This window comes from Desmodus rotundus, chromosome 1, assembly GCF_022682495.2.
Source record: "Desmodus rotundus isolate HL8 chromosome 1, HLdesRot8A.1, whole genome shotgun sequence".
Classification (NCBI taxonomy): Eukaryota; Metazoa; Chordata; class Mammalia; order Chiroptera; family Phyllostomidae; genus Desmodus; species Desmodus rotundus.
This window is the reverse complement of record NC_071387.1, coordinates 71,651,733-71,723,821: the sequence shown is the minus strand read 5'-3', so window position 1 is coordinate 71,723,821 and position 72,089 is coordinate 71,651,733. Positions and strand designations below refer to the sequence as shown.

At 36.5% G+C, this 72,089-nt stretch overlaps 1 long non-coding RNA gene across 1 annotated transcript; it reads left to right on the top strand.

Moving 5' to 3' along the window:
• The first annotated feature begins 30,005 nt into the window (after nucleotides 1-30,005).
• On the top strand, nucleotides 30,006-54,332 carry LOC123479532 (uncharacterized). Its single transcript, XR_008425671.1, has 3 exons — nucleotides 30,006-30,132; nucleotides 31,313-31,393; nucleotides 52,986-54,332. It is a non-coding gene; the product is annotated as an uncharacterized lncRNA (long non-coding RNA).
• Nucleotides 54,333-72,089: the final 17,757 nt, after the last annotated feature.

The window sequence follows — 72,089 nt, the reverse complement described above, 5'->3', positions numbered from 1 at the left end:
AACTGGGAGCCATCCTTTTCAAATATAACCATCAAAATATACTTAAAAAAAAAAAAAGAAATACAAGGTTCCTGGCTCTTAGTTTCCATGGGAAGGTAGGAGTCCAACTTCAGTGGATAAGCAAATAAGTACCAATTAACAAATGCAGATGACCTCTCAAATTAAAATGACCCATTATAGCACTATTGAGTGATCCAGTCTTGCTTATCCCACTTCTCATTTTATCTTGTCCCTCTCTCACTAATGTGTATGGTGAAAAGAAGTGTATCCAGGGACAATGTTGCCTGAGGAGGCACAGAGGCAAAAGGGGAGGTAAGTACTAAAGGTATAGTTTTAATATATTGAACATTAAGTTTTGCCTTAATATTTGTTTCACAATAAATAAAATGTGTAAACACTGAAAATATTTCTTTTAATGGAACCAAAAATCTTAAGGGTGACATAATTATATTCTGATTTATTTTATATTTAATATCATTAGAAATTATGATAGGAAATTTTACCTATACTATCTCATGGAACTCTTGAAACGTCCCTGGATTATTCGCACTTATAGATGAAAAGGGGATATTTTGTGGAATAGTAACCTAACATCTTCAATATTCCAATTCAAGACCCTTTGTCTGACCCTGTGATATGGAGTAAAGATTTCAATTTCATCATAAATGCTGACATATATCAATAATTATGATGATGATAACATTAGCTATAATTTTAACATGTCTACTGTGTTATATGCTAGACCTCCACTATCCACTTCAGTAATAAGCTGCATGTGAATTTTTGAGTATTTGAAATGTGGCTAGTCTACATTGAAATGTTTTATAAGTGTAAAATAACATTATAGTTTGCATATTAAAATATGTCATTAATAATTTTTAAGTGATTACATATTTCATGTTTTAAATGTAAAAGATTAAATGAGATATAAAGATTATCTGTTTCTTTTTAATTTTCATGTGTACTAGAAAATTAAAAAGTATACATATAGCCCATGCATTATAATTGGTGAGTACAATTTAATCTTTCAAACTCTAACATTCTGTTACATGTGACACTGATATGACATTAGATGTCACATCTATTGATGTGACATTATAATGCTAGGTATTAATATATAATTTTAAAAAGTTATTTCATGTCAGAAAGATATACTTTATTATTGTCTTTAAAGATGTAGTATGTATTCAGTACTTTTAATGTATATTAGTTGATTAAATATTCACAATAGTTGATTAAAACAATTTTGCCTTGATCTCTCTCCCACACATAGGCCCACATACTAACTCACACAAACATATACATCTAAAGGAGAAAAACATTTAATTGGGATAAATAAACAGCCATAACGCCAATGAAAATTATAAAACAAATACCACTAAATAGAAAGAAAAATGAGGTAGGACTTTTTCCTAAAAGAAAGATAGTAAAAAAAGGGCAAAATGTAGGTGTAAAATGTTGAAGAGTATAACAAGTAATGCTCTGATTAGATGGACCATAAAGAAAACAGAGACCGTCCCCTCAGAAACCCAAATCCACACAGCACAATGCCAGCTAGGTGAACGTGGAGGGAAAACCGTGCTGACATGCTATTTCTCATCTTCTGGCCAAGTAAGACTGAAGAAATAAAGCTGAGTGAAGAAAGGTAGCAAAGAGGAAATGCCGTCACCGTGACTCGAGCCACAGCCACAGCGCCACCTCAATGCTTGAAAACAGGGGGAGATTACCACTTAGAGTAACACACCCCACAACACAGAGAACATATGTGATGTTCAAAATACAGATTATAGAAAGAAATGAAAGAGTACATTTAAAGCTAGATTTGATGAAAGACACATTAGAACAATGAGAAAAACCAACATGACCGAAAACACAGGGCTATGGTCGGCAGCTTCAGGAGATCACATGAAATAAAGTGAGAAAGACTGAACACACCCTCAAAATCTCTTAAGAAAGAAGATATGAAATAAAGCCATAAGGTAGATACAGGTACTAACTGGTATTTTTAAAGAAGAGAAGAGAATAAGTAAAAAGATGATTAAAAATAGATAGTGTTGATATTTGCAATGACATAATAAAGATTGACTTATTAAAATAAAAATTTGAGTCCAAAAATTCAGCGGGTTTCCTATGTCTAATGAATAGCCTGATGAAATTACTGAGCCTAAAATACAAAACATAATATGTGAAAACTACACTTGAAAATTATATACATTAATGTGTATAACAGATAAAGAGTTTCAGACATGCGAAGGTCAAAAATAAAATGCCCAAGATCTCGTTTTTGAGTGGAGACAATGGGAACAAGATGATGGAATCCAGCCAGAGAAAGGAAAAGCTGAAGAACTGGAGGATGGGATAATCCTATTTATACTGGAAATAGTCATGGATTCATTTAAACATGGGACAAAGAGAAAAACTGAATTTCATAGATTCATTTAAATGGAACAAAGAGAAAAACTGAATTTATAGTTACAGAATGGACTATAATTATAATAAATCTTGACAATCTGTAGCAGTAATAATATAGAGGAAGACAGGGTTAAGAAGGAATTTCCTAATCTTTCAGAGCAGGGAATCAATAGTTGTGGTCTAAAGTTTCACCTGTGATTAATATAATGATCTTTATATTTTAGCATTTATATAACCTTTCTTAATGTTAAATTACACTTTACATGAAAATATCTGATGTAATGAATCTACATTTCCCTGATTCTCAGCTCTTTCCTCAGTTACCTGTAAATTTATTTTTATTCGGTTAAAATAAGTTAATTTCATTATAAAATTCTATTTTATGAATACATTTATCGCATATCTCTCTATTTCATTAATGCACCAAGGTGAGTGACTTTGAGAGGGGTCTGTTCTGAAGGGAACAGTGTTATATCACTGATATTGTTTAGAACTGCTGGCACAAAGGATAATAAAAAGAAGACTAGTTTTTAGTTCATTTTATTAATGTACCCAAACTCTCTCCAATCTTCCCGCTTGCCTCCAAGCATTCGAGCACTCTCCCAACTACCCACACCCACAGATGACCTATGGTATCACCCACATTTCTGTCTCCATTAATGCTCAGAAACATGTTATCGGACATGAAGAATGTTTTTGTTATTGTTCTGGGTGGTGCAATTTGTGGATTTAGTTTTAATTTCTTTGCTTTACTTTCATCTATGGCTTAGTCTTTTATATGATCTACATCATATTTCAAATAAAATAAAATAATAATTCTTTAACAAAAGAAATTAAATACCATGTTTTAAGTGTCACAAATGAGAATTCATGGCATAGTTTACTAAGTGCATATTCAATTAAAATAAGCAGCTTTACTTTGGTCTATCACAGTGTGCTACTATGTGACCTCAGTGTACTAAACAAAAAGACACACGCTGGAAATGGAACACATCCATTTTGATCATCACAGCTCCACTCATTATTGGACATGGTGTGTCATAAAAGTTTGACTTGATTTTCTCTGACCTCTGAAGTAGAATATATATGTTTCACAAGGTGCAAAAGACTTCCCACTAAAGTCTGAGCAGAAAATATTAGAAAATAGGTTTCTATTTATATTGTCATTTCTGAATTTCTACTTTGGGATATGTTTTTAAATGTGAACTTGATATTAATACAGAAATATATATGTGCATATGTGTGTGCACATATAATCATAATAAATTAGGTGTGTGTGTGCGTGTTCATGCAACTACGCATGCATCTATGTATCTGAACATAAACTTCGAGTGCTAATACTTTTATTTTTTTAAATATATTTATTGATTATGCTATTACAGTTGTCCCATTCCCCGCCCCTCACTCCACTCCATCCTGCCCACCCCCTCCCTCCCACATTCCCCCCCTATAGTTCATGTCCATGGGTCATACTTATAAGTTCTTTGGCTTCTACATTCCCTACACTATTCTTAACCTCCCCCTGTCTATTTTCCACCTATCATCTATGCTACTTATTCTCTATACCTTTCCCCCCCTCTCCCTCTCCCACTCCCCTATTGACACCCTTCCATGTGATCTCCATCTCTATGGTTCTGTTCCTGTTTTAGTTGTTTGCCTAGTTTGCTTTTGTTTTTGTTTTAGGTGTGGTTGTTAATAACTGTGAGATTGCTGTCATTTTTACTGTTCATATTTTTATCTTCTTTTTCTTAGATAAATCCCTTTAACATTTCATATAATAAGGGCTTGGTGATGATGAATTCCTTTAACTTGACCTTATCTGAGAAACACTTTATCTTCCCTTCCATTCTAAATGATAGCTTTGCTGGATAGAGGAATCTTGGATGTAGGCCCTTGCCTTTCATGACTTGGAATACTTCTTGCCAGCTCCTTCTTGCCTGTAAGGTCTCTTTGGAGGAATCAGCTGACAGTCTCATGGGAACTCCTTTGTAGGTAACTGTGTTCTTTTCTCTTGCTGCTTCTAAGATTCTCTCCTTCTGTTTCATCTTGGGTAATGTAATTATGATGTGCCTTGGTGTGTTCCTTTGGGTCCAGCTTCTTTGGGACTCTCTAAGCTTTCTGGACTTCCTGGAAGTCTATTTCCTTTGCCAGATTAGGGAAGTTCTCCTTCATTATTTGTTCAAATAAGTTTTCCATTTTTTGTTCTTCCTCTTCTCCTTCTGGCACCCCTATAATTCGGATGTTGGAATGTTTCAAGATGTCCTGGAGGTTCCTAAGCCTCTCCTAATTTTTCCGAATTCTTGTTTCTTCATTCTTTTCTGGTTGGATGTTTCTTTCTTCCTTCTAGTCCACACGGTTGATTTGAGTCCCAGTTTCCTTCGCATCACTATTGGTTCCCTGTACATTTTCCTTTGTTTCTCTTAGCAGAGGCTTCATTTTTTCACCTAGTTTTCAACCAAATTCAACCAATTCTGTGAGCGTCTTAATAACCAGTGTTTTGAACTGTTCATCTGATAGGTTGGCTATCTCTTTGTCACTTAGTTGTATTTTTTCTGGAGCTTTGAAGTGTTCTATCATTTGGGCCATCTTTTTGTGTCTTGACGCGTCTGTTACTTTAAGGGGCGGAGCCTTAGGTGTTCCCCGGGGCGGGGTAACGCTGATTGCTGCCCTGTGATGCTGTACGTGGGGGAGGGGCCGAGAGGGAGCAATGGCACTTGCTCCACTCTCTGCTGGATTTCAATCACTTCCTCTGCTACCCACAATCAAACTGGGCCCCTCTGGTGCTGGTTCCCGAGTGGGTGGACTTGTGCACGCTCTAGGCCCCTGTGGGTCTCTCCAACAACCTCTCCTGTGAGATGGAGTTTCTCCGGCTGCCGCCCCAACCCCCACGGGTATTTTCACTCACAGGTTTGAGGCTTTATTTCCCCGCACCGGAGCCCTGGGTTGCACAGTCTGCTTTGCTCCCCCACCGTTCCTCGGGTTTATCTATGTGCGAATGTGGGGCTGCGGGGTGCTACCCACTGCTCTACCTGCCCCATTCTCTGCCACTCTGAGTCCGGCCCTCTCGGTTTATCTGTGCGTGAATGTAGGGATGCAGGGTCTGCTAGTGGTCAGACTGCCTGCCCCGTTCATCTCACACTGTGCCAGTCTTGGTCCCACCACAGCAACATGAGTCCTCTCCGCCCAGGCTACCTGTCTCCGCCCCTCCTACCCGTCTGGTTGAATGTTTATTTTTTATCTCCTTGGTGTCGGACTTCCTTGCCGTTCAATTTTCTGTCAGTTCTGGTTGTGCAAGGAGGCGCAGTGTGTCTACCTACGCCTCCATCTTGGTTCTCCTAATACTTTTTAAATAACAGAGTACATCAACAGAACATCTTGAAAGCTAGCATTTATGTTATAAATTATATCATCTTTATATTAAGAAAAATATAATTTTTGCCTTCAGTAAATCTCTGTTTTACGTTCTATTATTGGCCAGATTTCCTCTTTACCTTTATGTCCTAAATTTGTGATATTTCAAAGCCATGTCTCCTATTATCTCAGTAAATTATTTACTAGTAAAGTAAGCCAGGTGGTGAAAGACAAATACCATATGATCTCACCTATAAGTGGAACCTAATCAACAAAACAAACAAGCAAGCAAAATAGGGCCAGAGACATGGAAACAAAGAACAAACAGAGAGTGACCGTAGAGGAGGGAAAGGGGGTTAAATGGGGAAAGAAGGGGAAGGATCAAGTCAAGAAACAGGTGTGAAGGACCCATGGACAAGGACAATTGGGTGGGGTGGAGTGGGGAGAATTGAATGTGGGGGGGGCTGGGCACGGCAGTGGAGACCAATGGGGTGAAAATGGGGACAACTGTAATTGAACAATAGAAAATTCTAAAAAATTATACTTAAAAAAAAAAGAAAAATTAATTCATGTTCAAGTTGGAAATTAGTATACCTAAAGTTGCTACTCTTAAGCCTAGGCATTTTACTTTACTGGACAAATCCTGTGATTTACCAACTACCTGAAAATTTCATTCCTACATTCTAAGATATAAATGCAGATATTTTTGACATTTATCCTTATTCTCTCCAAAATATAAAGAAAGCAGGATTTCTCAAATCCTGGATCTAGAAGATCATATGAAGTTTAATTTTTTCTGTCTCAAATTTAATCTCCATCTTTTCGGTTTGGGTCTTGCCTGGGTCTCTTCTTGAATTTTATTATTACTACCCTCTCTGGTGTCCTGGTTTGGATACACAAGTTCTCGTTTCTATTCCAGTCAGGTTTTGCCACCTTTACCCCTTTAAGTCATACTAGATTAAGTCCTACCAGATTGTTATGCCTTTGAATATCGGATATTTCTCTGTCTCTCAAATGTAAATCTCAATGATTTGAAAGCATAGCATATCTAGGATTCAATCATAATTATTCTAATAATAATTATTAGAATAAATGTAATAATACTTTTTATCCTAAGTAATAATTCTTTCACAGAGATTGCAAAATATTCTTTTATAGATCTCCTGGTATAATTCTATAGAATTTTTGAACTTGAATAGAAACTTATCAAATAGAACTACTTTTTTAAAAAAAGTAAAAACCCACTAAGAACCTCTTTCCTTTGAAGAGAGTTCAAAGTCCTGATAAAGGTGGTATGTGATGATTCTAATTGCTGGATGTGATTCTACTACTTCACATGCTGGCTTTTAAAGGCCTTTGAAGTTTTCTCCAATCTGAGAAACAAAAATATCTACAAAATTTTTATTAATTATGTTAGGAAAAGACATTTACATTTATTTTTATAAGAAAAATCTCATCTCAGAGAAGGTAAGATGGCTTTAAGAAAGTTCTAAATTTTCATAATCGATGAAAAGTCTTTAAAATCTATAGAATCACTTACAGAATTTAATAAAAGGAAATGTTATAAAAATGCCAACAACAAAGTATTTCATCAAAGTAAATGTTATAAACTACCTTTCTGTATATGGAGACACAAAAAGTCTCAATCAATTGAAATGAATAATATTAAAGGATTATAACTACAAACCAGATATTTGACAGACTTCCGCTTTTTGACGCAACTGATTGGTCAAATAAACCAGATCTTAGACTAATTATGACGTAGGTACAATATAGGATGTAGTATTATAATATTTGGTGGCCTGCGACTTGAAGTTAAATATAAACTGGTACATATCATTGACTCGAGAACTGTGAATTTGACAGTATAGTAGCTTAGAGCTTAGGCTGGAGTTAGGCAGTTAGACAAACCTCAGTTTAACAATGATACTAGGACTACCTGTGTGAGCACTACTAGTAGTACTACTAGTACTACTTAAACTTAAGTTACTCATTTTTTCCCATGGATCTTCCTGAGAGGGTTGTTATCAGGATTATTTTATCAAGTAGCCTGAATTATTGTTATTTTTTGCGACCATACAATGCCCTCCCTGTCCTTGTGCCTAATTCCTTGTGCCTTTATTTTGATCCCCACTAATGATGGGTGTGGACAATGGAAAGTAGGTGTAATGACAGTGTGTCCATTCTGGGCAGAGACATTGAAGGACATCATGCTTTACTGATTACTCTCTGCATTCCTGATATTTAGCTTAAGAAAAAACATGATCCAGGTATCATTTGGTCTAAGCAGAATGAAAGTCATTGAGAATAGACCTAAGCCAAATATTGTGTCTTGATCCTAGAACATAAAATACAGCTTACCCATTCTTACTGGCTATCAACTCCAATGCTTATCAGATTTAAATGCTTATTGTTGTTAAGTCAATGAGTTTTAGTTGTATTTATTATACAACATTATTGCACAGGTCTATCCAGAAGGTATCCAGCCAGGTAATATGAAAAATAGAGACATTTACTGAAGAAGATACAAGATACACAAAACATTGTACATAGGACATTGATACCTCAGTCCCCTTGAAAGTAGGCAACTTGGGACCCCACACAGTTCTCCCAATCTCCATCAGCTGCCATTTAAAATGTATGTACATCATTGAACATTGTCTCTGGCACATACTAAGAGCCCAGTTAATCCCAACTATTTTAATTAATATTCTCTTTTGCTTAGTTTATAATAAATTAAATTTAAAATCAGGAAATGACCAATTTTATTAGCTTACTGATGAATATAAATTCCAGAATTTATATTTATATTCATAAATAAAAACCTCATTTATATTCCATGTAGTTGATAAATTAAAATATAAATATAGTTGTTGCTTGGAGACAGGCTTGAGTCCATTTATTTCTGTGTGTCACAGTGCTTTTGTACATTCAACTAATATTTATAGACAACTTATTATGTTACTTTGGCTTTTGGACTTTATCCTTTTATACAAAAAAAGGATAATAATAATACTTTTCAGTGTTGTGAGGAGATTGATCGTAAAGTAAATAAAGAACTTAACACAGGATTTGGCCCTGAAGTTATAAAAAGTGCTGAACTTATGATGTTGCTATTATTTTTAGGCAGCCTATTGTCATTTCTTTGTGTGTGGGTACGTGTGTGTATGAGTGAGCCATTTTATATAGTTGCGAAAAGACAGGCCATTTTTCACCCACCATGAAGGTAAAATCATCCTTTATTTTTCTATGTCAGATTTAATTTGCATCAGCTTGTAAAAGAGATACTTTCATAACCTTTCTTTTGCTCTGTATTTTCTTGAAAACAGAATGGCAAACATTTTTAAGACAATTTTATCTTCATAAAAATAACTATTTGAAATTTAATCAATTGCATAGGAGCATGAATGATAGCACCAAAAGACTGAGATTTCGGATTTTGTTCTTTGTAGCATCTTGGTTTTGAATCTCCATATGACAAGACTTATATTCATCCCTGTGTAGTTTGAAACTAGAATTTACTGATTTATTCACAGAAAATGAATTGCCATGAGACCAGTTGTGGCAGAGGTTAGATATGGGCTTAGCAATCTCATCTCCTCTACCTGGGCACACAGACAGACTCTACACCCAGACTTCCTTGTGTTAGGTTGGTTCTAGTGGTTGGTTTCCCATCAGTATTATTTGGGGGTAAGTGATAAACGTTATCCCCAGGATTGACTCATAAAACTTCACATGCAACATTGCATACTATATATTCTATATCTTAATATATTGACTAGGCAAATAGAGGGGATCCTGAAGTTGACTCTAGAGAGGCCCTTGAGTCTGGCAGCCCTGAAAAAATGTTTTGTTTCCATTACTCATTTGTTTTTAGATGTTCCAGCTTCTATAGTATGAAAGATGAGAGAGGAAGGAGACAGACTAGTTACTCAGGGACCCAGCCTATAATGTCTATGAAAGTGTGCTAGAATTATTCTTTTTATGGGCCCAAAGGGCATTCGGCCCATTCTATTATACACTGATTTAGACAGACCAACTTCTACTTAAGACATTGCCTTTACCCAGTAATAAAAAAAGAAAAAAAAGCTTACTGTTATTTGGACTCAGACATTTAAACTTTGACAATTGAAGAGAAGTTGCAATGTACTGAGGAAGAGGGAACCAGATCTGTATGATAGGAGGAGAGGAAAGGCTACTTCAGGGAATTTCTGTGGGCAGAGACCAGGAAGAAGAGCTAATTTGGGATTCAGGTGGCTCTAGGAAGAATATTGAGCTGAAGGGCTGGATTAGACAGATAAAACAATGAGGACTGGGAGGCATATTCTGAAGTTTACTGGCCAGTCTCCAGTTCCCAGCACTTTCATATGCATTACTTTCATTGAAGCAGTATCACGAAAAAGACCCAGAGTAAATGTGATACTGGCTTGTATATATTGATCACATTAAAGAAAACAAAAACAAAAACAAAAAAAACTCTTCATGATTATTTGTTTTTTTACTTTCTTTCTTGCTTTTCCCAGAAGAGGAAGAGATTATTGTAATTTCTACTACATGGTATGCTGAAAACCATAGACTTTGGAGGTAAAGAGACATGATGGGTTCAAATCCCAGGTCCTAAACAAGGAAACTGAATAATCCAGTCTCTCCAAACCATAAAGTCAGAACCAGAATGCTCTTTTGGGTTATTTCTGTGAACATTAAATACACATATTATTTTAAAGACAAACAGTTATTATTCAGTTGTGGTCCTATTAAAGATCCAATAAATTGTAAAGATCCAATAAATTCTAGCACTCCAATAAAAAGAGTGCTAGTTGGGGCAGAATGTAAAAATTGTAACACTTTGAAATTGATGCTATTTTTGATGCTTTCACCTAGGCAAAAGCCCAAATAATATTCTGATTAGGAGACAAAGTTAAGGGGTATTACAAGAAAGGGAAGGGGACCAGTTACCTCAATAGAAGGAGGGCAGTCTATTGGTGCAAAAACCAAACTCAGTGAAGTTAACTAAACAATGATTTTATTTTTCAGCTTGGTAGCCATCAGTCTGGGAGTCATGTCTGCTTTCTTATTAGCCTTGCAAACAGTTCTTTGGGACACATTGCTGCCTTAGGTCCAGGCCACAGGTCATTTTTGTACTTTTTTTTCCTTTTCTCCAAGGGCCTGTTTATTGATTTTATTTTTTTTTATCTTTACTGTATTTTTTCCATTACCATTCAGTCCCCTTATACCCCCCCACCCCCAATGCAATCACCACACTGCTATCCATATCCATGAATCCTTTTTCCTTTTGCTCAATTGCTCCACCCCCTCACACACACACCCTGCAAGTAGCTGTCATCCTGCTCTCCATCTGTGGGTCAATCCCCATTTTCCTTGTTAGCTCAGTTTGTTCATTAGATTCCACGTGAAAGTGAAATTACATGATATCTGTCTTTGACTGGCTTATTTCAGTTAACGTAATATTCTCCAGGTCCATCTGTACCATCGCAAAGGGTAAATTTTTCTTCTTTTTTACAGCCGAGTAGCATTCCATTGGGTAAATGTGCCATGGTTGGTTTATCCACTCATCTACTTGACGGACACTTGGGCTGCTTCCATATCTTGGTGATTGTAAATAATGCTAAAATGAACATAGGGGTGCTTATGTTCTTTTGAATTAGTGTTTTGGGTTCCTTCAGATACATTCTCAGAAGTGGAATTGCTGGGTCAAACAGTGCATCCATTTTTAATTTTTTGATGTATCCCCATACTGCTTTCCACAGTGATTGCACAAATCTGCATTCCCATCAACAGTGCAAAAGGGTTCCCCTTTTTCTACATCTTCACCAGCACTTATTGTTTGTTGATTTGTTTATGATGGCTTTTCTGACAGGTAAGAGATGGTATCTCACTGTGGTTTTAATTTGCATTTCTCTGATGATTAGGGACATGAGCATCTTTTCATATGTCTATTGGCCATCTGTATGTTCTCTTTGGAGACATGTCTATTTAGGTTATTTGCCTATTGTTTAATTGTTTGTGTGTGTGTGTTGAGTTTTCTAAGCACTTTATAAATTTTGGAAAGTAACCCCTTATCAGACATATCGGCAAATATATTTTCCCATTCTGTGGGTTGTCTTTTTATTTTGTTGATGATTTCCTTTTCTGAGCAAAAACTTTTTAGTTTGATGCAGTCCCATTTGTTTATTTTTTTCTTTTCTTTCCCTTGCTTGGGGAGATATATCCAATAAAAAATTGCTATGAGCAATGTCCAAGATTTTGCTGCTTATGTTTTCTTCTAGGATGTTTATGGTTTCAGGTCTAACAGTTAAGTCTTTGGTCCATCTTGAATTTACTCTGTGTATGATGTAGAAGGTTGTCTAGTGTCATTTTTGCACCTGTTTGTCCAATTTTCCCAACACCATTTACTGAATAAACTCCCTTTAGCCCATTGTATGTGTGTCTGCTTTCTCTGTTGAATATTAATTGACTATAAAAGGTGACAAGGGAGGGGAGAGAAAGGGAGAGGGAGAAACATTAATTGGTTGCCTCCCATGCACACCCTGCCTAGGAACTGAACCTGCAACCTTTTGGTATACGGAACAACGCTCCAACCAACTGAGCCACCAGGCTGGGGCATTTTGTTCAATGTAAACATTCCAAAGGCCTAAGGCATGCAAGGCGGTTCCTTTGACATGGCAACTCTGGCTTCATTTTAAAGGGGCTGTGTTTACTTTTTCTTTAGAATTCATAGTATTCTTAAAGTCTCTAGCAATAGTCTCACTCCTCTTCCTAAGACAAAGATTTAGGGGGGAACTGGAAAAACCACTTGCCTCCACATTTCAAGTATGTAGTCTCCAAATAAACATGCCAAGCTCTACTTTTAAAAGTTTACCAAGCCTTAAATAAATGTGATTCCTGTATTTTTTAAGCTTTATGTTCATTGTTTTATTATCGATATTTTTGTGGTGTCCATAATAATACTTTATAAAATGGTGCATGAAGAAATCTCTGTGTAATTTGCCTGGAGGCAAGCTCACAATTCAAGAATAATTAAAGTGACAGTTTAAGGGCAAATCATGCATGCCAGAGTGTATAGTGGGTTTACTGTCACTCTCATCTCTGAAATCTGAAAAAAAGAAAGTGATAGAGGTTAATTTTTAATCACGTAGTATCTTTCTAGGAGGCATAATAGAATAGTGGGCTATGAAAGTATGTATCAGCTTTCAGGAAGCAGTGACATAAACAACATGTCATACTCATATTTGTATGCTTGTGTCTGAGAGCTCACGAAAGAATGGACAAAGCTCATTCTTACTCTTTTGGCATAAGTTTCAAAAATCACATTGGTTGTGTAAACCACAAAACAGTATGTTAGCTAAACTAAATTCCCTCTCTTTTATTAAGAGCATTTAAAATCAATCTCTTGAAAATCACAAACTTCAAATTTGTTTACAATTTGATGACTAGACTGATAAAACTTTCCTTAAAAACTAGCCCTGCCTGTAACACCCCCAAATATTTCAGCTTTTCTGAAATGTTTTTCTGTTTGAGTTATATATTTAGCAAAATGATCTGCTTTTAAAAAAAAAAAACTTGCTGGGGAAATTTTAAAAAAAGAAATAATACTCTTTTCCTAAAAATAATGTGAGAATGCTTTATTTCAATCCAAAGGTCATGTCTATATTTGACCTTATTGTGTTAATATAAACACTCCAATAAGGTCATCTTCATGGTTGTGGGTCCTGGCTATGGACAGACCTGTTAGGCAATGATTATGTTTTCATCCCATCTTGTTCATGTATCCAGACGCTGGGCTGTAATTGCACACTCACTCAAAGGCCAGGACTATGCAGACACAGAGGAACCTGCGTGCTGCCACATTCTGCATATACTCAGTACTATTAAGTCAGATGTATGAGCTTGGTAACGACAATAAAATCTTACCTCTAAAAGTGCCTACTCTAGGGCATGCAAGGTACTAAGTATTTTATTCACAATCACCTATTGAATCTCAGCTATGTCAAGTTGATAAAAATTATTTTCTCCATCTTAAAGATGGGGAAACTGAGGCAAAAAAAGATAATTTTTCCATGGTTCTATACCTGGTGATTCTAAAATTTAAGCTCAGGGTTTTTTCCCCCCACTAACACTCGATTTTTTTGTCATTAAGACATGTATTGAAAGTGTAAAATTTGGGGGGAAAACAAGACCTGATTCTTTTCTCAATCTCTCCAGAAATAAAAAAAAATAAACATCTAATAAATTAAAAAAACATTATTGATTGATTTTAAAGAGAGAGAGGGAGGGGGTGTAGAGAGAGAAGGAAAGGGAGAGAAACATTTCTTTGTTTTCCCACTTATGTATACGTTCATTTGTTGTTTCTTGTACGTGCCCTGACCAGGTACCAAATCCACAGCCTTGGTGTCTCATGACGATGCTCTAAGAAAATGTGCTACCCAGCGGGACAAGAAATTTAGAATTTTGTTAAAATATTGCCTCATAAGATATTTGGGCAAAGGGTATATTCTCTATGTTAATATTATTGCTTTATTCTAGCATCTTTTTGAATCTGAGTCTAAATACACCAACAAGTTTGACGGTTTTGAGTGGCATGACCTGTAAAACATAATAAATACAGTGTGAATATTTAGATAATAAATACTAGGAACATGAATAAATTCTTCATTACCAGTTGCCTATCTGCATTATTAAGCATCAATACCTGGGTGAATTCATCTGAAGGGAGTGAACAGACCTAGATAATTAACAACAAGAAAATTGCCATTAAAGTAGGAATAAGTTGGAAGAATATGTGGAGGCTACATATAATTCATCAGTTTTAATAGTAAATTCAGCTGTATGTGCTTTAAACCTATAATTTTCTTGTCCTCAAAGTATCTTTGTGATTGCTCTTTTTAGACAGCTCAAAGAATAGAAAGAACAAAATTAAAAATACAGATGTTTGTGGAATCCTAAAATATCAAAAAAAAGTGTGCCCTCAGTAGGTGACATTGAAGTTTATTCCTATTCCAGAAAATTATTTTTTTCTTATTATCATTGAGGATGCAATTAGATTTAAAGGGATTATGCCATAGGATGGGTTAGATTTGGAAGTAATCTCTTCAAAATATTAGAATACAGTAAAAACTTTTTCTCTAGATAAAACCTATAAGGAAAAATATTTGAGTATAATCAATACTTTTCTCAGAAGATTCAAAGCAGAGAATGTTGAACATTTTATGTCATGGGCCAGAAATCTATATACTCACCTACAGTTTTTTTTTTTTTTTTTTTCAATTTTGTAACTTGAAACAATGTGAAGTCTTGAGCTATGATGAATTTACTTCTTTCCTCTCTCTGAGGACAAAGCGGACATTTCTATAACATACAGAGAAGGAGTAACTGTTTTCCTTTCCCTCGTGGGAGACTGGAGCTTGGCCAGTGGTGATGGTGGCAAGGTAAGCCTGGTCTTACTGTGAGACATGGATCTTATTTTCTATATATCACACCTGAGCTAGACTAGACAGATACTATGTAACTCGCTGAATTTCACACAATAGTAAGTGGTAGACTTTGAATTCCAAGCTGACTAGGTTGACTTTCATCATCTTCTTTAGAGAAATATTTGGTACAAAGCTACATCTAAATAAAACACTAGCAGATTATCCACTTTAACATTTAATGTGTTATCAAGAAGTAACTTAGGCAAGACCCAAAAGGGGTTCTTTGCTTCACTGTCAGTTGAGATTTAGAACAAGAAATGGTAATTGCTTAAAGCAACCCAACATCTGGAAACATCATTGGAGTCACTGTTAACACAAATGCAAGACAGCTTATCACTTTGGTCATAACAAGCAACTTTTGTATTCAAGCTGAATATGTGGGGTTCACTTTACCTTAATCACATGTTCCAGCTTCACAGGTATACACCCAGCTATTGTACAAAGACAACTTCGCTTATTCAGAGACCATCAACATCCATGTGCTGAGCCTTTTTATTTTAGAGGCCCAACTAACTCTCTTAAGTCAGATTTTGCTGGGAAACTGTTGATCTTCCTAGGAAAATCATGAAGTATTTTCCCAGCACACTTGCACATCCCTGCCTTTACAATCCAGAATGATACTACTACCATTGTTTGCCATGTAGGCATGCAAGAAGAATCCGGAAGAAACACCTGCCATCATCCCCTTGTAGTCTCAGAGACAAATGACTTTTCCCAAAATGGGCAAATAGTCTCTCCCATGTTCTGAAGAGGACACTATTGTAAAGAAAACGTATGAGCAATGGCAGCCCACAAGGATAGCTGCTGTTTCTCACAGTCATAAACGGAGGTCATCACAACATTCAGGCAAAGTTGCCTGGTCAACTCTAAGGTCTTTGTAGGCCTGTGCTTCTTTCCTTAGTGACTCAGTCATGTCAAGCACGCTTTCCATGGGCACATTTGAGCCAGCAGTGTGACATTAGATAGTGGAAGGTGAGGCTGGTGGATGCAATGCCCACAGTAACCATTTGGACACAGTTATACACATCAATCACTTACCCGTTTGTTGACCTAGATAAGGATGGTTTCAAATATTTGCACATTCTTGAATATATCATTCCTCCCCCTGTATAGTTATTCCTGCAAATCCACTGTTAAAGTATTGAACAACTAAACCATTGCTATGGACAATGTAGGGCAGTAACATCAACATTCATAGCTACTTTTTATCAAGACAGCTCTGCCTCTGGTTTTGGATCCTATAAACCACAGCACCTAGTGGGAGTGAGCAACTGCAATCACCTTCTGGCCTGCCCCAAGGGTCTGTTTTTATGTTCTTCTCCATTCTGTTATCGTTGCCCTCATACTTTTTTTTTTTTTGTCTTTACTTCAGAAGCTCTTCCTTTGGGGTAGGTCCTGTTGGAGACATAGGTAGGTAGGACTGAGGCATGCTGCATCTAGTGGATTATTTTATAAAGATATTAAGAAAGGAGAAATAAAGCAGTTTTTTAAATGACTCACATGCTTGCATTTTTGCTGTTCTTTTGTGTAGTTATAAGTTTTCATCCGGTATCATTTGCCTTCAGGCTGAAACATTTTCTTTGGCATTTCTTATGATTCAAGTCTACTTCTGATTAATTCCATCAGCTGTTTGTTTACCTGAAAATAAACAGTTCCTGTTTATCTGAAAGGTTTTGTTTTGCCTTTATCCTTGGAGGATACTTTTGTAGGATATAGAATTCAGGTGATATTTCTTTCAGTACTGTAATATTTTTATTTTGCTGTATTTTATTTTATGTATTTAGTTTTTTGTTGTTGTTCAGTTACAGTTGTCCTGCCTTTTATCCCATTGCTCTCCCCTGCCCCGTCCCTGCCCCCACTCCCACAGTCAGTTCCCCTCCCATTGACCCTGTCCATTACTCCTCTATCCGTGTTCCTTGGCTTCCCCCTTCCCCTTATTTCCCCTGTAATCTCCCTTCATCCTCCCCCCTAGTCACTACCAGTTTGTTTTTTTACTTCCATGTGTCTGGTTATATTTTACTCATTTATTTGTTTTGTTGATTAGGTTCCACTTATAGGTGAGATCATATGGTATTTATCTTTCATCATCTGACTTATTTCACTTAGCATAATGCTCCCCAGTTCCATCTAAGGCGTCACAAAGGGTAGGAGCTCCTTCCTTCTTTCTACTGTGTAGTATTCCATTGTGTAAATGTACCACAGTTTCTTGATCCGTTCATTTACTGACAGGCAGTTGGGTTGCTTCCAGCACTTGGCTATACTGTTGTATTTTAATTTGCATTGTTTCTGATAAGAAGCCAGTGATAATGTTTATGTTTTTTCCCTATGTGTAGAGTATCTTCTTGTATTTGATTACTTCTAAAGTTTTCTCCTTAGCTTTGGCTTTGGTTTTCAGCAATTTCACAAAAATAATCCTAGACATGGTTTTATTTGCTCATATCCTGCTTTACATTTGTTAATTGTCTTGAATGTGTGGGTTGATATCTTTCCATTAAATTTGAAATACATAGCAATCATTTCTCTTTTTTTTCTGGCCCAATCTTTTTCCTCTACTTCTTGGGGTTCGACTTACAAGTATGTTAGACCACTTGCTATCATCACAAAGAGCCCGGTGGCTCTGTTCTATTTGTTGTTGTTGTTGTTGCTTGTATTTGATTTTTTTTTAAATCTGTATGTTTAAATTTAATTTCCACTAACCTGTATTGCAGTTTATTGCTGTCTTTTTGTCTGCTGTTAAGCCCATTCAATGATATCTGGTATGTATTTTTTATACTTAGAATTCCATTCAGTTTTTTTAGTATTTTTTTCTGTTGAAATTGATACTATTCATCAATCATTTTAGTGTCTTGAATATATTTATAATAGAACCTTTATAGTCCTTGTAATCTAAGTCCAACATTTGTGTTATCTCTTGCTGTCTTGGTTCCTAGTGACTATTTTTTTCTCCTAGTTATGAGTCATATTTTCCTGCTTTTATGCAACATTTTAAAATTTTATACTGGACATTATGGATGCTACATTGTTACACATCTTGTCTTCCTCTAAAGGATATTGAATACTTTTCTGGAGAGCAGTTACCTTTCGGGGGTGAGAATCACACTTTGTGGAGAGTTTTAGAATTTCTTGGGGCATGTCTAATGCAGTGTTTACTCAACGGCTGCTATAGACCAACTCTTACACTGTGAGTTTCTGGGATCTCAACTAAATGCCTGTGTTTTTCAGCACTTCCAGGTGATTCTAACTCTAATATGCCCCAGTGCTGCACCTCCTCCAAAATCTTATTTCAGCTTTCAGTAACTGTTTTCTGCTAAGCCTCCTGGAGTCTTATTTCCAGCACGCATAGCCTAGTATTTGGCCAAAGACTCAAGGTAATTCCTGTGCAGGTTTCTTTGTTTCCCTTATCTCTCAGCTCTTTCCTTTCGGATACCATGACACGTCTCTTTAAGCCACCGCAGCATTTTCATATTCTGATCTTAGTTTTCTTTTCTTAATGAGATTGTTGTTCTGTTTGTTCTCTACTTCCCTGCCTTGTTATTTAGAAAGGGCTGCAAAGCCAGTGTGAATGTAGAGCTCACTGTGTGCTTCCGGGCTCTCAAGGATAATAGCTCTGCACAGCTTGTGGTCCGAGGACTGAAAACAGTTGCTGTTCACATTTTAGACAGTTTTTGGTTGCTAGTATTTAGAAGGTAGACTCATTATCTGTTACTCTACCATGCTGTATCTTCAAACCTCATTTTGAGTCTGAACTCCACACTGCTTTAGTATTGTGACCTAGGCAAATTTCTCACATTTTCTGTGTCTGGGTTTCCCCATCTGTTGAAATAAGCTAATAGTTCCTAATTAACTATAAAGCATATAACATAGACCTGCCACCATAGTTCATTAATAAATGTTCTATAAATATTATTTTACTCTATTTATTGCTTTATCTTGGCCTGAGAATACTGTGCTTAATTGAAGTAATTCTTTCTGTTTGCTCTGAATCTTTCGAGGCAGAGATAAGAAGAAAAAAAGGAGGCTGCTGGGGGAAGAACGCTCCTTAGAACTCTGTGTTCTGAGTCCCGAAGTCCTGAAATCCCATATTTTATGTTACTGTAAGCTCTATCACCAAGGTGGTCTTGCCAGTCATGATCTTCCTCTGTGAATATAGAAGGTTATCTTCCTGTGGCTCTTGGGGTAACCAATAGCACGTCCTAGGTACAAAGTGAGATTTTGTCTAAATACGTCTGTATGCAGAAACCTTCAAAAGAGGTCACAGGCTATATTCAGCGGGGCCAGATAGAGATAGAGTTTAAAAACTCTTATCTAGACTTTCCAAGATTTGACAACGGTTTTATTTTAAGGTATTTTAATTTTAAGAACAGTTCTGAAGAATGAACATATTTGGAAACGTGCTATATATAGACAACATTAATGCAATGTAGAAATACTTTACAAAGGATTTATGATGTATTTTTAAATCATGTTTGGTTATAACACAGCAACAGCCACTGCAAATACATTTACTTTAAGTTGCCCCATTGATTATAAATAGCTCCCTGAAAATGCTAAGCAATTATATTGAAATGTGACATCCTTTTTGAACAAAAATAGGATATAGTTCTTGTTGATATTAAAATTGTTCTATTATGTAAATACATTGTTCTTGGTATTCAAAAATTGCTACATGCTATACACAGTGGGAAAACATAAAGAGGAAATTATCATCCATTTTCTAGAATAGTAGATGGAGTTGAGAAAAAATCCAAAGTTTTTAAAACAGTAACAACTGGAGTTTACTTTTCTAGCAACTCTAATGACCCCCCAAATGAATCTGCATTGTTTATCTATCCAGCCACCCACCCTACCACCTACTCATCCACATATCCATCCTGGTCTGTTTTTAATTAAATAAGAAATGTTTATTAAGAACTTACTGTGTGCCAGGCCCTGTGCTAAGGTGGAAGATGAAAATGATGAAATTGTTAGCCACAGAGATAAAGTTTCTGCTAACGTGCAGTTTATGGCCCGGCCAGTAATATAGAAAACCAATAACAGCGCACTGTGCGAGAACTCTGCTGGCAGGAGTGCAGAGTATTATAAGAACACATAGCACTGAAAACTTCCAGTCTGTGGGAATTAAGGGAAAATATATTATTTAAACTGAATTATCCAAGGGCAAAGAAATGCTATGGGTTCTCCAGGCTGAGGGAATAGCATGCCTACAAGCCCGGAGGCAGGTAAATAAAAGGACACATTTGGAGTGTATCAATGTAGAATGTGATATAAAATGTGGTAAATGATAAGGCTAGAGATACAGATATGAATGAGGTTTGGGAAGTCTTTTCAGGAGTGTGGACTTCATTCTGAAAGCAATGTGGAGAAGCTGAAGCATTTTAAGCATTAAAGGAATTGATGTGATCTGATTTCAAGGGATCATTCTGACATTACTAGCGCCTGCAATTGCCTACACTAAAGCAGAGGTAAATTTGGAGATTTGTCTCCACAACCTCTCCAGCACTTATTACTTGTCTTGTTGATAACAGCCATCCCAACAGGTGTGAGGTGGTGTCTCGTTATAGTTTCGATTTGTACTTCCCTAATAGCTGGTGTAGTTGAACATCTTTTCATGTATCTATTGGCTTTAGGAGATGTGTCTGTTCAGTCCTCTGCTCATTTTTTAATGGGTTTTTTTTTGGGGTGGGAATGTAAACTGGAACAACCACTGTGGGAAAACAACATGAAGTTCCTCAAAAAATTAGGAGAAAGTTTACTATAGGACTCAGCAACCCTTTTCCTGGGTATCTATGTGAAAAATTTGAAAATATTTATTTGCAAAGATATATGCATCCCCATGTTCATTGCAACATTATTCACAGTGGCCAAGACATGGAAACCACCAAAGAGCCCCTAAGCAGATCACTGGATACAAAGATGTGGTACATATATGCAGTGGAATGCCACTCAGGTGTAAGAAAAAGATGGAATATCACTATTTGTGACAGGGATGGATCTTGAGAATATCATGCTAAGTGAAATAAATCAGACAAAAGAAGTCAAGAACCATATGATTTCACTAATACGTGGAATATAAAACTGAAAGCTACAAATGAACAAACAAGATAACAAACAACAAAAATCATAGACACAGATAACAGTATGGCGGTTACCAGAGGGAAGAGGGGTGGGGGGATAATAAAGGACAAAGGGAGGTCAAATATATTGTAAAGGAAGAAGATTTGACTTTCGGTGTTGAACACACAGTGTAATATATAGATCATGTATCATAGAATTGTACACTTGACAATGTGTATGTTAACCAATGTCACCTCAATAAAGTTAATTAAAAAATAAATAGATAATTTTTTTTAAATATTTGGAGATTTATCCCCATCTCATTGCTGAACCCACTTTCATTTACCACTATCTACCCCCAGTGGGAGAGAACACTATAATCTGTTTTGTGGTTTTAGGTTTGCTATCCACTCTACCCATCAGAGCCTCAGCCCAGTTATTGCTGTTTTCTTACCTTAATGAGCCACCCAATCAACACGTTAAGGCTTCCACCCTGATTTCTTACTTATCTGCCAGTTTCCTTGCTCCAAACCGTCAAATCCAGCCTTCTTGAATAAGACCTTTACTGTTTGCCTGTTCCTCATGTTCTTCTCTTTTCAGTGTGTATGAGATGATTTCTCTTTAGCTCCCATCACTAGCTAGTGTTCTGAGCCAAAGTGGATGGTCTCTTAAAAAATGCAGGGCATATCACCATTATTCAGATTTGAATTTCTCGAATGTGTGGATCTAAGCTTCTCAGAATACTTTCTTGTTTTCTTGGATTCATACCAGTCAAAATAATTGTAATCTTTATTGTCTGGACTTCATTTTTTTCTTTGATGAGTTTAGCTAGACTAGATATGCCTTTTCAAACTACACATCTCTTCCTTTTTCCATCTCTGCTGTTTATTATATTTTCCAAAATGAGTGACCCCTTTATCTCTTCAAATGTGTATCCTAGAGACCCACAGTGTGTGTACTAATATTAAATCTGACCCTGCTGTATGCTCATTCAGCTAAAGAATAAATCCCCAATTCATTACAATTTCTCAGATACTATATCTGGATGGCTTGTTAATACACTCCCAAAGCCTCAGCTCTTGAACCGTGTAAGCCCTTTTCCCCTTGTGATACAAGTTGCTTGAATTTTAAACTTGTCTGAGATGTTGAACTGTGTGAGTTCAGACACAAATTAAAAGGTCCTCTGAGCAGCAATAATGTGCAATGAAGTCCAAATAGCTTGTTTCATGGGAGATTAAAATCATCTTAAAGCACTCATCAGGTTCTCACAATTCTGAATAAAAATAAAGCAGAAGATTAGAAACAATGGAATACTAGTAAGGGAGATAAAATTGACAGCTATCAACACAGGAAGAAGCCCAATTTATTTAATGCAAGCCAGAAAATATAAAACATTATAGAAGGATATATAAAGCAAAACACTAAAGCAATTTAATAATAAGACAGTCAGAGCAAGACAAATGCCATATGATTTCATTCATAACTGGAATCTAATGAATGAAGGGAACTAACAAGTAAAACAGAGACAGACTCATAGATAGAGAGCAGGATGACAGCTAAGTTGAGGGGGAGGCTGGGGGTGGAGGGACTGAGCAAAAGGAAAACGGACTCATGGACACACACAGCAGTGCATGATCACATGGGGTGTGACATGTAAGGGGATTAAATGGTAATGGAAAAAATACAATAAAAATATTTCACATTAATGAAGAAATGGTTATATTTTAAATTATATATTCTATTGAAGAAATTGTAGAAATGTTGGTGTGTTCTAAAATGATTTATATTACAAGTGGCTAAAATATAAAGAGATAGTACTTAAGGTACTAGGAATAATTAAATGGGAAACGCTTTGGTTTTGGGACTCATTGTTTCAAACGGCAGCAATGTTTCATGTTTAGCTCTGCTTCTCATGTAAGATTTGAATGTTGTAAGTAAATGAATCACAATTTAGTGGGAAGATAACAGGCATAGGCTTATCGTCAATAGATTTGAATATTTGGATTCTGTTCCTTATCAGTTGAATAGTTTCTGGCAAGATTATTTAACCTGGCCTCAATTTCTCCATTGGAAAATGAGAGTAATTAATAATCACTTTGCTGCAATGCTCTAAGGATTAAACACTTCAAGTTAAGTGCCAAGTGTAATACCTGGTAGTTGACTGCTGAATAAGTAAATGTTGTCACAAAAGTTGGTAAAATTGTAAAAGGTAGCAATCATTTTTGAGATAGTGTCACCCCTCAGAGGACTCATCGTGTGGATACTAAAAAAGCTTTTATATAAACACCCCAAAGTATTTCCTGAATATCAGTTGCTCTACATGTGAAATGATGCCAAGCTTCACGTATTTAGAGGCTCTCTAGTACAGCAGGAGTTTGGACATTAGACAGATAATAGAACCAAGGTCGAGGAATGGAAACAACTTGGCCTGAGGTCATACATATTGTAGCAAATGTGTATCTACAGCCTAAACTGTTTACTAGTCCTCCAGCTCTTCAAGGCTCATTTCTGCACTTTAAACATTTTACTGAGCATTTCTACTTTGCGTTCTTCCATCACTTGAAATCAGCATAGAGGTGGCCTTCTAATTTCTATGCATGCGTCTTAGAGGGACATAGTTGATAGGGGGAATATAAAAATATCTTGACACTCCACTTAAACAACAAACATATGATATATTTAGATCAGACTTGAAGTTGGTTTTTCAGGGAATGGAATGTGAATCAGTGCTAAAATCTGTGCCATAAACCCTTAGCAGGGTTATTGAATTTAGCCATCATTTTTGTTAAAATAATTCAAATCTAGTCATCTACATTTCCTTAAGTGAACTTGCTGTGCTTTCACTATTTTAAACATCGCCATGCTTAACATTTCAGAATCATCCTATCCTTTACCTATTTTCTCATTCTCTGCATCCATTTTGCCATTGAGTTTGTTGATGTCCATTTGAAAACATCTCTCATGTGTATTTCTCTTAATTTTCTTACCCGTGTCGCTCTAGTCCAGGTGCTACACACTTGTTAATTAGACTGGTGCCATAATCTTTTCACTGGTGACCTATCCCACATTTCTTTCCCTTTTTGTTATTTTTGTGCGCTATTTTCAGACTAATCCTATGAAAACACCCGTTTCCTTTCGTCACTGCCTTGCTGAGAGCCCTGGGCGGGACCCTCCAGGCCTGTACAATGAAACACACTTGCCTGGACCAGCGTGCCCCCATTGCTGCCCCTGATGGCTTTTGTTGCATGTCAGTGTTCGTTTCTTATTTCTTATGACAAATGCTTAGTCCTTTTATTCTTTTAACTTTTAAAAAAAATGTTTCTATGACTGCTACCTGTGGTTATGAATCTGAACAGTATTATTTTAATGAGCGAACATGTTTAACACACTACGCTGCACGTAATACACTCTTTAATCCCACAAGCAGATGTTTCTAAGTCTGCTAGTTACTCACTGTTTCAGGGTAGAGTTGTTTTTTGATTGTGGTAAAAATCACATAAGAGGAGTTATGCTGTGTAAACAATTTTTTTTCTAAGTATAAAGTTAACATTTGTGGGGGTTTTTTAGTGATTAAAAGTTTTTAAATTATTTTACGGTCGTTCAAGTAAAGTTGTCTACATTTACCTCCTACCACTCCCCCCACACCCCAGCCATCCCCACCTCCCTCCCTGATTCCACCCCCCTTGGTTTTGTCCATGTGTCTTTTATAGTTGTTCCTGAAAACCCTTCCCCTCCTTTCTCCCCACCAGACAAATATTTAAGTGTACAGAACGTGACTGTTAGCTGCAAACACAATGTCGTACGGCAGACCTCTGGCACCTTTGTATCTTGAGTGACTGAAACGCTACCCTTGAAACAGAAACTCCCCATTTCCTCCTCCTCCCAGCACCTGCAACCACCATTCTACCTTTTGGTTTTATGAATCTGACTGCCTCATGTAAATGCAATCATACACATTTGTCCATCTGTGACTGGCTTATTTCACTTAGTATAATGTCCTCTGGGTTTATTCGTGTTGTCACATATTATAGGATTTCCCTCTTTTTATGGCCAAATAATATTTTATTATAAGCATACACCATATTGTCTTTATTCATCCATCAGTGAATATTTATGTTGTTTCTACATCTTGGATATTGTAAGTAATGCTGTAATAAACAGGAGAGCGCAGACATCTCTTCAAGATCATGATTTCGACCCTTACAAAACTCACCATATCATACAGCAATCACACATTTTAGTATTTGCTGAAAGGAGTTAAAAACCTATGTCTATACAAAAACCAGCAAGTGGATGTTTATAGAGCTTTGTTCATAGTTGCCAAAAATTGGAAGTGACCACGAGGTCCTTTAGTAACTGAGTGGATAAATGAACTGTGGTGCATCCATACAGTGTATCCTTATATTACTTAGAGATCAGAAGAAATGTGCTGTTAAACCACAGAAAGACATGGGGGAAACTTAAATGCATATTAGTAAGTGAAAGAAGCCAATCTGAAAAGGATATGTATTGCATGATTCCAACTATATGATATTATGAAAAAGGAAAAACCATGAAGAGTAAAAAGATCAATGATTTACAGGGGTTAGGGGGAAGGGAGCAATGAATAAGTAGGCACAGGGAATCTTAGGCCACTGAAAATATTCTGATACTATAATGATGGATACAAATATCTTTAGAAACTTGCCTAAATCCATAGAATGTATGATACCAATGGTAAACACAAATGTGAACTACGGTCTCTGGGTGAAATTGATGCATCAGTGCAGATTCATCAACTGTAACAAGTGCACCAATGTGGTAATAGATTTTGATATGGGAGAGACTGTGTATGTGTGAGGGCATAGGGTATATGGGAAATCTCTGTATCTTCTGCTCAGTTTTGCTGTAAACCTAGAAGTTCTTTTTAAAAGTCTATTAAAATGTGATTTATTTATCATTGTTAAGTGTATTACAATATTGTGTATGTGTCTATATATTTACCTTTATTAGTGAACTTGATACTTTTATATACTTTCACATTGCTCTTTGGCCATCTTTTCATTTCAACTGAAGGACTGTCTTTAGCATCTGCGAAAAGGTAAATCTACTGGGGATGAAGTTCTTCAGCTTTATTATCTTCGAAAGTTTTTATTTCCCCCTCATTTTGAAGGATAGTTTTGCTGTATTTAGTATTATGCATTGGCAGCATGTTTTTTAAAAAAATATTTTCTGTACCTCTGTTGATATTCTTGTTTTTTTTATGCATCACTATCTTGATTTTGTAGAACATCTTCACGATGGTTACTTTTAATTCTTTGCCAGATAAATCATATACTTTCCTTTCTTTAGGGTCAGTTTATGGAAATTATTGTGCCCCTTAGATTGAGCAATGTGTCCTATTTCTGCACATGTCTCATAACTTTGTGTTGAGATTCATGTATTTTTAAAACAGCAAACTTTCCTAATCATTACAGGCTGGCGTCATACATGAGGTGACCCACACCAGTCAGCCTGGCTGGAGGTTCTGGGGGCCTCTGAAACTTTTGGGGGGTGTGACGTGACTTCTCTGGGCCTGCGCATGGGATTTCCCAAGTAGAGGGTCCTGCTGGTTTCATTTTCAGGAGCTCATAATGTCTTGTTTCCTCTGGTGTCCGCAGCACTGCAATATCTTTGGTTCCACAGCAACAAGCTGCCCCCTCCCCCTTGTTCCCAGAACCAGGCATCCAAATTATTCCAGCTCCCTGTCCATCCCAGAAGTCAGAGGAGACAGAGAATTGTTGCGTGGCAAACTCACGCTAAAGCTGGGACACTGGATGCACCTCCCACTTCTCTTCCTCTCTCCAGAGCAGGGAGCCTCCAGTTGCGTACCTTCTGCAGATCATGCTGACAGCAAACCACCTTACACCACCCACCATCACACTCTCCTCTGTTTTCAGTGATCCTCAGCGTCCAAATGATGCCAGTTCTGTCAGAGCTCAGAACTTCAAGTGAGCTGAGAAAGAACCCAGTTCTTTGGCAACCCTTTCAAAAGCTGGATCTTTGGACACATTCTTCATTCTTTTGTGTATCCCCAAGGGAGGAGCCACAAGCTTGGACATTCTTTCCAGGTATTGAGCTGTGCCAGTTTTGGGTAGGGGAACAGATGCAGATAAAGTAAAATTGCTCTTTTTACCTGTTTCAATGTGGTCCTTCTCTGCCTGGTGTTCACCTAGGGTACTGCAACTTCTTAACTGTAGTGTAAAAATCTAATAAGGCTGTTTCAGTACATATATTTTTGCTAAATCACTGTTTCTGTGGGTGAATAACAGCTGGGACTTCTATCACCTTGTTGATAACACTCCCTTTTATTTTTTAATTTGCATCCTTAATTTATGAGGTAAAGCTTCACATAGTGCTTTCACTGTGACCTGTAGGTTTGAGGTAAAAAGTATTCCCCATTTCCTTCATTTCTAAATAATAATTTGGCTTTTAAACATTTTTTTGAGTCATCTAAGATTTTACTCTTATTTTTTTAATATTCACTTAAATTTGGTCATTTGTTATTTTACATTTCTATTTCAATAGGGGCATGATCAGAGACTGTTATTTAGCAATGCAAAGCCATGTGATGGAGTTATATACAACAAGAAGAAAGAGTCACTCAAGACACTTGGTTTAAGTCAGCAATTTTCAATCCATGTGCCATGGCACACTGTGTGCCGCAAGAATTCTTAAAACATGCCATGCCTGACTCGTTAGTCAGGGGCACTAACCTCTTTCCCCTTAGGTTGTCAAATTAAAAAAAAAAAAAAAAAAGCAGCCAACACAACAATAGCCACTCAGTGTGAATGAATTAAAATTATACCTATTTTTGGTCAGGTCTGCATAAAATATAACCTTTTTGGTGTGCCACAGAATTTTAGTAATTAGTTCATTTGTGCAGTGAGATCGAAAAGGTTGAAAATAACTGGCTTAAGTAATTGAGGAGGTGTTATACACAAAAACATCAGGTTTTGTCTAAAATTTGATGTCAATTTTTCCCTGCTCTATTCTGAGCTACCTCTCAGAATCTCTGTTGAGTCATTCAACATATAGAGTGTACAAAGCACAGTCTGGCTTCAGATGTTAGGCTGGTGAGTTTTATAGCTATGGAACTAAATTCCTCCTATGTTCCTTCCAGCTCAAGAAAATTTGATTCTTGGTAGTGATGAATTCCTTTAGCTTTACCTTGGCTGGGAAGCACTTTATTTGCCCTTCAATGTTAAATGATAGCTCTTCTGGATACAGTAATCTTGGTTATAGGTCCCTGCTTTTTACCACTGTGAATACTTCTTGCCAGTCCCTTCTTGCCTACAAAGTTTCTTTTGAGAAATCCACTGATAGTATAATGGGAACTCCTTTGTAGGTAACTGTCTCCTTTTCTCTTGCTGCTTTTAAGATTCTCTCTTTAACCTTTGGCATTTTAATTATGATGTGTCTTGGTGTATTTCTCTTTGGGTCCAACTTGTTGGGGACTCTCTGTGCTTCCTGGACTTGTATGTCTATTTCCTTCACCAAATTAGGGAAGTTTTCTTTCATTATTTTTTTTAAATACGTTTTCAATTTCTTGCTCTTCCTCTTCTCCTTCTGGTATCCCTATGATTCGGATGTTGGCCTGTTTGAACATGTTCCAGAGGTTCCTAAGCCTATCCTTGTTTTCCTGAATTCTTGTTTCTTCTTTTTGTTCTGTTTGAATGTTTATCTCTTCCTTATGTTACAAATGGTTGGTTTGAATCCCAGATTCCTTCCCTTCTCTGTTGGTTTTCTGTGGATTATTCTTTATTTCACTTAGTGTAACCTTCATTTCTTCCTTTATTTTTTTGCTGTACTCAAGGGGTTCTCTGAGCATCCTGATAACCAGTGTTTTAAACTCTGCATCTGATAGGTTGGCTATCTCCATTTTGCTTAGTTCTTTTTCTAGGGTTTTGTTCTGTTCTTTCATTTGGGCCATATTTTTTTTTTGTGTCCTTGATTTTACAGCCTCCCTGTGTTTTTTCCTGTATATTAGGTAGAGCTGATTTTACTTCCTGTCTTAGTAGTATGGACTATGTAGAAAAGGCCATTTTTACAGGAAATGTTAAAGGGATTTATTTAAGAAAAAGAAGAAGATAAAAGCCACGGACATTAAAAATGCAACAAATTCACAACTATCAACAACTGAATCTAAAAATAAAATACACACTAAGAAAACAAACAAAACACGAACAGAATCATAAATATGGAGATCATTTGGAAGGTTATCAGCTGGGAGGGGGAAGGGGGAGAATGGGGAAATGGTGCAGGGATTAAGAAGCATAATTTATAGGAAAAACATAGAGAGGGGAAAGTTAAGAATAGCATAGGAAATGGAGCAGCCAAAGAACTTACATGCATGACCTATGGACATGAATTAAGGGGGGCATTGCTGAAGGTAAGGGAGATACCTGGAGGAGGTGCCAAAGTGGGAAAAATTGGGATGACTGAAATAGCAAAATCAGTAAAATATACTTAAAAATTAGAATTAAAATTTTAAAAAAAACTTCTAATTAAAAAATGAAAGTTTGAGTCTATAAAGAACTTTATTTTTCCTGAAACAACTAAGAGTTATGTATTCTCCATGCTTTTCTGAAATCTTAATGACAAAAACCAGGAAAAAAGATATAACAATTTACTCAATGACTAGTTAAGGTCTTTCACCTATTTCTTTTCTTATTGTCTGGCAAATCTCCCACCTCTCTGGAGCATACATACCGCAGTAGAATCAGAACATAGATTTTTACTCTGAGCTTTGGGCAGCAAAATGAAGTGGAGAGCTGGAAATTTCCATGTGAATTCACTCCGATTGGTAAGAAGGCAAAATAAGTATGGAAATTTACTTTAAAATATAAATTTTAATGCAATGGATATGTTAGTTTAGCACATTTTTATTTATTTAATATTTTATTTGGATATTTAAGGAATATATTTATAATAGAAACAGAGTTAAGGGTTTTTCCTATGACTCCAAAACCCAGCTGTAAATTATAGCCTCTTGGGCAGGTTATTTTTAAATGTGACGTTTTAGACTACTCCTGAGAGTCTGACTTAGTAGATTTTGTGTGGGGCCCACAAGTCTGTATTTTGGAATTTCTTCTTGAATGGCTTCTATCCATAGAAAGTTTGAGGAACTATAGAGAGAAATGCAAAAATCAGTGTGCAATTTCCTTCTTTAAGGCTTTTTTTATGCATAAAAAAATTATGCTAAAAGTTTTTGACTGAGCTGTCCATCCAGTTTGAATAGGTCACTTCCAATCAAAACAAAGAAAAAGCAATTATACAATCTGAGTATCAAATATGAAGCAGTTGTCAAACTTCACCGGAAGCTTTCACAATCAGCTGTCCACATAGGGACTGTCTGAAACCTGGAGAGAGAATTTTTGTCTTTGTTTAGTTAATCTGATCAGACTTCACAGGATTGTTTTTGTTAGATCATATATTTAGAGTAAATATGAATGTGTTATAATAATATATTTTATGTAATTATATGTACAGAATAAATATCCCTGGGGGGAGGGGTGGGGAAAGTTGCAGGTGTGCTGCATAAAGAGAGCTGCACTGGCTCCTCCAGGTCTCAGGGGAAGATCTCAATTAAATAATTTATAGAATATTTAATTTCCCCCAAGATTTCTTTTCACAGACCTTTTACAACTTTCCTAGTCCCTTTTAAGTTACCCCTTCCAAATTCATTCAGAAATAACCAATTTTAGAACAACTCATTTTCTTCCTTTTCCTTCAAAAAGTATCTCCACACCTTATACCTTCTATTAACACAACCTCCACTGGTAAACACACTCACACTTTCAAGACATGTACTTCTAATAAAATATAAGACATTTACTAATACCTCTAAATCTATTTTCTAGCTTTCTGTAATAAAAAGCCAGAAGTAGGTGAACTTAAGACTTGTCTAGCAATCAGTGTTTAACAGCTAGAATAAATTAATTTGATCTACTTAGATGACTAAGTTTTTTCCCCTCTCCAATCAGGAATACCTCCTGGAAACCTGTATTTTAAAAGGTGGCCCAGACAAGGGTTCTTGAAGAAGACCAGGTGTTTTCATCTCTAAGGTACAGGGAAAGAAATATAAGTTCCCCCTAGAAGGATGCTCGTTCAAAAAGCCTACTATCTATAAGATTTTCAAGCTGAATAAGGGAGGTTTTGGGAAGGAAAAGGATTTGGTGGGCTTTGAATTGTTTCAGGAGCCATACCTCTGGCCCCTTAAAAACTTCATTTATAGAACAAGGACAGCTTTTTTTCTTTTTCTTTTATTTTCTTTTTAATAACTCAAGGGTTGAGTTGCTACTCAGATGTTGGGCTGACAAATTGATTCACCATTTTTAGAATTTTTTCCATCTATGTATATTTTTCCTTTGTGCTCTCTAGCAATTACAGAGAGATGTAGTTTATAGGTAATATACAGCTTAGGGTCATCCCTGAGGGCTATAGAGGCCTGGATATATGGAACCTATACCTACTTCATCTGGGAATGGCAAAACATATTTAGCTGCAACACAATATTGAAATTATTGGTGCCATTAACTGGCCAAACCTTTCCACTGACTACTTTATATTGGGGCCAGACCATGTTGCAAAAGATCTTTTTCTTGAGAGACTCAGGGTCAAATTTCTCCCAGTGGGCGAGTATGTACCCCAAAGGGGTATCTTGAGGCACTGGGGACTGGTTCCCCATCTATGGAGATACAGACAAGCTCTGAGCTGAGAGTTAGAAGATTCCTGCTAGCCTCTGGGCTGTCTTGGGCTGTCCTGTGATCTTTGAGACACAGTGGGGCAGGTACTCTATCACCCAGGAACTACCCAGGGTGTGGAGTGCATACCACATGCCCCAAGGGTAGACTTACCAGTGATCCCCTTGATGGCCAGTTATGGGGAGGATGGACTTACTCCACTCAGGTAAGTGGACTCCACAGGGATACCCTGAGGTGTAGAGTGTTACCATGTCCTCTGAGGGCAGACTTACCAACAATCACAGGGATGGTGTGTAACAGTGGAAAATTGTAACAGCGAGGAATTGTAACCTACCGCCATCATTCCTTTGACACTGTTTCTGTCAATGCTTGCTCTGATTAATACATAGCTTGTAGATAAGCAGTAGGTTTATATAGGAATCCTAGGAACTAACTTCAAAAGATACAGACTCTGTTATTCAAGCATCCCAATTCTGAGAGATTTGCTGACCTTTGACCACGGAGCCAGAATGAAGTAAAGCTAGGATGACTAAACCAGGTTGCTGCACACTGGACCATCACTTGCCTTATCGGAATGGACTGTGCTCGTCTGCACATAGAGTACTTTTCAACCTCCCCCCTTGATCTCTTTGTTCTCTTTCCCCTCTCCCTTTTTATGAAAATCTCTGCCTGCACTGAGATGTTAAGATGGGCTCTAAGAAAAGAGGCCCCCATCTTCCAGATGGCTGGCATCTGAATAAACCACTTTCCTTTACATTAGTGCCTGACTCTCGAGTATCGGTTTTCAAAGTGACCTGTATTCAGTTACAGCTGAGCACTGCTTAGCTGTACTAACTTCACACAGACAGGTGGACTCTACTCTGCACAAAGGCCATCCCAAGTGAGGTATCCCTGCCTGCTGACTTCCGTAATTAGTTAACCTTATCAGAGGGCCCCTGCATAGTGTTTGTTCATACAAATGGTGCCTAATGTCTCCATTGTCTCGGATGGAATACACATTGTACAACTCTGGTATCTAGTAGTCAGGTAAGTGACCTGTTTCCCTGCTTTTCATGTTTCCAAGAGCCCTGGTCCTTTTGGAAGCTTAGGAGAGAGAGATGCTACTCCCCGAAGGGAAGGGAGAGTCTCTATGAAGCCATCCCCGAGGATCTCATGGAAGTTAATAATGAAGAAAAGATGGTTAGCTAATGTTCAATCAGTCTGAGGATTAGTTTCCTTTTGTGGAGGTTCCTTTAAAAAATATTATTTTCCCAGTTGGTTCAGTATCTGATTCATTTAGTTTTAAATATATTTCACCATTCTGGAAAAGGGGACATGTGGGCATCACCGATTTCAAGAAAATCTCAAGCTATCAGGTGACATTGTCCTGGAACATTGCCTACTTGAAAGGGAACAGGTTCTGATTTAAAAACACATTGGTTGATTAGATATCCCTGCCTTTTGTGCAAAAGCTTTACTCCAAGGGAGGAGGCAACTCATTGGGTGTGGTGAATAGATAAAGTAGCCCCTGCATTTACAGGGCTTTAGTAGCTTCCCCTTTTATGACAATCTTAATAGCTCCTAAGCCATTAGTAAGGAGAAGGGGAAATGCCCTTTCATAGTCCTTGGAGCAACCCTATGCCTGCTTCTGTTTTTCTCTTTGTAAATGTCCTTTTAGTATTCTATAACACTTCTAAAGATGACCTGGTCCTCCACAATAAAAGCAGACCCCTCTCTAAGAGTTTCCCAGCAGACCCCATTTAGAAATTCTGTTGTTTTGCTCCCAGAAATTAGTAGGTATATTAATTGGATTAGGTTAAGATCACCAGGATCACATGTTCTAACAATTAAATCAAATTTCTTTGTGAACCCATCAAGGTCCTAGAGAAAGTACATTCAGCCCTTGGAAGGGAACTGCGAGGCTGATGTGGTCTCCGGTGAAAATGAGTTTGACACCCCTGGCTTAAAGGCTATTCTTTGACCCTTTTGTTCATTCCCCTCCTAATAGGGGTCTAGCCCACGTGACTAGGGACATAACAGAGGAGGAATGGTCAAGGGAGGTTCCCAGCCACATGACCAGTGTTATGAAAGGTCAGGGGTTTTAAACAGTATGACCAGTGATATGGTAGGGGAGGAAAGGTTATCCTGTGGGCAAGGTCCTTGTTTTCCCAATTTTGCCATTGCTAGTCCCCTGGGCCTTTCCATTTCGGTGACCTTTCACACCTGGCTCATCGTCCTACTCTGCTCACACCTGTCTAACTGCCTACCACATTTCTCTTGCTACTTTACAGGGAAGTTAATTTAAAATCAGTACTATGAATATATGGATCTGTTTCTGTATAGCTTTTTAACTGTGAAGTTCCTCCTTTGGAGAAAGTGAAGAACCTTGGATAATGCATTGACATTTCAATCCACATGCGTTCCATGGAATGTATCATATACTAATAAGAGGATACTGTAGCTATCTAAAAATACCAACGGTTTTCACTTCATTCTCAAGTACTCTCATGTTGCCCATTCAGTATGGCTCACTTGAAGAGCAGGTGTCTGAGAAGTATTTGATCTATTTGATATTCCTGTGAGAATTCTGATTCTCATGCTGGAGACACTGAGGCAACAACACAACACACCAAGTAAATGATTCACCAGGTCCCAGGGACCCTACATTGGCTCAGTCCCTTAGATTATATCTTTAGTCTAAATTTTGATCCTTCATTCTGTCAAAAAAAACAGTGAAAAATTTTCACCTTATAAGGAAGAAAATTTGTTTAAAAAGTTTTACTGCAAAAAAAAAAAATGAAATCCCCAGGTCTCTAAGGGAGATAGGACATTTATGAAGAGCTTGTGAGCATTGGAATGTTTGGGAGAACGTGTGGGCCTTTAATATTGAGAGAGACTTAGATAAATATGGAAGGGAAAGATGGGAAAGAAAGTCAATGGAAGATTAACAGTATAAATACAAGCACAGAAATGTTATAGCCCTTGAAATTAAATATTTAGAGACAAATCTCTTTGGGCAACCATAGGTTTTATGATAGGAAAAGTAATAAATAAGTCTGGAAAGGGAGATTAGGACCAGAAAATGAGCAAAAGATGTGAATGGACAATTCCTAGAACAAATTGAAAATACCAATTAACATATGGTAAAATGTATGAAGTCATGTAGTTATATATTAGTCATACATATACTGTATATATTTAGTACACATATATAATTTATGTATGTATTATATATTTTATATATGAAATATTCATATACATGAAATATATATATTTTAAAAGGTAACTCTTCTGTTGGAAGACCTTCGTAACTATAAGGAAAGTGGAGATTTATTCACAACAGGGCGTGCTTCAGAGGGTTAACCATGGGCCCCAGTTCATCCTGGCACAGCCCTGCAAAGAATACTCAAGGCCATGAATTCTACATATTGGAGTAGATCTGGAGAAAAAGATATTTTAGAGTTCAGAGGTTTCCTCCACATGCTGTTTTTCTAGAGTTTCCACTTAATATCAACTCAATAGCAATATCTCATTTTAATATCAATATGTATTTAATATCTAATTTAATATTAATTTTGAATTTCACTTTTAAAAACAGGATATTTCTTGCCTCTTCTATATTTAGTAGAATAGAAAAAAATGGATGTTCAATCTCAAATCATGTGAAGTCTATCTAGAAGGTATCCAGCCATGTAATATGAAAAATAAAGACATTTATTGAAGATATGAGATACAAGAAACATTGTACACAGGACAATGATGCCTCAGTCCCCATCACAGTAGGCACCTTGGGCCGTCACACAATTCTCCCAATCACCATCAGCTGCCCCATTATATTTTCCTGAATCTCATGGATGGTCTGAAACCTCTTCCCTTGCAAAGGTGATATTAGTTTTGGGAAAAGCCAGAAGTCACAGCATGACAAATGTGGGCTGTAATTTGATGTTTCAATAAAAAACTCTGCATGAGACGTGTTGCGTGAGCAGGGCTTTGTTGTGATGAAGCTGCCCACAGCTGCAGCCTTCTGAATCATCTAAATAGCTTCCATGGAGGGATGTTCAAGCTTAACCCAAACTCTGATGAAGATTCGTTGCTCTACCAGCTCAGTCATTTTGAATGCGACAGCCACACCCTACACGGGCTCAGTCAACGGCATCTGCCACCCCCACTGACTTAGTATGGTGAAGCCGTCATTGTTCACGCATGCACATTCCAGTCCCCTCTCCTTGGCTACCAGGTTACCCTGATGTCAGGCAAAGTGTTCTCTTATATTAACAATGGCTAAACTTTTTCTGGACAAACCTCATATACTATCCCACTGTAACTTTTTAGTCATTTTGAATTTTTAAAACTTTCTTCCTTTTGTATTTTTTTTTCTCCTGGGTCCTCTGTTCTCACTGATCCCAGGAGAGGCGCGTAACAAAATTCATGTCAAACAACCTCAAGATTTCCTAAACCTGGCAGGAACTTTGTTTCAAAGTTTCAGCTTGTCTCACAGGAAGTTGCCTTTGTAAACAGTTCATTCATTCATTGCAGGACCAGGAGGGCCAAAACTGAGTGAAAGAAATTTCTGTTGCTAGAGAAAAAGAATGTAAGCTCTATAAGAAAAGTTAAAACAAAAAGAAAAAAAAAAAAACAACTCTTTGGCTCACTACTGCATAAGGAAGCTACACCAACGCCCAGCTAATAGTGGACACTCAATAAATTTTCAATAAAATAAAATTAAAATTTTGAAAAACTGAGAAAAAATAGGATTACTAGCTTGGATTGGGGCTTAAGCAAAACAGGCTGTATTGAGGTCACCACATTCTGGTCTTGGTGGGCGGGTGGGATGAGCCTTTGAAAAATGATCAGATAGCTTTAGGAAGAAATTCGTCTTCCAAATGAAGGATCTAGTAAGACAGTATTTTTAAAAATTGTGATAGAGTAGACATAATATAAAATTTACCATTTTAACTGTGTTCACGTGCACATCTGCACTTTTGTGCAACCATTGCCACTACCCATCTCCACAACTCCTTCTTCTGAAACTGGAACTCTGTACCCATCAACCAAGTCCCCATGCCACCCTTCCCCTGTCTATGGGAGCCAATATTCTATTTTCTGTCTCTATAAATTTAAGTATTCTACCTAGCTCATATAAGTGGATTCATGCAATACTTGTCCTTTTGTTACTGGCTTTTTCACTTGATAAAACATTTGTTCTTAAACCTAGATCGGGTATATACAACATGTAATTTGTACCAATGAAGAGTAGATTAACATTTTTATAAACAGAACCTCTTAGTCCCTTGTTAGAGTTTTCTTCTTCCTTTTAATCAGGCCTGAGTTAAGTGAGGACCATAACTGGAACTTCTTTATTGTAGTTTATGATGAATGCCTAGTTTCTAGGAAGGGACATGAAACTTGAGGCACAGTGATAGCTCACAGCCTGAGGGTGATATTTGTAATATTTGTATATTGGTACTACGAAAATAGGCACAATGGATGTTTGTAATGTCAAAAAATTGTTTATCCTGTTTCAGGGTGGAAAGTTTGTCAGATGTACTGACCTTATGGAGTATTTTCCAATAAGAAAAAGTTACTCACACTTCTTGGTAGCACTAATGTAAATTTAATTGCTTGGTGTATCTGTAGTATAATTTTTCTTCCCTGTAAAGGTAGACCAACACATTAGACAGATTAAGAATCTCATTTTAATTGGAGCCACAAAATATCATTAATTATATCCCCACAGGAATCCCTCTGGATTGAACTACATGTATTGAACTCATAGAAGATTAAACAGCATAATCCTTTTACTTCTCTAAAAGAGTATAGCATATTTTCTTTTTTCAGTTATGGTCTTTAAAATGCACACTTACATCATTTTTTCTAGCTGACTATAAGATTTGTAAAGCATATGATCTCACCTATAAGTGGAACTCAACAAAACAAACAAACAAGCAAAACATAACCAAAGAAGTTGAAATAAAGAACAAACTGATAGTAACCAGAGGGGAGCAGGGAGAGGTATAATGGGAGAAAGAAGGGGAAGGGTCATCAAGGAACATGTATAAAGGACACATGGACAAAGCCAAAGGGGGGTAGAATTGAGGGTGGGAGGTGGGGGTGGGTGGAGTGGGGGGAATTATGGTGGGAAAATGGTGACAACTGTACTTGAACAACAATAAAAAACTATAAAAAAAGATTTGTAAATCTTTTTCATAAAAAATATGTCTTTTCAAATTTGTATTCCATCAGTAATACTAATACTATTAATAGACCATACAATACCTTATCCCCCAAATCAAGATACTCTGTGGTAGATTCTCATTTTCTATTTTTTGATGGGAAAAAATTATAACCGGGTTATCTTTATATGTCAAGTCACTTTACAAAGAATCCTCATGTAGACTATAGTAAAAGGATTTCAGAGTCCCATTGGAGAAATTAACTTGTCCAATTGTGTTCTTTCTAGCAAAATTGTGCTCATAATACAGTATCCCAACTTCCCAAGTGTGCTTTGAAACATTTTTACTGTAGGTAAATTCAAAATATAATTTTACCTTTCTTTATAGCTCCATTTGCTCTCTGGTGATCAATATGAAGTTAAGGCAATTCTTTGTAGTTCTTTTAAAGTTTATGTGATTTTCTCTAGAAAGAGTTAGATGTGTCAATAACTGTTGCCTATCAAAAATTTTTTATTATAAATTGTAAGACAGTTTCTTCTATAGAACTACCCATCCGATGCTGCTTGCCTGTGGAAGGTAAATGTCCAGATTTGCTCGATGTGGTCAATAAAGCTGTTGAGGACCTTTACAGAACCCGTCATACTCTTCTGTGTGGGTTCTCCATCAACTGAGAAACAGATAAGACTCAGGTACCAAATATAATCTCCTTTCCATTCCCCACTTTGAAAATCTGTAGGGAAAGAAATGACTTAGATGGTTGATCAGAATTGCCTTTTTATTTCTTTTCATCCGAGAATCATCCTGTTACTGAGCAGAGAAATCCTGCTTCCAACCTCTGGACCTCCACCTATTACTTGGAGATCAGAAAACAGAACATGGTTATTCAGAGTAGATAGGGTGAGAAAGAGCTGGGTTGGATAACTCAACACATTAAACCTGCCTTCAAATCCAGGCAGGAATCCACTATAGACCACTATAGAATCCACTATAGACCAGTGGATCCTAGACTCTTGCCCTCTCAACAATCAGGTAAAGGGGTTAGCCAAGGGTCAGGTACAAAGTGAGTTAGCTAAAAAGAGATATTCTCCAATACTTCCAAGAAAGTAGCACTTGCTATTTTATGTACCAGCCACAATTCAGGACAAGGGAAATGATGGCGCTCCTTGAAGGGAGGCCATCAATAAGCTTGTCTTTTGTTTGCTTCTCTTGTTAACTTCTATTGTTTCTTGTCCCTCAATATCATCTACATTTGGGTATGAAATATCTCCAGCACGTGTACATTTCCCTCTGCTTTGCACTCTGTACTCTGTCATTCTTTGCCCGATACACTGGTTATTACTTGTCCTTTAGGACCCAAGCACAGTCTCTCCATTAAGCCTTTCTTGACTCCTCCAGATAGACATGACTCAACTTTATGTCCTCCTGGTTCCTTATGTGTATTTCACTACACTCACTAAAATGTGCTGCAAGTGTTTTTTAAATGTCTGTCTCCCTAAATATATTCTGAAAGCATAGGAGATACCTGGTATATAATGTGTTTGTAAATAAATGAATTAATGAATGAACAAATAATTAGTAAGAAACCAAAAGTCCAGGGTTCTAATACTAGTTTTGCCAGTAACTGTCTTATACCCAGTCTTTTATTTAATAAATATTTAAATATCTATTATATAACATTTTATAAAATATTTTATTGATTATGCTATTACAGTTGTCCCATTTTCCCCCCTTTATTCTCCACCCTGCACACCCCATCCCACCCACATCCCCCCCCCATAGTTCATGTCCATGGGTCATACATATAAGTTCTTTGGCTTCTACATTTCCTACACTATTCTTTACCTCCACTTGTCTATTTTCTACCTACCATTTATGCTACTTATTTCCTGTACCTTTTTCCCCTCCCTCCCTCCCACTCCCCCACTGATAACCCTCCACGTGATCTCCATTTCTGTGGTTCTGTTCCTGTTCCAGTTGTTTGCTTAGTTTGTTTTTGTTTTCGTTTTAGGTTCAGTTGTTAATAACTGTGAGTTTGTTGTCATTTTACTGTTGATATTTTTGATCTTCTTTTTCTTAGATAAGTCCCTATAACATTTCATTAAATAAGGGCTGGGTGATGAGGAACTCCTTTAACTTGACCTTATCTGGGAAGCACTTTATTTGCCCTTCCATTCTAAATGATAGCTTTGCTGGATAGAGGAATCTTGGATGTAGGTCCTTGCCTTTTGTGACTTCAAATACTACTTTCCAGCCCCTTCTTGCCTGCAAGGTTTCTTTTGAGAAATCAGCTGATAGTCTTATGGTAACTCCTTTGTAGGTAACTGTGTCCTTATCTCTTTCTGCTTTTAAGATTCTCTCCTTCTCTTTAATCTTGGCTAATGTAATTATGATGTGCCTTGGTGTGTGCTTCCTTGGGTCCAACTTCTTGGGGACTCTCTGAGCTTTCTGGACTTCCTGGAGGTCTATTTCCTTTGCCATATTGGGGAAGCTGTCTTTCATTATATTTGCAAATAAGTTTTCAATTTCTTGCTCTTGTTCTTCTCCTTCTGGCACCCTTATGATTCGGATGTTGGAACATTTAAAGTTGTCCTGGAGGTTCCTAAGCCTCTCCTCCTTTTTTTTGAATTCTTATTTCTTCATTCTGTTCTAGTTGAATGTTTCTTTCTTCCTTCTGGTCCAAATTGTTGATTTCGGTCTCAGGTTCCTTCCCATCACTGTTGGTTCCCTGTACATTTTCCTTTATTTCACTTATCATAGCCTTTAGTTTTTCGTCTATTTTGTGACCATACCCAACCAATTCTGACTTGAGTTGAGTATCCTGATTACCAGTGTTTTGAACTGTGCATCTGATAGGTTGGCTATCTTCATCACTTAGTTGTGTTTTTTTCTGGAGCTTTGATCTGTTCTTTCATTTGCACCATTTTTTTGTTTTGCTACACTTGTTACATAGTAAGGGGTGGAGCTTTAAGTAATCACCAGGGTGGGGCAACACACCTTGCTGTGTTGTGGAGCAGTATGTGGGGGAGGGGGTCCAAGAGGGAACAGTCAGCTTGTTCCCTGTTGGTCAGTTCTCTGCCAGCTTTCAGTCACTTCTGTCACTACCCAAAAGCAAATTGGGCCCTTATGGTGCTGATTTTCAGGTGGGTGGATTTGTGTACATTCTAGGACCCTCTGGGTCTCTTCAATGAGTTTTTCTCACTGCCACAACACCCACAGGGGTTTTCAGTCAGAGGTTTTGAGGCTTTATTGCACTGAGCTGGAACCCTGGGCTGCTCAGTCTCTCTAGCTCCTCATTGGTTCCTCCCATTTTATCCACATGCAAATGTGGGACCGCCCGCTCTTCCAGTGGCTGTCTTGTCCACTCCAACAGCCACCACCCACCACCCACCAAGGTCCTCCAGCTGCTGCCTTGCTGTGAGTCATCTCCACTCTGGCTGCCCCTCTCCACCCCTCTTACCGGTCTGGATGAATGTTTCTTTTTTAACTCCTTGGTTGTTAGACTGCCATACAGTTGGATTTTCTGGCAGTTCTGATTTTGTTTTGTTTTGTTTTTAAATTTGTTGTCCTTCTTTTGGTTGTGGGAGGAGGCACAGTGTGTCTACCCACACCTCCATCTTGGCCAGAAGTCCTCACAACCTGCCCTTTTCTTCTCAGCTAATCTATGTTACTATTTTCTTGCATATACACAAATCCATCCTTCCATCCATTTTTCTTACTTCTTTTAACCTTCTTCAGGCTATCTTATTAGCATATTCTTACTTCTTATTTCCTTTATCTTCCTTATTTTTAGAGTTAAAAAATATGTACATTATGACTTATACACAAAAAACAATGCTACAAGTAGATAGAGCTATACCAAATATGCACAATGCCTTATGTTTCAAAGTGAAATAAGATAACTAAAGCCAGCCTCATGACTTCCCAGCAGTCCCCTCTAGATTCTCCATCAACACCTCCATCTAGTCCCTCATCCTCTTTTAATTAAAACTGTTCCTTTATAAGCAGCAGTACTCAAGAGAAATAAACCACTATTTTTTATTCAAGTTTATAGGTTTTTCTGTTTTGTTACATTATTAGTTGCAAGAGAATTATTTTTCTGCAGCAAATGTGCTGAGTTTCAGCTTTATTATGGGCTAAATAAGCTTTTATGTGTTGGCCATGGGATCCACCCCACCACCATTAATAACACTGTTTTTATGGGAAAAAATGCTGTGGTTTCCACACAGTCAATTTTCAAATGAACTGCTGGAACATCACATGTTTGTCAGTTGGGAACTGCCTTTAGAAATCTGAATCTGCCCCTGCTGGTCCTGGATCTGTAATGAGAATTCAGTAGGTTTGGCTGAGAACTGCCAACCTGAGCTCAGAGATGTGGTCTCTCTTTCTTCCCTCAGTATATCATGTCAAAGCTGCTGACCCAAACAGGAGTCTACATACTCTTTAAAAATGACTTTTACATCTGTAATATGGACTTGGATATATAGATTTTACTTCTAGTCTTTTAGTAAATAAATATTTTACACAGAGAAGCCCAATTCAATTTCTTTTTTTAAAAAATTCATTTATTGATTTGAGAGAAAGAGAGATCATTTTGTTGTTTCACTTATTTATACCATTGGTTGATTCTTTTATCTGTCCTGACTAGGGATTGACAACCTTGATATATCAGCATGATGCTCTGATGAAATGAGCTTCCTAGCCAGGGCCTCAACTTCATCTTTTTTAATTCTCCAACATCCCTAGGAACTTAATTGGCATAGTCTCTTACTCATAGTCTCTTTGTGAGTATGTGTACTTTGTTTTTGTTTCTCCTTTTTGGTTCATCACTTTAATTCCTGCCCATAGTCATGTATTTCAAAATTATTCAATGATGTTTCTTAGAAAGAGTCACAAATAGGTTTTAACTCAGTTGCTCAATTTATTAATATATATGCAGGTATGTAAATGAAAAAGTTATAATAAATTGACCCACTTGCATTGACACAGGCATTTAGAATATTTTTGTGGCATAGGAAACATATTGTAGGCAGGCAAGTGTTGGAACAAAAAGGAACATAAGAAAGATGCTTAGCAATAATCTATGTGGAAGATGTTATGAGGAAAGAATGGTTAGAAATGGTTGGATTCTGAAGGCAAAAATACTATAATATAGAATGTGAGAGAAGAGAGGAGTCAAGAATGATTTAGAAGTTTTTGTGTAGCCAGTTAGAAAAATCATATTGTTCAAAATTTTTATGAGTTTAAGTGGAGTTAGACTGGGTACCAAGAAGTCACTGTTGGATATGTTTAGGGATTCTTACAAGACTTCCACATGCAGATTGAGTCCAAAATTAGACATATGGATTTTAAAAATTCAGCATCAAGATCTCAAATTAGCAGAGATTCAAGACAAAGACTATCTCTATCAATGGAGAATGTACTCCTTTATGGAACATAACTAAGACCTATGGGTAGTTGTAAGTTGCTAGGCAGGGAACCCTAGCAATAGAAGAGAGGGATGCTGCACTTAGAAAAATTAAGTGACTTGGCCAAGGTTATGCACAATGGTAAAGTCAAGATCAAAGCTTAGATCTTGGCAGCCTATTCTTACCACTACAGTAAAGTGCCTCATACAATATAGCTTGTTTTTCAAGCATTTCTCCAATGAGTTCTACACTCTTTTTCAAAGCATTTTAAAATCATTTTGAACATATATGCATATCTGATCCTTTTTTTTCTCTGTGATATAATGGATTTACCGAACATTTAGTGCTATTTTCAGGAGGTTTTCCTTTCTTCCTATGTTTAACCTGTTTTCCAGATTCCCTACCAAAAATAACACACAAAGAAATACTTTGTTTTTTCACTGAGTACTAGGGACTGAAGTTTATCTCACCCAAATTCATATGTTCAAGCCCTCCCCCCAATGTGATGGTATGTGGAGATAGGGCCTTTGGGAGAGGTTTAGATGAGGTCATGAGGGTAGGCTATCACTAGGGGACTCATGCCTTTATCAAAAGAGCCTTCAGAGGGCTTATTCTTCCTCTGTCCCTTTATGCCATGCTAGGACACAGTGGAGAAGGCTGGGAAGAGAGCTGTCACTGGAACCTGACCATGCTGTACCCTGGTCTCAGACTTCCGGCCTACAGAGCTCTGAGAAAAAAAAAAAAATCTATTATTTAAGTCTCCCAGCCTATGGTACTTTGTAGTGGCAAAATGAGCTGACTAATGCTCCCAGGAAATTACATGGAATGCTTTCAGTGCTCATCTGCGCTGTGTCCTGGACTTAATTTCTTGTAGGTATTAAGCAATTAGCAGATTACGAAGCACTTCCCACATCTCCCCCTTGCTTGTTTGATCATGACAACCCTATGCTGTGGATCACAGACCATGGATGTCCTCGCTTACAAAGGACACACCTGGTCTTGGTCTCAATCTTGGTAAGTGATAAGAGTGGATGGAAATGAAACTTGACTCTTCTGATTTTACACCTCATGCTCTTTCCATGATCACAGGGTAAAGGCATCATTACCACTTGTCCATATTCAGTGACTTGGGAGAGAGGTAGCGAGCACAGTGGTTAATAACACAGCCTTTGGAGCCAGACCCTGGGCTTAAATCCTGCCTCTACTACTTTTTTATATTTGTGACTTTAGACAAGTTGTTAAAGTTTCTCTGTCTGAGTTATCTTCTTTTGAAAATGAGATGTGAATACCATGTGGATTGTGAAAATTAAAGTTATTCAATGGGAAATATCTCAAACAGTGCTCAGTATAGAGAACGCACCCTATAAACATTAGCAATAATTAATATTATTTTTCTTTTGATGCATTTCTGAGAGCTGTGTGTAGTGCCCTTACCAAGTACTGTCACAAAAAAGCAAGAAGTCACTATTTAACTTCCTCTTTCTCAGCTATTGTTTTGTTCCACATTGACAGTTACATGTTATACTTATCATCATCTATTTTATTATAACTGAAGATTAATTCTCCATAGTTCCTCTTATATACAGGCTGAGAGGTTTTAGTAATCAATTATGGTCTCTTCTAATCATCCTCATTGCGGACTGTGTGGCAAAAGGCAACTAATCTCTCTCTCAACCTTTGCCCTTTTTTCTCTCTTGATACATTTTTCTATTGCTTACCATTTAATCATCGTAAAAGTCCTTCTCTCATGAAAAAAAAAAAACACCAAATTTATCTCCCCTAGAGATCATTATATGCTATTAGTAACTTCCTACTAACTTTTACTTGACTATTTTATTCTGTGGGATATTTTCCTAAAAAATGAAATCATTTTTTCTTATTCTCATTTTTCAATTGAGCAACATGTTTTGTTTTTGTTACCTGCAACAGACTAAAGTTAGAATATTTCTAATTATGAAACTAGCCTTGGTATACTATTTTTACCCTAATCATTTTTCAAGTATGCTATGTTAGATACTTTTTTCCAGAAGGTGGAACAAGGCAGATTTCCACTTCTAGCTTTAGTAGGGTTGGATCGTTGGAATCACATTTTAGCTGTAATTCATCATATTGGAAAGTATATACATATCCCTTTTCTCTTCTGACAGTCATAAGAGTATTGGGAGGGTTAAGTGAGTTATGAATGTTACCATTCAGGAGATGTTAGAGTAGACTGAAAATCAACCCAAAATTTTTGTGGCTTAATGCAACAAAGGTTTATTTCTCATTTACACAAAGTCACTGATGGGCTTGGGTGGGCCTCTGAGGCAGCTGGTGTCCACGCAGCTGCTTGGCAGTCCAGACTCCTTGAATCCTGGAGCTTGGCCATCTGGACCACAGGCCTCTGCTTGGCTGCACGAGGGAATAGAAGGACAGGAGGACTGGCATGGCCTTTTCTCTGCCACAGCTGAGAAGTGGTACATGGCAGTTCAGGCATCTCCTGCTACTAGAAGAAGCTCCAAAATGAGGAGAGAAAAGGAAACTTTGACACACATTATGAGTTCTGCCCCAAGATGTAAACACTTGGAACAACCCTGCCCACAGCATAAGAACCTAACTTATGTTAGCTACTGTTATTATCCATAAAAAACATAATATGGTGCTAAGGAGTCAAGAACAAGGCTGTGGCCCAGGATTTCAGTGAAAGGGGACTAGGAGATTAATTTGTGTGTTTAAAACATGTTTCTCAGGAAAATGCTGTAGGTCCATCTTGGGGTTCTTATCACCTATTTGCTTTAAATTAAATTTCTCTTTCTCACTTCTACCTAAAATTTTTGTGTCATTAAAATTGCCTTTGAACCTTTCCATAATTTGCTTATCTCATCTGCAAACTGAAGATAGTTATAGCTCATTCCTCAGAGGATGAATACACTGGCTAATTGTCCTAATGTTTTATCACACATAGTAAGAACTCATTTTGGATATGCTCATGATCATCTTTATTGTTTCAGCATCTGTGTCTTGAAGGTATGACTCATTTCTTTCTCTCAAAATGCCTCCATACACTCTGATGAACCAGCTTGTATTTGTCTACATTTGAGAGGCAGCAGGGCCTGTTTCTAACATAATTGGTATTAAGCCCACAAGATTCCCACCTCATGCCTTTTCCCTCACACTGTCATTCCTCAATTCCCAGGAACAAACCTGACTTAAGTTAAGAAATATTTTATTACCTCTAGCCCTGGTTTCCATTCCATCCTTATTCATAATACCAATTCTGATTACTGGCACCTACCCTTTCAAAAATATACACCTCGGTGTCCCATTTCTTCATCATTCTGATGAGGCCCATTCCCCATACCAATGGCTGGATCTGGCCTCCCACTTATAGCACCTTTCACCAGTGTAGGCTCAGAAATGGCCTGTAGAAGTAATGCCATTCAAGGAGGACTTCCACAGGGGGCACGCATAAATACCATCCAGACTGAATCAGAGCTTAGTTCAAACCCTGGTTTTAACACCAATGGTTTCAGCCATCTTAGAGTAGCATTTTGATTCCTTTAATTCTCTATTTGCCCATCTATACAATGGAAATAATAATATTAAAGAGTTATTATAGTTGTGGAAATCAAATCAAATCTCGATATAGCTGAGTGACTGGGGCAATCACACAAACTTTCTGTGTCTCAGTTCCCTTATTTGTCAATGTGGGATAATAAGAGTACTTACTACATAGGATTATTGTGAGGATTAAATAATATGGTATGTGTATGTGCTTAAAAATGTGCCTGATATAGAAGAGTCACTCAGAATATATTAGTTGTTATTAGTTATTACTATATAAATCACCCACGTTTCTCTCATACAGCCACGGAAAATGATATGGGTGTTGTAACTCCAGGATCAGGCTCTGGCCCAGGGCTGCTGTTATGTTGCAATGAAGAGGATCCTGGAAAATAGTCATTTCAGGAAACTTTTTATTTGAATTTAACGATGACAGTTTGAGCTGTACCAACCAAATCCCTGTGGCTCTATTGCTAACAATGTGAAACCTCTGGCAAAATTCTTCTAAAACAGAATCAGCATCTGTGAGCCTGTCTGCCCTCTGCCCTCTGCCTGGGTGGTTGTAAGAGCCCACTCAGACCTCAGTGTGCTCACATCTGATTGAAGGAGTTGGACAGGATGATTTCTGAATTTGAAGCAGCTCTAAAATTTATTAAATTTCTAGCACATACAAGCCCGTATCTCTTTATTTGTCATACATTTTAAGAAGCAATTTCTGAAACCACAGTTTTGAAAATGTTTTAAGTAGGAAGGATTAGCTTAGATTCTTGCAAATAAATATTTATATGTATAAAAACCATGGTAGATAGAAAAAATATAGATCTATTTGTCACTATATTATTCTCTCAATTTCTATCATGCAGAGGTATTCATGAATTTCAAATTTTGGGCTTTCCTATTCTTTTCGATTTCTATAATTTTCTTTTTGTTATGTTCTATTTTCTCTTCATGAACTTCCTTTCACCTTTTTGCTTCTCTTTACATAAAACAGATGCTTTAATATAGGCATAAAGCTATATTACTTGATGAAGGTGGAGAAGAGAAGGAGAAAACAGCAGGAATTCTAACCTGCTTCACTGGCCTATTGGGAACTGTTGAAATATTATTTGGGTTGCCTCCTGAAAAAGGTGGTCTGGGACAAGGATTATTAACTGTCTGATTTTCTTTGTGATATTACCATTCAATCAGATTCTTGGAAAAAGTTTCTCTGATTATATATGTTTTTGTTTGTTTTTGTCATTGAAAGTTTTTCAAATGCTACACAAAGTCCTGGAAAATCTAAATGGGGCAGAATTGTATTACATATTTTAAAGCCCAGAACTACAATTATGCTAATGCAATTAAGCTTCATGAATATAGTATGCAAATCAAATTGTCAAAAACTATACCAAATAGAATCATTCTTGAAGATAGAACAGATTGGTTCTGAAATTCTTTTAAGGATCACTGTTTCATAAGTTCCTAAGTGGAATATCACTTTGTACAATGGAAATATACTTTAAGAACATCATCATGAATATTTAATTTGCAAATCTTTTTCCTTGGAAGTAGCACAACTTGATGTAAAAAGAACAATTATTTCTGTTGGCAATGGAAAGGTTTAACATATCAATATCTGGAAAGAGTTTAGATGTTACATCATTTTTCATTTTTATCGAGATATAATTGACATAATACTAAGTTTACAGTATACAATGTGATAAATTATGTGATTTGTTTATATGTTATGAAATGATTGTCACAGTAATATAAGTTAACACACACAGATCCATCACCTTCTATAGTTACCTATCTTTTTTTGTGTGGTGAGAACTTAAAGATTTATTCTCTTAACAACTTTCAATTATATTGTACAGTACTGTTAACTATAGCCATCATACTGTACATTACATTCCCAGAACTTATTTATCTTACAATTGGGAGTTTTTATATTCTGATTACTTTAATTCATTTTCCCCGCTGCCCTATACCTATGGTAAATACCAATCTGTTCTCTGTTTCTGTAAGTTTTTGTTTTTTTTAAGATTCCACATGTAGTGGGATCATACATAATTTGACTTTCTTTTTTTAAAATAAAACCTGTCATCTTATTTATTTACTTTTATGGTTGTTCAGTTACAGTTGTCCCGGTTTTCCCTCCATTGCTCTCCCCTGCCCTTCCCTCATGCCCGCTCCCCCAGTTCTTTGCTGACTCACTGCACTTAGGATAATGCTGTAAAGATTCATCCATGTTGTTTCCTTCTCTTTTATGGCTTGATAATGTCCCCTTATATATACCACTTTTTCTTTATTCATCTGTGTGTGGACACTTGAATTGCTTCCATGTCCTTGCTATTGTAAATAATGCTGCAGCGAATGTGGGGGCACTGACACCTCTTAGAGACAGAATTTAATTTCCTTAAGCTGTACATCCAGAAGTGGCATTGCTGGGACACACGGTAGTCCCAGTTTTCTTTTTTTTTTTTTTTTGAGGAACTTCCACACCTTTTAAAATAGTAGCTGTATCAATTTGCATTCCCACAACCATGTGAAAAAGTTCCTTTTTCTCTGTACCCTTGCCAGCACTTGTTACCTCCTATCTTTTTGATAATAGCTCTTCTAATAGATGTGATATCCTAATATAACCAGGCTTTTTCTCCAATAGGAACATAACATGATATACCACATTTATGAAAAACAGCTTAAACAGAGATGTTCTATGTGCTATTGATTTTTTCCACAAATATAATAACAAAAAAGCTGGTTTGAGATATCAAAGAGGCCTGATACCTCTCAGCAGTTAGTATATGAAGGTTATGGGGAGTCCTCTGAAGGGCTTAATGAGGAGGAAGGAGACAACAACCTAGGTGCCTTTCTGCCTCTAGTGTTGACCCACCCCTATGTCTGGTTATTTGGTGAGGCCCCTTCTCTGCTGATCACCCATTTGACCTTCCAATGTCTAATTCAGAGAAGAGGCCCAGAGCAGAAGCACAGAGGAAATAAATACAAACAGAAAGGACTTAGTTGTTTTGTGTGTGATCATCTATATGTTATGATCATAAAATTAAAACTTTATCATTTCAGAAAATGAGATGCAAACTGGAACAAAGAAAAATTAGCTCCCAAGAAATCATCCTTGATATCATTTCAATATTCTGTCCAAATTTTGTGGGGGTTTTTTAAGTGTAATGCATATATTGCTCTTATGCAATTTTGTATTGTTTTAAAATGGAAAACAATGTCCTGTATATTTCCCAAGTTTATCAACATCATTTTCAATATCAGCATACTCTTCCACTATGTGAGCTTAGCTCAGTTTGTGTAAATGCTCACCCAGCATTGGACAAAGAGCCTGAGGCCAGTACTGATGCATCCCTCTGCTTTAGCCTTGTATGTGGTGAAGCCTAAAGAAGGTAATTGAGAATCAACCTCCTCTCACTTTAATTTTTTTCCTTTTCATCAAAGTGGGATATTCTATATCTACCTATATCCATGTACATAATTACACCCTCAAAATTTTAAAGTAAAAGTAGTTTTCTAAGGACACCAAAATTATATTTGTAGTAAGTACCAATTACGCTCTCTACTAATGTTTAACAAAATTATGGATTCACTTTTGGAAGAGGAATGAACTCATTATTGATCATATTATCTGCTCAACCAAAAACCATGATTGATTGATGGCAGTGGGTGATGTTTGAATTAATTACTCTACATATTCTTAATTAAATAAATGGGTGTACTGGCACAGAGCTTACGGTGATTTATTTCTCAGATGATCATGGGTTACATACCTTGACATCGCTCCTATCCTTCCATTTTGTAATGATATTATTTTTCATGTGAGTCACATACTGGTTTGGGGTCTGCCCCCATTCACAACTGCCTGACCTTTGCAGAAAAAAGATGGTGCCTCAGCCTGGCTGGGTGGCTCGGCTGGATGGCTCAGCTGATTGGAGCATCATCCTGTGCACCAAAAGGTTGGGAGTTCAATTCTTGGTCAGGGCACATACCTAGGCTGAGGGTTCCACCCCTGGTCGGGGCGTCTGGGAGGCAACCAATTGATGTTTCTCTCTCATATTGATGTCTCTCTCTCTCTTGCTCCTCCTCCCCATTCCTGTGTTTCTAAAATCAATAAAACATATCCTCAGGTTATTATATAAAAAACCAAAAGTATGATGCCTCAAATGGTGATTCCTTTATGTGATGGAGCATCTCTTTTGTCCATAGATACCCAGAGGTCTCCATTTGATGGTTTCTATTAAAACTCTTATTTTAATTTCCTCTAGGCTATTTGTGGCTGAAAATCATAAAATTGTTTCCTTTCCAAAGGGATCAAAGTATAATGCTAAGAAGTCTAAAATCTACCTGTACCATTTTAGGCATTGGTCTTGAGTTTTGAGAGATGCAAGAGGCAGGTAACTTTAGGGGTTTTGTACTTCTTTCTCTGCATGAGACCTCCAGCCTTAATTTCTCTCCTGAACTCCTGCCTTAGATAGCTAACCGTCTGATGCCCATTCACTTTGGGTTGACCCTCTGAAACCTAACAGCCAGCTACCACAAACTGAAATTTACCATCATTTTCACCTAAACCAATGGTTGACTTGTTTTTTATTTCAGTTAGTGGCTTTATCAACCTAGGCTAAAATGCTGGGGGTCACATAGGTTACTGTACCTCCCTCACACCTTGCCTTTAATCAGCTAGAAAGGCCTGGCAATTCCATGTGATTCTCAAATCTGTCCTCTCCTCTGAATGCTCTATTTCTGACTTATCTCACCACATAATTGCATAATTTTAACAGGCTCCTAAGTAGTTTTAATATTTCCAGACTTTTCCAATTTAAACCACTAGCTCTACAATGACTTCACAAAAAGTAAATCTCATTTTTCTGGCTAAAACTCTTCAGCCCTGCCCACCATCTGTGCCACTTTTTTCCTCCAAGTGTGGTCTGTTAATCGCCTGCTTAATAATCTGCTAGGGAGGGATGTTGTAAAAAAATTCAGATTACTATCCCGACAGCTTTAGAATCACAGTCTGGGGGGGCAGAGTCCAGGGATCTGGATTATAAGCAGCTCTTAAGGTGACTTTAAGTACTGAAGTTTTGTGAATCACTGACCTACCTATAGGATAAAAGGCAAGTTTTCACCAACACCTGGTTCCTGCTAATCTCCCTCGACACATTCAGCCTTGTGCTTTTTTGCCCTGTAAATGGGGAACTTCTTTCACCTTTCTTATAGGTCACGGGCTGGCTCATACATGCTTGCTTTTTCTCAGATCTTCCTCAGTAAAGCGTCCTTTCCCAGCTTCTTTGCCTCACTAATCACAACACACAGAAGCATGATTGTCTCTTCTAACCTTGACATTCAGGATGTGGTTCTTAGACCAGGAGCTTTAACTTCACAAGTCAACTTGTTAGAAATGCAGAATCCAAGGCCCCACCCTGGAGGAACAGGGTAAGAATCTGCGTATGACAGTTCCTAGGTGATCTATAGACACTATTTCATTTGAGAAAATCTGCTTTGGGAGAGCCTACTAGATCTCTCTAGTTGGACCAAATTGTGCTTTTGCAGAGCCTGCTGTGTACACTTTGTGTATACATCTGTCTCTTCCACTAGAGTATGGGCTCCTGGAAGGCAAGAAACCTTCCTTATTATCTCTCTATTTTTAGCCCCTATTATTATCCCTGGCACATGGAGTGGCTCAACAAATGTTTGTTTGTTTAAGCTGAGCTGACCTGCAGGTCAGCCTGGAACTAAAAAGCTGGGTCTTTGATGAAATGTCCTTTTGCACAGACTGGTTGTACTTTCATTTTTGGAAGCTCTTGCTTTTGGCTGAGCTGATGCTGTTTTTGTCTCCTTTTTCTAAATGCACAGATGGTGCAGAGCGTTTGCTCACAGAGAGTGAATTGCTGCGGGATGTGGATTGCTGTGGGCCAGGCAGCTGGGCTTCCCTGTTGGTCACCAGCCAGACCCTGCTGACTGAAGCTTCCTTCAGGGACTGCGCATTCATTTTTCCTTCCAGGAGGGTCCACATTTGAGTTCAGATGTGCGTGTGCACGAGGTGTGGGAGAGCTTCTTGGTATTCAGAATGTAATCTATCTCCACACTAAGTTACTGAACTTGCTTGTGCCATTTTCAATTCAAACTCTTTAGCATGGAACTTTTCTACCTCTCAGTTCACATTTGCTACCCCTCATTTCAGCGACTGTCATGTCTTACCCCTTATTACTTGTTGTATGTATATGTCTGTTTCTTCTGTTGTATTTTGAGCAACTTGATGGCAGAGCTATGCCTTGTTGTCCATCTCTTCTACAGCACCCAAAATGTCTTGTGCAAAATAACACAAAGGACTTGTATATAGAATTGACAAATAATTGTGCTAACAGCCTGGAACTCAGGAGTCTGGGGTTTTCTGCTGGCTTCATCACTTACTGGTGGTGTGACTCCTTACCTCTCTAAGCCGAGGCTCCATATCTGTGAAATTGTGAAATGACGTTAGTAATAAAACCTATCTCCTAAATATGTGAGCATTAAATGAATCAATCTATGTAAAAGACTATCAGTTACTAAGTTTTGATGTTTTATATATTCATTTTATGTTCATATTTCCTTCATATATGGTTACAAGCTGCCAAATAAGCCACAGGTGAGAAACTTGGCATTGCTAATCCTCTATAACTATTTGATTTCAGTAGAACTCATAACTATTGCTAGAGCTGAATAGCTGTTGAAGGCAAAGCTTTGACTCAAAAACCATAAAAAATCTTTGAAGGGGAGTTTAAGATGCAGGAGGTAACTTAACCATCAGGGTATTTTGGCTGCAGTTCATGACAAATAAACCCGTTATGGGTAATTTATGTTGAAGCTGTTCCTGTCACATGGAAGAGGGTTCAGTTCGTGCAGCGCATACTTCTTTATTGCCCGATGATGCATTGAAAATCACAATGTGCGATTATCTGCCTAGTGGAAAGGTTGTTGGTCATAAAAACATCATAGAAGAAAACTCGACGATGAATATTATTTATGCCAAAGACATACATTTGTATTAGCTACACACGTCCCAGTGTGTGTGCATTAAAATCACGACAGCACTGACAACTCAAATGAGACCCAGGGAAGGGCGAGCGTCAGCATTTCTGATAAGCTGTACAAAATAGTAGTTTTGGATACAAAAATGATTTCAGCAATCCATATACCAAAGGATACTTTCCTTAGGAGCAAAGCCACATTTTCTTACATACTACTATTAACAAAGGCAAAGGTAAAGGCAAAGAAGTAAAGAATGGCCTTCTGTACCAGAAACCTCCAACTTCTTGAATTATTTCTCAGTATTTACAAAGGCACAGGAAAGCAAATTAACTCGTTCAGGCCCCATGGGTACTATTGAGTGCCTTCCTGAAGCAACAAAGCAATGGTATAAAAAAGTTGATGATACTTGCTAAGCAATAGTGTTTAGCTTGCAATTAGATGGCTTATATGAAATGTCCTTTGTAGATACAAATTTGTCTTTCTTAAACTTTAACAAAAGGTATTTTATTTTTACATAGCTTTTTCTCTTTGTTAATGTTACTTTTTTGTGGTTTTGTGTTCTTTATGCATGTAAGAGAAATTAGACCATCAGAACTTGTCCTAATATGCTTGAGTGGGTACAAGCATGACAGAGGGAGGTGGTGGTGTCATAAGAGGTAAATATCCCCTGACTTACTCTATATTATACATTCTTCATTAATCTGTCACTTTGTCTCCTATTGATACAATCTTAAATTCTGCCAATGTAGGAGATATTGCAGCTTTATAGTGGTTTAATTGCATATGTTATGGTCAATAATTAATGTTTATTAATTCATGATATATAATTATTAATTTTATAAAAATAGAATAATAAGGAAACAAAAATATAAATCAACAAAATTGAAATTTATAATATTTAACATTCATTTTCACCTGATGTGTAGTTTAAAGCCTATCACATTATTTCAGTTACTCCTCAAAACAACCCTGTAAAACAATCCTTTTTTTTAATGACAAAAAGTAAATTTTTTTGTAACTTACAAAAAAATGTGAAAGGACCTCTTCCTTCATTTCTGTTCTTTGATTTCCCAGAAGTAATTAGAATGAACACTTTGGTGTATATATTTCCTGGCCCTTTAAAAAATATATAGGCATCATTTTATAAAGGATTGTTATATGTTCTGATATATGCCTTTATTATTTGGCAGTAATTTTCATGTTAGAATGCACACAGGTGTCATATTCTTTTAGTGTTATTTCAGTTTTGTAAGTGGAAAACTGATGTTTTAGGAAGATAAACTTTCCAGCAAATGGTGTAGGTTAGATTGCAGGCGGTATCAGACTGATTCTGGAACAGTGTTTATAACCACTACACATCCGCCTCTCCGAATGCATTGTAAACATCTGACTGTCGATATTTGGAGGACTAGAGAATTATTTTTCAAAGGTTTTTTTATAAATTATTTCATTTCACCTTCCTGCTGTGTTAATTTCAAGAAGATTATTGATGTATCAAAATATTTAACTTCAATCTAAATTATTTGTAACACTAATAAATCTATTAAGGAATGGCTCTGAACTGCTCAGGACAAAATCAAATTGCTTTATCTAAGAACTGCTTTTTTGGAAAAATATTCTTAACAACCTATTCTGCAAACAAAAATGATGGTGTTAAGTGCAATGGGAACTTTCTATTTGATGAACAGTTCTAGTCTTTCCTTTACTGAGTGGGATGCAGAAAAGATCGGCATGGAGGCTTTTACAGGGCTTCTATAGGGGCTAAAGAAATATTCATTCCTCCAACAGTATTCACTGAGAATTTCTGTCTTCCAGGCACTATGTTCGGCTTGTGCAGTCAACCTGAGAACAGAAGGAACAGTCCTGTTGGACAATTACATGCTAATGGCAGTGGTTGGAGATCAGCTAAATGCTGCCTCCAGTTCATTTTCAAAACAGATTGGTATAAAATGCAAGTAAATTAACTAAATACAAACTTTGCCTGGCATTAACTAATTTTTCTTTTTGTTGTTTTCCTGGTACTAAAATTCTTTAAGGATATTTTTCTCTAGTAAATAAATTATGTCTTTACATATCCAGAACATCTTCTCTTCATTTGTGCCACTGAGTTAACAAAGGTCCTCCATTAACATAGTGAGTGATACTTAATTTGCTATGACGAGCCCCTTTGAGGGAGACCAGTCTTTTCTGGCTTAATTTCAGATCAGATGGCCAGGACAGCTTCATTATTATTCTTGCTTCTTTTAAGGTTCTACTTTGGAAACAAAGTGACTGAGAGACACATTCTAAGAGAAGCTCATGAGGATGAGCTCAGCTCCTCCTGGTGATCATTTGGAAGTTGAGGTTATTTTTTGGGTCAGATTAAGATCTGGCATTTTATCAGACAAATCCTCTGTTTAATTATATAGGTGAGATAATTGCCAGTGGAGTAGTTCAGTTAATAATTATAGAAATCCTAATTTAGCAAGAAAAACAGGGTGGAACAAAAGCTGATTTCAGCCAAACTGATTGTCAAAAATGTGGGGTTTTGAAAATTATATATTCATTTGTATCAAATCAAGTCATATAATGTCAATAGCAGTGCAATTGTGGAAATTCCTCATTCAATCTATAATTTGTAAAACTGCTGTAAAGACAAAGCTTAGGAGAAAAAACATAATGTTAATAAGTTTTCATTATAATAAAGGTGAGACATATTTTCCTGAATAAAAAGGAGAAATACTTTACCCTAAGCCTCCTTTGAGCACACTCTAGACGTCTGAAGAGAGGAAAAGACAAGTGTGAATAAAACTATTCAAGACATTGGTTTTATTTTTTTTCTTTCAAATTAGTCAGTGAGTATACGGGATTTATTTGAGAAATGCATGGCTCTACCTAACATAATTAATCATTTGTACTACGAGGATTGTTATTAATATCATCACTGTCACGAGCAATTTGTTTGATAAAACTTTGTGATTCATATCAGGTAATTCCTTGCAGAGCTGACCAAATTATTCTTCTGGATTGTGTTTCCATTTCAATATTCTATCTCTTAAACTTTCTGCATTTAGTTCAACGGTTGCTAAAAGCAGAGCTTTAAAAAATAGCAAAGAGCTGCCTTTAAATAGGAACTACCTATTTGTACTCATAATATTTTTAAATAAATGTGTTATTGACTATTAGATTAAAGCACTTAAATTTCTTTTAAAATTTCACACATTCTCTCTATTAACTGTAGCAACATTTTCTAGATTTCCTCAATTAAAGAAAACCCTACATAGCTTTAAGTTTTTGCATCGTTTTGAATATTTTCTTAAGAAGCTCAGTCATATAAGAATTATACGAAACCGCCTACATTACAGAGAGTGATCCATTTAAAGAAAGATATTAAAGCTGAAGCCAGATAAAAAAGATATTTTCAATCTTTTCTGAAATTGAGTAGAATATTTGGGGGTCGGGTATGAGGGAAGAGATGCAACTCTGCCAGTATGATTTTATTTCAATGTTTCCCTCCCCCATCAACACAAATTTCTTCCTGCCATTCCTCCTCAAAATATCCTAATCGCTTCATGTTGCTCAGGGTTACAGGAAATGCTTGTAACATGGCTTACAAGGCACTTGTGATGAGCCCTGTGTGACTTGTTCACACCTACTTCTGTATGCATCATTTCAGTTCGGTTTTTGAATGTACCTTGCTTTCTGTTATTTTCAACTGTTCAACACACTTGCCTGCCTCTGTGGCAAACTAATTCGTACATATTTTCAGAGGTGAGCTTTGACTCATTCTGTCAGCACTTTGTGGGGCCTTCTTTGAATTTTTTTTCTCCGTGTTTTGCAGTCCTTTGCACACACAAAAGTGCAATTGATAACTAGTTAGGCACTCTTATTTGAAGCTGTCATAGCATACTATACTTCTATAATATAGGTACTTATGGAAATTTACATTAATTGTTCATTTAATGATCTGTCTTCTCTAGTATAGATAATAATTATAACATAATTATAGAGTCTATACCTACCAGGTAAACCAAGATATGTCCAGTTTATGTTGAGTGCCTTGCACAGTGCCTGACAAGTAGTAGGCACACACAAATAATAATTGTTAAATGAGTTCATAAAGGAGTTCAACATCTGTAAAACAGATGTTGAATGGGTCTTGTTCTTGTGTACATAATAGTTGCAAGGAATAATGACTAGCTCAAAGGCTCTTCTGAATACTAAAACAGAAAATGTGTGTCATAGTGTCTGACCCCACAAAATGTTATTTTCATAGCTTTTTTTCTTCCTTCATGGAAAAAAAAAATTGTTCAGTGATCCAAATACCTCTTTTTGGGCCTGGAGATTGGTATGTTAATTTGGTTGACATAGATCTCCAACAAATGCCATGTATTTTTATGATAAAGAAGTGGAATGTTTAATTTTTACTTGAAACACATTTAGAGCTTTGAATTTGCTAGCTGAAACCAGATGATAGGACCTTCACAGGAAAAAGAGAGATCTCAAACTGATTTTATATACCTTGCTGTGTTACCAACTGGCTCAGTTACATAAAAAAGGTTTGGGGGAAAATCCATTTTAAATAGAATACAACTCTTTTCAACAAGCTCTGAGGGCCTAATTTATATGCATTCTCTATTTTTAAGCTTCATAGTCCCCAAGAAGAGGAAATGGGAAGCGCCCCTAGGAGTGAAGGTGATGACAGGGATGAAATCAATGACAATGGATGTTTGCAGCCATAGGTAGATCATTCATTCATACAAAAGGTGTGTGTTTATTTTACATTTTCTGAGTGAATAATAAACACCCTATTTAATGGCAAACATAAAATCATTCGAAGATGCTACATTCTCACAAAGAGGTTAAAGAAATGACAAATTCAGCAAGAGATGCGGTATCATAAATATTTTTGCAATAATTACATTTGTCTCCTCTTTACACAAAAAACCTTAAAGATTCACTGAACAGTTAACACATTCTAATTTTTTCTCACCACAAAATAGCCACAAATACTTTGAAATAAAGCCAGATACAGAGAATGGCAAAAACTGATACTAAAAAAGAGAAATTTAGGTGCACAGTTCATAGATTATTTTAATGGCCATAGTAACTGAACCTTTGATTTTACACAGATACTTGTTAGTGGGATGTCCATGGTAATAAGAGACTCTTTCTTTTGTAGGTATGATCCTTGATTTATAAGCAATTGGGTAAGATCTTTTCTGTCTTTAAAAGATGTTGTAAAGTTAAGTCACATGCAAAATATTTCAAATTACTTTACTTGGCATTTGGACTTATTGGCCAATGCGTATTGGAACTCTCAAAATTAACATGGCAAAACACAACATTGATTATCTGCTTTTATGCCCAAATGACATCCCCCCATTCCCTATCTCAGTACATGGCATCACCATTCACCTAGGTTCTCAAACTAGAAGTCTATACAGTGTTTTGATTCTCCTCTCATTCCCCAAATCCAATCTGTCAGAAAATCTTTTTACATTTTTATTAAATTAATTGGGTGACATTGGTTAACACATTTATATAGGTTTCAGTTTTAGAATTCTATAGTAAGTCATCTGTATATTGTATTGTGTGCTCACCACCCAAAGTAAAGTCTCCTTCTGTCACCATTTATCACTTCACCCTCTTCTACCTTCCCTCACCCCCTTTCCCTTTGGTAATCACCAAACTGTTCCCTGTGTCAGCAAGTCTTATACATATTCCTGCTGGTCAGGAGAGACACTCTTTCATTGGTCCTGAGCATGCCTACATGTTCTTTTTGTGCCTAGAATGATAGGCTCTGACTTGTCTTCACTTGGGCAATTTCTCAGAGTTGTGATTATGCAATGTCTCCCTTGGAGATAAAGTGCAGTCTTGCTTACTGATTGCTGTAAAAGTGGTAGATTCCCTAAACTCAGTGTCCTGGGCTATCACACAATCTACACATTTACAGATGTTCACATGTGTCAAATAAAAGAAAATGGATAGTTTTTTTGTGTGTAAGTATGACCTATTTAATAATAAAAAAATCTGTATTTTGTATCTGAAATCCAAATTTAATTCAGAATCATTTATTTTTAATTGAATTTTATATTCCAATAATTGAACATTGTACAAAATGATTAAGAGAGATGCCATGTGCACTTTACACAATTTTCCCCAAAAGTAACATTTTGCAAAGCTATAGTACAACACCGTAATAGTATCTTAACACTGACCCAACCCACTGATGTTATTCAGAGTTCCCAAGTGTGGTATGCATTCATTTGTATGTTTGTGTGTGCACATGCTTGTGCACATGTGTTTAGTCTTACGCAGTTTTTTCATATCCATATTTTGCAAGTATCTAGCACCACAGTCAAGGTTAGGAACACTTGCATCATTACAAAGGTCCCTTCTGTTGCTCTTTGATAACCATCTAATTGCTATCTTTGTTTAATGTTACATCACTTGCACTTGCCAACCTCACCGATTGTTGTAGATATTTTAGTTTTGGTTTTGGACTCATTGGTATTTTCTATTTAGAATATCATCTATAAATAGTTTTATTGATTTATTTCTAATTTGAATGCCTATAATTTCTCTTTTATATAGCAGTGGCTAGAACTTCCAGTACTATATTGAGTAAGGGTATTGGGAATGCGCATCCTGGATTTATTGCTGATATTAACAGGAAATAATTCAGTCTTTTACTATTAGAAATTATGTAGCAATAGTTTTTTTTGTAGAGGTTTTTTATTAAGTTGAGTAATTTCCCTCCAGTCTTAGTTTTCTGCAAGTTCTTATAATGAATAGATGTTGGATATTGACAACTGATTTTTCCTGTGACAACTGATATTACTATTTCTTCATTAGATGTTTTATATAATAGATTGCATGGATCTTTGAATCTCCAACCACCTTTGCCATGCTCGGCTCGTGGTATGTAATTGTTTTTGCACTTGGTTGAATTTAGTGTATTAGTATATTAGTAAGAATTTTTGCATCTAAGAACATGAAATATATTGCTCTGTAGTTTACCTTGTTATACTGGATTTGTCTGATTTTTATATCAAAATCGGAGTAATAATGGCCATGTAAAATGAGTTGGGAATTATTCCCTCCTCATCTATTTTCTGTAATTATGTAAAATTTGGTGTTAATTATCTTTAAAAGTTTGGTAAAATTCTCCTGTGCAACTATTTACATCTAGATATTTCTTTTTGATATGTTTTTAAATTATGAATTAATTTGTTAATGGCTAAAGAGCTATTCAGATTACATATTTAATCTGGCTGACTTATGGTAGTGTGTGGCTTTGGAGAATTTAGCCCATTTCTTCTACATTATCAAATGTATAATTACAAAGCTGTATACATGATTTTTATTATATTTTTATTGACAATAGCTGTAGTGTTATCTTCATTGCATTCATGATGTTTGTGATTTGTGTCTTCTCTATTTTCGTCAGTCTTGCTAGAATGTTTCAATTTTATTGATTTTTTGAAGAGTCAGCTGATTCATTCATTTTCTCTGTTGTTTTCCTATTTAAATTTCATTATTTCATTTATTTCTTCTCTGCTCTTTATTATCTATTTCCTTCTGATTGATTCAGGTTTATTTTTCACCTCTTTTTCTATTTCTTGATTATTGGTTTGAGAACTTTCTTCATTTCTAGTGTAAGTTTTAAGACTATACATTTTTCCCTTACCATTATTTTCCTTGGATCCTACATATTTTGATCGATTGTATTTTTATTTTCATTCATTTCATTGTATTTTTTTTATTTCTCTTAAGACTTCCTTTTTTGACAATGAATTATTCATAATTTAGAAGAGTGCTATTTAGTTTCCAACTGTTTGGAGATTTTCGGGTTAACTTTCTGCTATTGACTTCTTGTTTGATTCCACTGTGTTCAGAGGATACACTCTATGATTCTAATTCTTCTTTATTTGTTGAGGTGTGTTTTATGACCCCAGAAAAGGTCATCTTCATGAATGATCTATAGGTAATTGAAAGAAAAATATATACTCTGTTATTGGGTAGAGTGTTCTATATATGCCAATTATAGTTTATTGGTTGATTGCATTGTTCATGTGTTGTATAGATCCCTGCTCATTTTGTAAGAAGTATTTCTATCAGTTATTAAGAGGGGAAATGAAACCTCCAATGAAATTGTGGTTTTTGTATTTATCCTTTGAGCTCTATTAGTTTTTCCTTTATATATTCAAAGGCTCTGTATTTTAGTGCAATATATTAAGAATTCTTATGCAGGGGTGTCCAATCCGTGGCCCGCAGGCCGCATGTGGCCCAGGATGGCTATAAATGTGGCCCAACACAAAATTGTAAATTTACTTAAAATTTCTTTTTTTTCATCAGTTTTCTTTATTGTTTGTGTATTTAATGTGTGGCCCAAGACAACTCTTCTTCCAGTGTGGCCCAGAGCTGCCAAAAGGTTGCACACTCCTGAGTAGACTAATCCTTTTATCATGTTGTAATGTTCCTTTTTGTCTCCAGTAATTTGTATTGCCCCGAAGACTATTTTATCAGATATTAATATAGCCACTCCTACTTTTTTTAATGTATATGTTTTTGTATCCTTTTATTTGAAAATTATCTGTCATTGAATTTGAAGTGAATTTCTTATAAACAGGGTTCTTATCCACTCTACAATTCTCTGCATCTTGTGTGACATATTTAACTATTTACATTTGAGGTAATTACTAATATGATAACACTTATCTCTGCCATGCTATTATTTGTTGTTTCTTCTTATTGTTTCTTCTGGTTCTGGTTATTTTCCTTTATTCTTGCATTCTTGTGGGTTACTTGAAAATTTTTTAGATTTCATCTTGATTTATTCATAATATTTTTGAGTGTATCTCTTTGTATAGTTTTTGTTATGGTGGCTATGGTCATTAAAATGTAAATATGTATATATATAAACACACACATATGTACATATATTATATAACCACCATTAGAATCTATAAATCTAGTATAAGCATCTGGTAAGACTTATATAGTCTATTAGTATCAACATTTTACAACTTTTGAGTGAGTGTGGTAAACTCATTTCATTTAGGGTCTTTTATTTCCCTTACTTTTTTAAAAGATTTTATTTATTTATTTTTAGAAAGAGGGGAAGAGAAGGAGAAAGAGAGGAAGACAAACATCAATGTGTGTTTCGTTTCACACGCCCCCTATTAGGGACCTGGCCTGTGACCCAGATATGTGCCCTAGATTGGTAATCAAACCTGTGACCCTTTGGTTTGCAGACCCATGCTCAGTCCACTGAGATACACCAGCCAGGGCTGTTTCCCTCACTTTTAAGTATCATATTAGTAATACCATATGACCCTCAGACATATTGTCTGAGGGTCATATGGTATTACTATTTGTTTTAATCATCAAATATCCCTGATAAAATTCATGAGGAAATATGTACCCATATTTCTGCTCTTTCTGTTATTTCTTATTTCTTCCTGATGTTCCAAAATGCTTTTAATATTTCCTCTCTGTTTTTAGATGTTCTTTTAGCCAATCTTAAGGGATAGATCTGCAACAACCAATTATGTCAATTTTCCTTTGTCCAGGGATAACTTTATTTTCCCTAATTTCTAAGTTATTTTTGCCAGGTATAGAATTAACTTAACAGTATTTTTTAGCATTTGAAAAATATTGTAAAACTTCCTATTGTCTTCATAGTTTTAAATTAAAAATCTGCTACTTTTTGGTTAGTTCCTCATAGATAATGAACTGTTTCTCTTAGCTTGATTTCAACATTTCTTGCCTTTATTTTTTAGAAACTTAATTATAATGTGTCATGGTGTAGATTTCTTTGAGCTTACCTTCTTTGAAATTTGGTCCTGTTTTTGAATCTGTAGATTTATGTCTTTCATTACATTTGGGAGGTTTCCTGATTAATTCTTTGAATACTATTAAGTCCACTTTTTTTCTGTTTTCCATCTGGGATTCTTATGATATGAATATTGGATCTCTTGTTACTGTCATACATATGTCCAATTTTCTATTTAGTTTTTCTAGTTTATTTTTTCAATTTATTTAGATTATGTGAATTCTATTTATTTGTTCTCAAGTTCATCCATCTATCCTTTTAAAAAAATCTCTACTGTTAAATGCATCAAGCAATTTTTATTTCTATTATTATATACTTTAGTTCTATAATAATCATTTGGTTCTTTTTTATAACTACATATTTTTACTGATAACTTTCAAGTTTTTCCATCTGTATTAGAAGTTGTAATTGATTTCTTGAAACATTTCTAAGGAAACTGCTTTAAAATCCATGTCAGGTAATCAGAACACCTGATCCATCTCAGTGTTGGTATCAGCTGATTTTTTTAATGCAAGTTATGATTCTTTTTGTTCATTGTGTTGTAAGTTATTTTTTATTTTATTTTGGACTTTTTCTATTATGTTTGGAGACTCTGAGATGTATTTAATAATTTATTGAAACTGTTCTATTATTTTTACCCTGTTTAGTTTTAGCAAGCATTTTCTGGCTTACTCTTATGTGGTTCCAGTAAAAGTTAAATTTTTAGAATTTGCATCATTATTATTTTAATCTACGTTCATGTTACTGAGGCTCCTGCTAGGATAGAGACCATTATTGCTCCTTGAGGAGGTGGCAGAGGTTTCCCCAGGAAGGGGCACGGGATTTTCACTGTGGTAGTGGGGAGTCTCAGTCCTGCAGCGACATGTAGCTTCCAGGGCCAGGGCTTGATGGGGCTGGATTTTTCTTTCAGCCTCTGCCTGACAACTTCAGTATCCCTCAGAGAAAATAACATGTCTCAGGCTCTCAACGTTTTAACATTGATGGTGCTGCAGGTTCATCTTCTTTACAGTTGGTGCCAGGGAAGCTGATTTCTGAAGAACTCTTGTTCCATCCAGGTAACTGAGTTGCCTTCTGTTGCTAGGTTGGAAGCTAGGAAACACTGGGCCAGGGTTACCTTCTTCTGTTGGGTTTGGGGAGAGAGATTTAGGATATTCTGTTACTGTGTTGGTCTTCCAGTCTTGGGGTCAAGACCAATTTAGCTGCTTTTTCATAACACTTTTTCATACCACTTTCATAGTTCTTTTTTGGTTGTATCTTGTACTCATTGCAGGGTTTATAGTTGATTAAAGAAGAAGTAATAAATGGGTCCATATCATCTTGAGTGGAATAGGATTTTATCTTGCCTATATTTTTAATTGCTAATTATGGTGACCCTAACTAGGCCACAAGTAACTTGGAGCACAAGTAGTCAACATAATGCATAGTTTGCTTATATTTTTTGTTTACTTTAGCTTTACTATGAAAGTAGATTCGGTAGATTTAAAAACAATCAATAGTGTAAGGCAGGGAACCACTAAACTACACCCCCCAGATCATATTTGCCCTGTAGTCTGTTTTCATAAGGGCATTTGAGCTAAGAATGATTTTAGATTTTTAAAGTATTTAAAGGAAAAACAAAGAGGAATGTGTGATATATTTACATGTGGACAGGAAGGTCTAAATCACTTACTATCAAACCCTTTACAGAAAAACTTTGTTGATCCTAGTCTATGGATGTGAAAAAAAAAAACCACTCCCTAGCTGGTGTAGCTCAATGGATTGAGCACGGGCCTGCAAACCAAAAGATTGCAGTTTTGATGCCCAGTCAGGGCACATGCGTGTGTTGTGTGGGCCAGGCCCCCAGTAGGGGGTGTGCAAGAGGCAACCACACATTGATGTTTCTCTCCCTCTTTCCTTCCCTTTTTCTGCTCTCTAAAAATAAATAAATAAAATCTTTAAAAAAACAAAGCAAAACACTAAAGTTGGATTTAGAAAATGAGGGTTTAATTCTTACCTTTGAAACTGATAAGCTTGGTAACATTGGGAGAATTATAAAAACTCCCTATGCCATACTTTTTCCCTTTATAAAATAAAAATTTTGATAAATGCATTCATAAAATTCTTTCTACATGAAATTTTAGATCAGCCATTCATAAACTATTATAGTTGGGTAATTTTCTAAATGAGGATTATTTTAAACACAACTTTTTATTTTGAAAAAAAATTGAAATTTATTGGAAATTTGAACAAATACTACAGTGAATATCCACACACCCTTCACAAAAATGTACCAGTTGTTCATATTTTGCCATATTTACTCAATTTGATTCTTTGTATATGCATATGTCTATTTATTAATTTATATATTAATCTTATGTTTTATGAAACATGGAGATATATTGCAGCCTTATTAATACTTTGCTCATAAATATTTCAGTATGTATTTCCTAATAAGAATTTTAAAGTAGTAGCTATCATTTGAAAGCTTGGCAGTGTGGAAAGAGAACAAAGTAAGAGTAGTAATTCAAGGTTCTATAGAAATTACAGAGATTCATGGTGGAATGAATATAAAACAAAATCCAAGGAAACTTTCTAGAACAAAGAGTGGAATCCTTATATTGAAATTAACAAAATGTCATACACAAAGGAAAACTGACATAGAAGCAATACCTCCAATACGTATCCCAGTTACGCAAATAGACTTCAAAGGTAAGGATAAAAGTTTCAGGACTATTGGTGAAAAATACTAAGTGTATTATAAAGTAAAGAAAATCTTGTCATCAGAATTCTTGATAGCAACACACAAAGCAAGACAACAGCAGAACAACATTTTTTTGCAATCAAGGAAAGAAAGTGTGAGACAAGTATTTTATATCCAGTCAAACCACTCATCTGGTATCAAGCTCTGAAGAAGAAAACAACAGTTTTAATGGATGAGTTTGGAGATGGTTTATTATTTACTTTATTTCATGTGTGTGTGTTTTGTGTGTGTGAGTGGAGGAGGTTTTAAAAGCCTTAGATGGGAAGGAAAAACACTAATATTTATTGAGTATTTATTATGAGCTAGATGTACTTAACAACTTTGAGGTAGGTCTAATTACCTTTATTTTTCAGTATAGAAACTGATAAACCAACAATATTATTTGACATATGTGATTCAGTATGTGTCAAAGCCAGGATTCAAATCCTGTTGTCTTTCACTGTAAAACGTTGATCTTTCTTTTATAGTAAGCTCACTGTAGATTCTCTAAATGCATTGCCGACTCTATAATGCAACTCTAGTTTTGTGGTATTGTTTTTAATTAAGGAAGAGATATGATCCTCCTTACTACTTTATTTAATACGTCTCTAACTGGTAAAGCCATTCATAATCCTCCTCAGCTGACAAATAGTTTTACTCTTTTTGCAGTAACTTAAGCTCAGAACACTATAAAGAGCATAGTGATTTTATTTAAATGCTTAAAAATAATCAGTTTGAAAATACAATGGTTTTACATGCTCAAATTTCCACTTCCAGAATGAGTCACATCTGACAATAAAGAATAACACTAAAAATTGTAAAAGCTTTCAGCATTCATTGAGTCTATTTTGAATCCATGTAAAATAAACAACATTTTCACTAAAAGTCGTATCTCCAATCAGAAATTAACAGAGCATATAGGACTACAACTTTTAGTATGGTTTTATCATTATCACTTTCAAGCAGAGGACAACAGGATCATTAGGTGCCATTTCTGAGACTCTGCACCTTATCAGCTTCCATGACAAAGAACTCTGAAGTATCTACTGTCCATGCTAATTAGATCATAGCCTACAACCACATGTCTACACACAGAAGACAACAGAGCTATTCAAAAATACTCCCTCTTTCTCTTAAAAATCCAATGTAAGCAATTCAACATAGATGCTAACACAAGAAAATATAACGGTGTCTGTAAGACACAATAAATATATTACCTAATTAAATCCCACCCACTGTTTGAAAGTTGGTATAAATATTTGTGTCTAATTTCAGAGTTTCTAAAATGCAGCGTTATCTTATTTGGTTAAATAAATGGGTGGGGGGAGTTCCTGAGAAATAGAATTGGAATGCCTCCAAATGTTCCAGTCAGTTGTAGCCTTTGTACCAGTTTCCTAACCTGGTCAATGCATATTTTTAGCTGAACTGCCACTATCATTACTAAAACAATGTTTTTAGCAGTTTATAACCAGGACATTTTAATTCTCCCCATCCTGAAAATGGACAGAAATTGACAGACCAAAGATACTCTGAAGAATACAGCAGATCTACTTTGGCTCATTGACAATTTTAAAATACAACTAGGTCTTTCACCAGATCTCTCTCTACTCCTAAAACAAACAACAAGATTTTAGACAATTTGGATATTTCTTTTAACCTTAATGATATTATTTATTGTATCATCTACTCCTTTGATTTGGACAAAATGTCAGATTCATCTTTTAAGATGGAAGAATTTGACTTCCGGTCAAGATGGAGGCATAGGTAGACACACTGTGCCTCCTCGCACAGCCAAAAGAAGGACAACAATTTAAAAACAAAAAACAACCAGAACTGACAGAAAATTGAACTGTATGGAAGTTGGACAACCAAGGAGATAAAGAAGAAACATTCATGCAGACTGGTAGGAGGGGCGGAGATGTCAGCCAAGTGGATAGGACTCCTGGCAAGACAGCGGCGGCTGGCGGACCTAGCGAGGTGGTGGATTGTGGAGCAGGGTGGGCAAAACTGCAGCTGGCTGGTAAGGCAGCAGCTGGTGGACCAGGTGACAGATGGAGCAACCCCGAATTCCAGGGTGGGGAAATAAAGCCTCAAACCACTGATTGAAAACAAGTGGTTTGAGGGGGCAGCGGGAGAAACTCCCAGCCTCACAGAGAATTTGTTGGAGAGATCCATAGGGTCCTAGAATGTACACAAACACACCCACTTGGAAAGCAGCACCAGAAGGGCCTACTTTGATTGTAGGTGGCCGAGGTAGTGACTGAAAACTGGCAGAGAGTGGAGCAAGCGCCATTGCTCTCTATAGGACCCTTCGCCCTACATACAGAGTCACAGTGCAGCAACGAGCATTACCCCACCCTGGTGAATACCTAAGGCTCCACCCCTTTACCAAACAGGTGTGCAAGACAAAAAAAAAAAAAAAAGAAGGCCCAAATGAAAGAACAGATCAAAGCTCCACAAAAAATACAACTAAGTGACGAAGACATAGCCAACATATCAGATGCACAGTTCAAAACACTGGTAATCAGGAAGCTCACAGAATTGGTTGAATTCGGCAGCAAATTAGATGAAAAAATGAAGAGTATGCTAAGTGAAACGGTGTGGACCAGAAGGAAGAAATAAACATTCAACTGTAACAGAATGAAGAAACAAGAATTCAGAAAAATGAGGAGAGGCTTAGGAACCTACAGAACAACTTTAAACGTTCCAACATCCAAATTATAGGAGTACCAAAAGGAGAAGAGGAAGGGCAAAAAATTGAAAACTTATTTGAACAAATAATGAAGGAGAACTTCCCTAATCTGGCAAAGGAAATAGACTTCCAGGAAGTCCAGGAAGCTCAGAGAGTCCCAAAGAAGCTGGACCCAAGGAGGAACACACCACACCAAGGCACATCATAATTACATTACCCAGGATTAAATAGAAGGAGAGAATCTTAGAAGCAACAAGAGAAAAGGACACAGTTACCAACAGAGGGGTTCCCATAAGACTGTCAGTTGATTTCTCAAAAGATACCTTGCAGGCAAGAAGGGGCTGGAAAGAAGTATTTGAAGTCATGAAAGGCAAGGACCTACATCCAAGATTGCTCTATCCAGCAAAGTTATCATTTAGAATGGAAGGGCAGATAAAGTACTTCTCAGATAATGTCAAGTTAAAGGAGTTCCTCATCACCAAGCCCTTATTATATGAAATGTTAAAGGGATTCATCTAAGAAAAAGAAGATAAAAAATATGAACAGTAAAATGACTTCAAGCTCACAGTTATTAACAACCACAGCTAAAACAAAAAGAAAAGCAAACTAAGCAAACAACTAGAACAGGAACAGAACCACAGAAATGGAGCTCACATGGAGGGTTATCAACAGGGGAGTGGGAGGGGAAGAGAGGGGGGAAAGGTACAGAGAGTAAGTAGCATAAATGGTAGGTAGAAAATAGAAAGGGGGAGGGTAAGAATAGTATAGGAAATGTAGAAGCCAAAGAACTTATATGTATGACCCATGGATGTGAACTAAAGGCAGGGAACGTGGGAGGGAGGGGTATGCAGGATGGAGTGGGGTGAAGGGGGGGAATGGGACAACTGTAATAGCATAATCAATAAAATATATTTGAAAAAAGATTGAAGAATTTGAAGGGGTTTTAATGTAAAAATGAAAAGAGATAGCAGCTCAGGGTCTGGCAAATTGCAAGCAATTCAATCATATATTTTTATCTTTGCTTCTGAAAAATGGAATACCATTTCTTAGGGTTATTTAGGAAAAGTAAAAGTAATACAGCAAAGCCATATTTCCGAAGAAGCCAACTCAATCTGAGGTACAGTGCCTGGTAAAGTAACTGCCGCATTTTAGTTAAACTACAGAAAATACAGAAGCAATTTGAAGAGGTGGAACAAATTCTAATGAACTAGACACTATCTTTCAGCCATTCTTTTAATAAAATTACTAGTTTTATTTATTAATAATAAAATTACTAAAATTTCCCAGTATGGTTTACTTCCTGTGAAGTAATTTGCCCATTTTTAATTGAATTGTTTGCTTTTCAGTATTGAGTTGTATGAGTTCTTTATAAACTTGGGATATTAACTATTTATCAGATGTATCATTGGCAAATATGTTCTCCCATTCAGTGGGTCATCTTTTCATTTTGTTGATGGTTTACTTTGCTGTGTAAAACCTTTTTAGTATAGTGTAGTCCCTTTTATTCATTTTTTTTGCTTCCCTTGCCTAAGGAAATGTATCAGAAAATATATTACTAACAGAGATGTCTGAGATTTCATCACCTATGTTTTCCTCTAGGATTTTTATGGTTTTGAATCTTTAATCCATTTTGAGTTTATTTCTGTATAAGGTAAAAGAATGCGGTGTTGCATGTATCTGCCCAATTCTCTCAACATCATTTATTAAATAGATTTTCTTTATTCAATTGTATCTTCTTGCATCCTTTGCTGAATATTAATTGACTGCATAGTTATGGATTTATTTCTGGTTTATCTATTCTGTTCCATTAATCTGTATGTCTGTTTTTATGCCACTACCATTCTGTTTTGATTAGTATGGCCTCGTAGTATAGTTTGATAGCAGGTGGCATGATTCATTCAACTTTGCTTTTCTTCCTAAAGATTGCTTTGGCTATTTGGGGTCTTTTGTGATTACATAGAAATTTTTAGATTATTTCTTCAAAGATAACATACAGATAATGGCCAATAGACATGTGAAAAGATACTCAACATCACTAATCATCAAAACCTGCAAATTAAAGCCACAATGAGATATCATCTCACACCCATCAGAATGGCTATCATCAATAAATTAACAAACCACAAGTATTGGTGAGGATGTGAAGAAAAGGGAACCCTCCTGCAATGTTGGTGGGAATGCAGATTGGTTCAGCCTCCATGAAAAACAGTATGGAGGTTCCATACTGTTCCAAATTTTGGAGGTTCCAAATTTAAAAAATGGAACTGCCCTATGACCCAGTGATTCCACTTCAAAGAAACCCCAAACACTAATTTGAGAGAATACATGCACGTTATGTTCCCTGCAGCATTACTTACAATAGCCAAGCTATGGAAGCAACTCAAGGGCCTATCAATAAATAAGTTGATAAAAAAAGTGGTACTACATATATACAGTGGAATATTACTCAACCATGAAAAGGACAAAAATCTTACCATTTGTGGTAGCGTGGATAGACCTAGAGGGTATTATGTTAAGTGAGATAATTCAGCCAGAGAAAGAGACAAATGTCATATAATTTCACTTATATTTGGAATCCAAATAACATTATAAATGAACAAACAAAATAGAAACAGACTTGTAGATACAGAGAACAGATAGATGGTTGCCAGAGGGAATGGGGAGGGGAGAACTGGGTGAAAAAGGTGAAGGGATTGAGAAGTACAGTTTAGTAGTTAA